We start from the raw sequence: 57,500 nt of genomic DNA on the forward strand, positions 1-57,500 counted from the left end.
TTTAGTTGAATAGGTGCAGAAGACTTTACTCGACAAGAGAAAGTTCTCCAAATAAAAACTACCCACGATCTTTTGCCACAAGCATTTTATACACTCCCAACCCCTTGAATTTATTTTGGATTTCACTTTATCGTCTTTCTGGCATACAGGTGATACACTTCTCGTTTATCTAAAGCGATAGTACGCATTTCGACCAACACACTGGAACTCCCTTCGCCGAAACGGAGACTATTCGCCAACAGGGTCTCTATGAGCTTGTTAAAGGCGCAGTTCTTCCCATCTAAACGATTTAGCGCACCATCTCAGATATATGTCAAGGCTTTAAATGGGGTAAGACTATCCCGTCACTTGGACACATGCAAAAACACAACAACAACAAAACACAAAACAAAACACAAAAACAATCTGACTGCTTGTTGTTAATGAGGGCTGTCAAGAAATCCATTACATTAATTCATCCCAGCTGTCTGCACGGGAAGCATACACTACGATGCAGGCTGTTGCTTTTTAGTGTGCACACTGATGGCGTTGGCTCAGGAAAACGCCTATTGGTAGATCTCAGATAATATTTTTTTATTTATTTATTTACGAGGATTTATATCGCGCACGTATCTCACCACACAAGGCGACTCAAGGCGCATGTTACCTATTAATGCCGTGTGAGATGGAATTTTTTACACAATATATCACGCATTCACATCGGCCAGTAGATCGACTGCCTTTAGGCGCTGCATCCACCTTTCACGGCCTATTATTCCAGGTCACACGGGTATTTTGGTGGACATTTTTATCTACGCCTATACAATTTTGCCAGGAAAGACCCTTTTGTCAATCGTGGGATCTTTAACGTGCACACCCCAATGTAGTGTACACGAAGGGACCTCGGTTTTTCGTCTCATCCGAAAGACTAGCACTTGAACCCACCACCTAGGTTAGGAAAGGGAGGAGAAAATAGCGGCCTGACCCAGGGTCGAACACGCAACCTCTTGATTCCGAGCGCAAGTGCGTTACCACTCGGCCACCCAGTCCCTAATAAGCAGAACTGTGTCCACAGGAAGGACTGTGTCTTTAACATAATATACAGGACACATTCTGTAACTTATTTCTTTATCTTTGTTTGTTTGTTCGGTCAACAAGTACAGAAGACCTTAAACATTTGCTAGGAGCATGTTCTCAAAAAAAATAAAAAATAAAAAATACCCAGTATATTTGCCAGAGGCCTATTATACACTCCCGGCTCTCTACATTCATTTCGGATTTCACTTAGTATGAGGTGATAAATGTCTCGTTTATCTGAAGCGATAGGTCACAAGCACGCATTTCAGCATAATAATACCAGCGAAAACTCCTTCGCTGAAACGAAGACAATAATTATTTTATACCAGAGTCTCTATGAGATTGTTAAGCCCCGCGGTGGGAGACCCAATACAAGCGTCAAAGCACTCGAGTATTTCGGGGATACATGGAGAAAGGACGGGGATTTACAGCAGACAAAGACCATCAGATTAGTCAAGGAGAGGCCTAAATTAGCTGGCCAGTCACTTGTCGATTTGGCAGCGGGCGGTATGGGTAAAAAGATAGACAGCAATGGGACCCATGTTTATGAGCCTTCGGATATCTCTAGATGGCTTAGGACACGTTCTGAGGACTATTTATTATTACTCCCGTGTGGTTGTGAAGTGGAGGTATGGTACGCGGTTTTAGCCAGAACCTGCTATATTCAAGGTAAGGGAAAAATATGTAGAGACAAAAATGTAGAAGAAGAAATATGTGCATATAATGACAATACACAAAAGTTGAATGATTGAAAGTTGTTGTTTTTGTTTAACTGAAATGTATTTTATATGAATCATTATCGACTTTGTCATCATGATGATGATGTTGATGATGATGATGATGACACATCATCATCATTAACAACAACAACAACAACAACAACAACAACAACAACAACAACAACAACAACAACAACAACAACAACAACAACAACAACAACAACAACGTTTACTAAAATACTGCAACACATTATTGGCTAGAACCCACTCGTGTTTTGCCAACAATACACCAACACTTGGCATTTGACTATTTTTCTACGACAGAATTCACTTGGGTGCTACACTACAAATCAAACAAACACACCGTCGTCTGTTCCACATCAGTCTAGTCAAACACAGCGCTGTTGGAAATCCAAAGGTCACAGCGCATGAATACACGCCTACGGCCAAAAGGGGGAGAGCACTAAGGGTATAACAAATAATTGTCATAATTACTCTCTGCTAATACAACAAGATTGATCTTTTTACATTTAGTCAAGTTTTGACTAAATGTTTTAACATAGAGGGGGAATCGTGACGAGGGTCGTGGTGTATGTGTGTCTGTCTGTGCGTGTGTGTGTGTGTGTCTGTGTGTGTGTGTGTGTGTGTAGAGCGATTCAGAGTAAACTACTGGACTGATCTTAATGAAATTGTACATGAGAGTTCCTGGGAATGATATTCCCAGACATTGTTTTTCATTTTTGCGATAAACGTCTTTGATGACGTCAAATCCGGCTGTTTGTCAAAGTTGAGACGGCACTGTCACACCCTCATTTTTCAATAAAATTGATTGAAATTTTGGTCAAGCTATCTTCGACGAAGGCCGGACTTTGGTATTGCATTTCAGCTTGGTGGCTTAAAAAATTAATTAATGACTTTGGTCATTAAAAATCTGAAAATTGTAATTAAAATTATATCCAAATTCTTATTCTTCATCATTTTCTGATTCCAAAAACATATAAATATGTTATATTCGGATTAAAAACAAGCTTTAAAATTTAAAAATATAAAAGTTATGATCAAAATGAAATTTCCGAAATCGATTTCCTTGTCGGTTCCTGATTCCAAAAACATATAGATATGATATGTTTGGATTAAAAACACGCTCAGAAAGTTAAAACGAAGAGAGGTACAGAAAAGCGTGCTATGCAGCACAGCGAAACCACTACTGCGCTAAACAAGCTCGTCAGTTTCACTGCGTTTTACACGAGCGGCGGATTACGGTCATTGTGAAAAAATGCAGTGCGTTCAGTTTCATTCTGTGAGTTCCACAGCTTGACTAAATGTAGTAATTTCGCCTTACGCGACTTGTTCTTTCTGGTCGACATTTGAAAACAAAAGCCACTAAAGTTTGCGTACTCGGACTTGAAAAAGGTTGTGTACAATACGTGAAACATACGTACTTTGCTTGTGCGTTAAAAGCAATTTCTACCATCTATTGACGCATAGAAAGGACAAGTAAATACACGAGCTTTTGTCCGGAAATCACGCGCTTCGTTCAGATAGGATATAACGATAGCCATGAGAGTGCCGTACTCTGCTGAAAAGGCGGTTATGGGCAGAATATACCTGCGCAGTTTCAGCGGCACAGACGACGCACGGCCTATTATTTATGCCGCGATAGGGATTATGACGAGTACTTGGCCTGTTTTCCTTTCATGCAACGTACCGTGTAGCGGGCTGGGATAAGCTGCAGCTCGTCGTCGGTCCTGCTGAAGTTACATATGTGAGCGGAATCCCTTACTACCACGTTCTGCATCAAATACTAAGAGGCATTGCCGTTTTGTCGACCATGGTTCTGATTCATTTGATTTGTTCTGTTAGTGCCTTTGTTCTTGGAGAGAATACTCACGAAAGTTCACAGGTTTTCGATAATTACTTGAACGTGTTTTTGTTTCTTCTAGAGAGTTTGATGTTCAAGTGTGAAAGTTTAAAGGCACACTGGGGTCCCGTCTAAATAGTTCGGCTCACCATCTCAGAACCGGCCAGGCTTTTACAAGGGATAAAACCATCCCTCCACTTGGTCACATGCCAAAAATCAACAGCCTTAGTGCTCTCTGTGCGCAGTGTTAAGGTTTAGATGAATTAATTTGTAAAAAGCCACTATAGTAGATGTTTAAGAAAGTAATTCATAACAAGAATCCAACTCGGCGGTCAGGGTGTTCGTTTTTTTGGCCTAGTTATGTTTATGTTGGAGGGTGCTCTTATCCCGAGAAAAACTGCAACAGATCTGTGTTGGCGAACATCATCGTTTACACAGAAAGAGATAAACCTTTACACTACCGGCCTCCGTAGCGCAGTGGTTAGCGCATCGGACTGAGGGCCTGGGAGGTCGTGTGCTTTCATGATGACCTTGGTATCGGTGTTCCTGTTCCATCCATTCCTGACTAGTACTTCTGCTGCCAGTCTTCAACGTGTGATGCTCTGGGGGGTCGACGAAAGGACGCAGTGGCGGTCTGCTCTCTGAGGAGACGCTCACTCAGTCTGGCTCCGCGACTTAACAGTCAATGTCGTCAGTAGGAGGCTTAGTAGGTAGCGGTGCCTGTGTCCCTGGCCAGGAATAGGACCAATACTGAACACCGCCGAAGTGACTCGGCAGCAGTGCAGTGTCATCTTTAGAGGGTAGCCCACCGCAGCGACCTGACATCCTTCCCTGGAGTGTCCGTAAAATCGACAAGTCTGGCAGCGGATCGAAATTGAGGTGTGGATGGAGCAGGGAGTACTGGGACGGGGCGGCGTGAAAGCATATTGGGACAAGCGTCGGGACAAGCAAGAGAAAGAGGAGAAGAAGAAAACAAAAAAGAAGAAGAACAACAAAGACTCGAGGCTAATGTTGTCCTCTATAAACAAGTAAGACGTCAGTCAGCAATTCAGCCCTTGTGGATGACTGACAAAAACATTGCAGCGCCCGATGGAAAAAGCTACAAATGACTTCTTGAAGTTAATTCATTTTATCACACGGAATAATCGTTCATGCGTGAAGGAAACTATTAATCCCATGGCAAGCTTCCTCTGTTATTTCAGTCGAAGAAACGTGCGAAAGTTTTTAGTGTCGTGAAAGGCGATCTATTACCAAAACCCCTTCATACCAGAACAATTAACCAGTATACTGCACACAGATTCAATCAATACGGTGGGAAGGTTACGAACACAAACTAACACAAATCAAGCTACTCTGGAAATCCACCTCACACACACTTACAATACACTAGCAGTGGCAACAATGGTACGCCATACATACCACAACCACTCCAAACCAGCCAAACGGAGGGCGATGTAGGGGGGTAGGGTGTAATGTTTGGGTGGCGACGAGTGGGTAGTAGAGGGTAATCAGCAGAGCGGGTACAAGTACCGGTACCCGTTTCTGGGTGCTCAGTCTGTCCCCTTTACTGACTCTGCACTCACGGCACGGCTTCTCGGTCTTCAAAGCGGGTGGCTACCTGGAACTTCTGGGGACGGGTAGCTGTCAATTCACCCGTTACATATCACCACCTTGCACCTGCAAAGAAAACCCTGAAACCCTCAAAGGCGGTCTGAAAGTGAAGTCAGCGCCAACCTCATCGTTCTGGTGTAGTGTTCATCCCATTGGAAGAGATCGGACACTGTTGAAGTGTTCATCCTCTTGGGAGAGATCGGACATTGTTAAAGTGTTCATCCTGACTGAAGAGATCAGACACTGTTGAAGTGTTCATCCCATTGAAAAAGATCGGACACTGTTGTAGTGTTCATCCCATTGGAAAAGACCGGACACTGTTGAAGTGTTCATCCTGACTGAAGAGATCGGACACTGTTGAAGTGTTCATCCTGACTAAATAGATCGGACACTGTTGTAGTGTTCATCCCATTGAAAAAGATCGGACACTGTTGTAGTGTTCATCCCATTGGAAAAGACCGGACACTGTTGAAGTGTTCATCCTGACTGAAGAGATCGGACACTGTTGAAGTGTTCATCCTGACTAAATAGATCGGACACTGTTGAAGTGTTCATCCCATTGGAAAAGATCGGACACTGTTGTAGTGTTCATCCCATTGGAAAAGACCGGACACTGTTGAAGTGTTCATCCTGACTGAAGAGATCGGACACTGTTGAAGTGTTCATCCTGACTAAATAGATCGGACACTGTTGAAGTGTTCATCCTGACTGAAGAGATCGGACACTGTTGAAGTGTTCATCCTGTTGGGAGAGATCGGACATTGTTGAAGTGTTCATCCTGACTGAAGAGATCAGACACTGTTGAAGTGTTCATCCTGTCGGGAGAGATCGGACATTGTTGTAGTGTTCATCCTGTTGGGAGAGATCGGACATTGTTGAAGTGTTCATCCTGACTGAAGAGATCAGACACTGTTGAAGTGTTCATCCTGTTGGGAGAGATCGGACATTGTTGAAGTGTTCATCCTGACTGAAGAGATCGGACACTGTTGGAGTGTTCATCCTGATGGGAGAGATCGGACACTGTGGAAGTGTTCATCCTGACTGAAGAGATCGGACACTGTTGAAGTGTTCATCCTGTTGGGAGAGATCGGACACCAAAGTGAGAATTTCAAAATGAGCACAGCAGCGAAAACACCCGCCCAGGGAGCGAAGAAGAAGAAGGTGACTTCGTTCAACACCATCCATCGCTCCCCCTCAACCACCTCTCTCTCTCGCTCCTCTTCAACGCCAGAAGTGTTCTGCATGACTCCCGACAGCGAAAGAGGAGGGGGAGCAGGAGGGGACTCTGAAGGCAAGATTCAAACCTCATCAGCTCCTTTGACGGAGAAGGAAGAACAGGCGTTGGACGAGCTTGCCAGGCTGTTCACCATCCAGGAGGAACGTTGTCGTTCCGAGATGGAGCAGAGGCGTGAAGGTAGCAAGCTGTCCAAGGCCAGCCTCACCTCGTCGCAACTGGCGGAGGCTTCTTTCATCTACCAGCATGTCAACTTTCAGGTATGAGATTATGTTTTGATCATTTCTCTGTTAGTGTTATTACCTGCTCATTTCAAGAAATGTTTGGTCTGTAGGATTTTATCATTATATTGGTGTTTTATGTTGTTCTTTTGTGATACATTTTTCCTGTCACCTGAAGTTTTTTGTATATTATTGTTCGTGTAATTTTGTCGAATTTAAAAAGAATCTATTTTGGATTTTAAGATCAGGTTTACATAACAAATTAAAGAGATTATTTTTTACCGAGTTCTGTATTTTGTATTATTATTATTTTTGTATAAATTTAAGTTTGTTTTAATTCTAGTCTGTTGTTACCGCGTTTTCCCGTATTTTCAGTTTAATTCTTTTTCAGTAAGATTGTGATAATGATTATCGCTCTGCCATCAGTAATATATTATGTTTGTTTGTTTGTTTGTTGCTGTTTTGGGGGTGGAGGTGAGCATGTTCCTCTTTTCTTTCATAAGAGGTCTTTGTTCCTCTATCAGCATTTTGTTTTACATGTTTTGGTTGAGTTACTGTTCACTTTCTTTGTCTTTTAAATCCCGACGGTAGCTTTGTTGAAATTTACATAGCAGGGCAAGATACTCAGGAGTTTGCTGGGGCTCTGCCATTTTGAAGACTAACAATAACATGATGACTGTCTTTGGTCCGGTTATTGTTCACATTTATTTGACATTCTTAACAGTCTGTCCTACGTCTGATCGTATGCTTGAATTTTAGTATGTGGTGCTTTTATTTCTTACGTATTTTCAAAATTAACGATTTAACTGTGTTTTCTAAATCACCTCTGGCTTGGTAACCAAGTTCCAAAATCACAGAGTGGTTAACATCCAAGAAGGTGCTGAACATAAAACAAAACCCAACTAGTATCCTTTTTTACTGCTACTCGGAACTAGAAACGTTGCCACATAATCTGACAGGGAATATGTCACACAACAAACAAAAATAGTGGAGCAATGGCGACTGCGCGTGAGAAAGAGAAATAAAAAGACCAAGAAATACTGTAATCACGTACAAACAAACCTACATTACCGCTTTAAACATTTAATGATTATTCCCTCCCTTAAACAGATATTATCCAAATGCGTCCCGAGCTTCGTGAAGACCAACATCAACAAGAACGGCCGCTACCTGCCCGAGACCTTCATCCTCAGGGTCAACTACTGGCGACGACGAAGAGCTCTGGGGGAGGACTCCGGAGCCAAGAGAGCTGCAAAGGAGACGGCAGCAAGAACCTGCGGCACCGACCAGCAGGCTACCTCCACTCCTAGAGCGGCGTCTTCCAAGACTGCCAGACAGCAAACTGGTAGTGGTGGTACTGCTGGTGGTGCTGCAACGAACGTGAGCAGACAGGCCTCTACCATGTCTTCGCATGTCGTGCCTGGGGAGTCCAGGATTACCATGATTTCAGGCTAAATGTTGAGTCTGGAGCGACTGCAATTACATTTTCCCTGCTGTGTCCTTAAAGCCTGTCCTTAACTTGGCGAAGTCGACAACGCAAAGTGTACTTCGCGAAGCTGGCCGTACGACGCTTTAGCATTGAGTTTTCGGTAAAAGTCGACTTCGGGCTCTATCAAGAACAACCTTTACAAACGCATGGAGTCTCTGCGATGAAATTCAGATGAAACGTACTCATCTGAATTCGGTGGTCAATTACGAACATGCATTTTGAGAACCGGAAGCGGTGGCTGTTGAGTTTTCGAGTTTTATTGTGTGGAGACGAGAAACCATAACCCAGAAAAGTAGACTTACTGTCTCAGGTTTTGAGTGCGGAGACCATTGTGTTCTTTTTAAAGAGCTACGCAAAACAGAGTTTTCTGGGATACCAGCAAAATTCGAGAACCTAGAATGGAACTTTCGTGGATTTCGAGTGCGGAGACGAATTTCGAAGTTTGCTGTCTGGCACTGTTATTTTAGGGTTTTGGAGCGTACGCAGGATTCAAGAGCCTATAACTATATACGTTTCTGCGTTTCGCGTGCAGAAGCAAAGTTCCAGGACTGTGCACACTTCCCTATGTGAAAAGCAAGGTTTGGTTTGCGGTACACCGTCCTGTGTTTCTTAGGTACACTATTGCCCTCTGTTGTGAAACGACATATGAATAATATGTCAAGTTCTTGTGACTCTCCCTCCATTTGTTTTTGTTTGTTTGTTTGTTTGTTTGCTTAACGCCCAGCCGACCACGAAGGGCCATATCAGGGCGGACTCTCCCTCCATGTTGGCAATGTTTGAAAGCTGAGCGCAGAAATACGAAAAGAAACTAAACACATTTTGTGGGAATTATATGCTGCACAGTGAATACAATGATGCACATATAATAGTAGTCATAGTTTTATTTCAGTCATTGTGTAGTTTGTAGCAACATTACCAAGGGATGTTTGTAGTTACCTTGTTTTGTGTTGTGGTGTAAGAAGGTGCATGCTGCTGCATTACTAACTAAAGGGGCTTCCCTTGCCAATAGTGACCTGATTGATTTGCATATATCTTTTTTTTATTGCCTTCGTTTTGCCTGCAAAACGATCACGGACAATGAACAAGAAATGGACTATTCCATTTCTAACTTTGCAAAAGAATCCTTGGGTTTTCTTCAGTGAAAGACTGAGAATCTCAGAATAAACTACCGACAGATCGACAAATTATGCTGAATTTATTGTCCCCCATGGATTTACTCTGTTCAGTATATATGGGGAATGTCGAAGACCCAGACATACAGCTTTTACAGTTAATAAAAACTAGCCGTGATATTGTTTTCACACGCTAAACAAAAGAATAAGTGCGTCAGAGTCGGACCAGGGTGCAAGCTACCCTCATTTTGATTCCTTTGTGTAAATATCAACGGCTGTGAAAGGAGTGTAATCATGTGTGCGTTTTCCCTTCGAATTGAAGTCATAGGTAAATGTTTACCTTGTGTATACTGTTCGTGTCAGCGCATTTCATAAATCTCTCTCTAATGTTAAGGGGGAGAGATAAATGTGTGTGTGTGTGTGTGTGTGTGTGTGTGTGTGTGTGTGTGTGTGTGTGTGTGTGTGTGTGTGTGTGTGTGTGTGTGTGTGTTGGATATGTGTGTTGGACTGCTTTTCTACTTCTGTTGAAATGTGAATGTTAAAAGAAGGCGGAAAAAGATTGCACGGAGAATAAAGAGCACGAGAAGATTGGTCGGGCTAAGAGTTACATTGAAATTTCACGTTCAGATTGAAAAGTAACTGACCTTGTTGTAACTGACCTTGCTGCCACCGCACCCTTCACTTTTATTTTATTTCTGTTGCTCTCTTTAAAAATAAAAATAAAAGTGAAAGCCTGAACAAATCTCGCTCTCTACAGTATTTACATTCATAGTAAGAGACCTTGATAGTGAAACTTGTCACAAAAGGAGTACCTAAGCTCTGTCAAAACAGAGCAATACCTACATCTACCTAATCAAAGCTACGTGGGGATTAGGACAAATCCAATGTAAACATCGCCAGGTAACATTGATCTGCTCTGACCGTATGATTTCACAAAGGGAGGGATACAATACGTAAACCACCGTGCTGATTTCTATCTGACAGTGAGCTAGACTTTTTTTCTGGTTTTAGTTTGTTGGGTTGTCCTTGAGGATTTGGGATCCGGGAGTGGTGCTTGTATAATCGTCAGTGGCAACGGTTTTTAAGACACGACTTCATTTAGACTAATTCGGAACATGAATATCATATGTTTGTATTCTGAGAAATTATTCTGCTTATATTTTTGTTTTATATGGACGTTCTTACACGGCGAGAAGTAAATGATGGGAAACACATTTAACTACGAGGACTTATTCTAAAGTGCAGAAGAAATGTATCCTCTTGTAAAAATGTGTCAACCCAATACGTTCGCCAGAAAAAAGAAACTTGCAAAAGTGAATAATGTAATTCAAAATTCTGACCTAAATTGCGCATCTTTTTATTATCAGTATTCATCAGTATTATTTGTATTCACCCTATTTGTTATTGCACTATCTGTAACAATTATTGCTCAGTTTGTATGTGTGCGTGTGTGTGTGTGTGTGTGTGTGTGTGTGTGTGTGTGTGTCGGTGCGCGCGGGCGTGTGTGTGTGTGTGTGTATGTGTGTGTGTGTGTGTGTGTGTTTGTGGTGAAGGGGGGGGGGGGGGAGTGGTGTAGGGTTGGTTTGTGATATTGCGTAATCATCACATGTTCTGTGTGTTCATTAGTGTCAATTTGTGATAGGTGCTATTTGTTTGACTACCATACGAATGTGCAGTTGGTTTAAGATTATATCTTCATTAGAAGTTTGCATTATACTTTCGATCAGGCACTCTATATATGGCAAAGATTGTAACGCCTGTAGTATTGTAACGACCGATTGAATGAAGCAATGGCCGCACAACATGCAGTCTTCACTTCATTTGCTAATTGATAATAAACAATCGAACACAAAGGAGTTTTGAAACAGTTTTTATGTATACATGTTGGTCAATACACTCGTGTACACGTACTCACAGACACAGCCTTGCAAACACACACACACACACACACACACACACACACGCACGCACGCAGACATGTATGCACGCGCGCACACACACACACACACACACACACACACGCACGAACTCATACAATCTCCAAACCTTCACAGTAGTTATATATATCCTTGGATAAGAAACGGCTATGTAAGTCAACTCAGCAATGTCCCATATAAGAAAAAAATAGCTTTGCTACAGTTACCTGATTTAGAAGCAAACTCTCTCTTATCGATTAAACACCTGTTTGCGTTTGAAGAATGCGAATGCAAAGCTTCCTTATCATGTTGAACTTTGCACGCCTGCAGGGCAAACATCAGATGTGGGAATTGCAGGCATGACCACCGTGGAAGCCAGACACACAGACACAGACACAGAAACACACACACACACACACACACACACACACACACACACAGACACACACACTCACACACACACACATGCACACACACACACACACACACACACACCCATACGCACACACCCCCCCCCCACACATACACACATACTTTTCGAAAGTCCATGCTTCATCAATTATCGATTTTGAACAGAAAAATCATATCACACACGATGTTTAACACACACTGGACAGCATAGGCTACAGCCATCAAATTCCACATACCCTTTCCTGGACAACCTACGTTATGTCTTTTCAGCTTGAATAACGCAGCTCTTTATTTAGAAATAATCGTATGCTAACCACGCATAAACCCAATACGTGTCCATTGTGCCGAGGCCGACCCCACGCGAACTTGTTTCGACAGCCGGTAGTCCAGTGCTGAGTCAAATAACACAGTCGACTTACGTTCCAAGTGCTTTTAATTAATGGGGACCCATTTCCACAACAATTAAACACCTGTATTTGAGTTATTGGCCTGTCAACTGGACAAATCTACACGACGATTATTGCAGAAGGACAGTTATTGTTTTCTGATGAGCTTTCGATTAGACGCTGCCCTTTTCTCGTTTCACCTTTCGTTTTCTTTGAGTATAAAATGACAAATGAGCGAGAGAGAGAGAGAGAGAGAGAGAGAGAGAGAGAGAGAGAGAGAGAGAGAGAGAGAGAGAGAGAGAGAGAGAGAGAGAGAGAGAGAGATTTGTCATTTTCATTAAACCCTGGTCACCAATTACTGAAGTTGATCCTTCTCAAATCAACACACAACTTAGAAGAAAAGAAAACGATCGTCAGATGGCATTCCTTTCTTTTCAAACAGGAACAAAGCATTGTGGGCAACTCCGCCAAATGCCAAAGCAAAACAATACGAAGATCAGTGTTGAACCCAGCTGACAATTGATAGTGCTCACAAACACCTGTGGGTGCGGCATCAAAATCCTCGCCCTGAGGGGTCTGGGAGGTATCAGATGACTGATCTTTCACAATTATTCATCCGTATTCACGGAACACGCGCTTTTTGTGTTAAAGAGGTTGTCCAGGCGATCCCTCCCCCATCGATAATTTGCAAGAACCGTTCGGCTCACGAGGAACTCTTCTTATTCTGCGTTTTTGTTTTGTTTTTTGTTTTTGTTTTAACATTGACACGGTTGTTGTACGTTTGTTTACTCCTGAACAGAAAACACGGATGTATAAATCTCTCCATTTCTTTCTTTGATTGGGGGGGGGGGGGGGGAGGGGCTTATGGTAGTTGGATGAAGATTTTGTGTGTAATATTTTCAACATTAGGGCACGATTCGCAGAAAGATTGCATCAGATATCTTGCGAATATCAATTCTATTTATTAGCTGGTAGGGATTCAAATAGTTTACAATATGCTTTATCTGTGTCTGTAAGAAGACGACGACAACAACAACAACAACAACAACAACAACAACAACAACAACAACAACAACAACAACATCTCAACGTTCAACCAACCAACAAACCAACCAACCAAATAAAGCAAAATGAATAAAAGATATCTGATAAACAGAGAGAAGTAAGCGCTCTAAATGCATACGACATGTGTAATAGAGTAAGTGAGAGTTATTCGGAACCAGTCTCCTGGCACCTGAGAGAATAAAATGCATTGAAAGGAACAAGCGACATTTATCATGACTTTCATCATCTTCAAACAAAACAAGAGGCGAAGCCGTCAAGGCTCACGTAAGAAATCGACAAACAGTAACACAAACTCAATCACTCCGTCACACACACACACACACACACACACACACACACACACACACACACACACACACACACACACACACACACACACACACACACACACAGAAAGAGCATAGGTGAAACTGTGCAAGAAAGCGAGACACTAGATCTAGATCTGTCTGTCTGCATGTAGCCTACTTACAAGGACACGACTGCCAACTAGTCTCGGCGCGCTCAAAATAATAATGAACGAGACTTTCAGTACTTCCTTCGCGTGACGTCTAACCCTCTTACGTCATAATGTGACGTCAATGTAATGTGACGTCTTCAAATGTTAAAGTTTCTACCACAGACATACACACATATATGCCCGCACAGACAGACAAAGTTACGATCGCATAGGCTACACTTACGTGAGCCAAAAACTAAACACAAAGAGATAGATTCATTACACACAAAAACATTTAAAAAAAACCACACAATTTTCACTCCCTAAAAAAATTATTTCATTGAGAGAGAGCGAGTTGGCCGTGTCATGGTCAGTATGCAATTTAGCACTAATATTCCACTTGGGCCACCTCAGGTCAACAAGGTGACGGTTCAGATCAATGTAACCGACATGGTGGGGCTGGTGGTGGTCTGGTTGGAGGCTGGGGAGGGTGGTGCTATCAGGGAGGGGGGAAGGGGGATTGTCATGGTCAGTATGCAATTTAGCACTATGTCCCAATGGGGCTACCTCCGGTCAACATTGGGACGGTCAGATCAATGCAACCGACACGGTGATGGTGGTGGTAGGGGTGGTGCTACTACGGAGGGGTAAGGGGGGGAGGGGTGGTGCTACTACGGAGGGGGAAGGGGGGTAGGGGTGGTGCTACTACGGAGGGGGAAGGGGGAAGGGGGTGCATATAAGTGGAAAACGCATCTAACCAAGTGAGTACAATCGATCTATCGATCTGGAACTCCGTGTTTTCCTTTTACAACCACACAGGATCTTTAATGGGATTAGCGATCCACTCGCCCGTGAAAAAGGGTTTCGAGACCCCCCTCTGTCGCCTGGTTGACTGGTGTTAGCGCGATTGAAAAGGACATTGTTCTGCAACAGCGCTTTTGTACGGGTCCGTGACGTAGTACCACTGGCATTATTGCTGTCTGCTCAAATCGATCAGTTTTCGTTCGTTAGCCCTGTGGACAGGTAGAGAACAGTCGTGAATAAGACAATAAAACACGGTGGTGTATTCGTTCCTGAGTTTTTAACACAGGGGCTAGAACTGACCACAAAGAAATAACAATAATACATTATACCTTCATTTTGTTTGGCTGTTTCTGCATCGAGTGTCTGCATAACATTTGATTTTAATCCCGCAATCATATCTCATTATGAAATCCTAAACAGATCGACTGCTAACATTCCGAACCAAGAGTAAGAAAAACAAGTCGCGTAAGGCGAAAATACAATATTTAGTCAAGTAGCTGTCGAACTCACAGAATGAAACTGAACGCAATGCCATTTTTCAGCAAGACCGTATACTCGTAGCATCGTCAGTCCACCGCTCATGGCAAAGGCAGTGAAACTGACAAGAAGAGCGGGGTAGTAGTTGCGCTAAGAAGGATAGCACGCTTTTCTGTACCTCTCTTTGTTTTAACTTTCTGAGCGTGTTTTTAATCCAAACATATCATATCTATATGTTTTTGGAATCAGGAACCGACAAGAAATAAGATGAAAGTGTTTTTAAATTGATTTGGACAATTTAATTTTGATAATAATTTTTATATATTTAATTTTCAGAGCTTGTTTTTAATCCGAATATAACATATTTATATGTTTTTGGAATCAGCAAATGATGGAAAATAAGATAAACGTAAATTTGGATCGTTTTATAAATTTTTATTTTTTTTTTACAATTTTCAGATTTTTAATGACCAAAGTCATTAATTAATTTTTAAGCCACCAAGCTGAAATGCAATACCGAAGTCCGGGCTTCGTCGAAGATTACTTGACCAAAATTTCAACCAATTTGGTTGAAAAATGAGGGCGTGGCAGTGCCGCCTCAACTTTCACGAAAAGCCGGATATGACGTCATCAAAGACATTTATCAAAAAAATGAAAAAAACGTATGGGGATTTCATACCCAGGAACTCTTATGTCAAATTTCATATAGATCGGTCCAGTAGTTTAGTCTGAATCGCTCTACACACACACACAGACACACAGACACACACACACACACGCACACACACACGCACATACACCACGACCCTCGTTTCGATTCCCCCTCTATGTTAAAACATTTAGTCAAAACTTGACTAAATGCAAAAACACTAGAAAGGTTGAATTGTTGGAGCGTTTAATTCTTGACAAAACAAAACATTCACAAGAACTTCGAGCTTTTGGCCTTTTAAGTGGACATATTCCAAAGAAACAAGAAAGGTAGGTTGTTGGAACGTTTCTTATTGACAAAACAATACATTCACAGATATTTCGACCCAATGGTCTTTTAAGTGAACAGACAAACAAATATTCACACAAAACTTACCTTGATAGAATCAGTTTTCGTCCACTCGTCAGGAAGCCGAGCGAATGAATGATTGTATGATTTTAAGTGATTTTAATGATTGTATGATTTTAAGTGATTTTAATGATTGTTTGATTTTTAAGTGATTTATTGTATGATTTTAAGTGATTTTAATGATTGTATTATTTTAAGTGATTTTAATGATTGCATGATTTTAAGTGATTTTAATGATTGTTTGATTTTTAAGTGATTTATTGTATGATTTTAAGTGATTTTAATGATTGTATGATTTTAAGTGATTTTAATGATTGTATTATTTTAAGTGGACAAACAAGAGACACATTGACCATCTTGGATACACCACAGTCGTATATGTACGATAATTGTAATGGCTCTAAATGGCTCTTCCGCGCGAGCTTCTGGACAGCTTGTCAGATACGTTTATTTTCTCTATTACAAGTGTTCGTCTGTCTGTTCACATAAATTAATGACGACTAGGTCGAAGATCAAAGGACGTAACGTTTTGTTTTGTTATAAATATAACGTTCCCATAACATACCTTTCTTGTTTTTTGATAAGTAACGGCATCAAATTAATATTGCTTTAAGTCTTTTTATATTTAGTCAAGTTTTGACTAAATATTTTAACATCGAGGGGGAATCGAGACGAGGGTCGTGGTGTATGTGTGTCTGTCTGTCTGTGTGTGTGTGTGTAGAGCGATTCAGACTAAACTACTGGACCGATCTTTATGAAATTTGACATGAGAGTTCCTGGGTATGATATCCTCAGACCTTTTTTTCATTTTTTTGATAAATGTCTTTGATGACGTCATATCCGGCTTTTCGTGAAAGTTGAGGCGGCACTGTCACGCTCTCATTTTTCAACCAAATTGGTTGAAATTTTGGTCAAGTAATCTCCGACGAAGCCCGGACTTCGGTATTGCATTTCAGCTTGGTGTCTTAAAAATTAATTAATGACTTTGGTCATTAAAAATCTGAAAATTGTAAAAAAAAAAAGTTTTTTATAAAACGATCCAAATTTACGTTCATCTCTGATTCCAAAAACATATAAATATGTTATATTTGGATTAAAAACAAGCTCTGAAATTTAAAAATATAAAAATTATGATCAAAATTAAATTTTCGAAATCAATTTAAAAACACTTTCATCTTATTCCTTGTCGGTTCCTGATTCCAAAAACATATAGATATGATATGTTTGGATTGAAAACACGCTCAGAAAGTTAAAACGAAGAGAGGTACAGAAAAGCGTGCTATCCTTCTCAGCGCAACTACTACCCCGCTCTTCTTGTCAATTTCACTGCCTTTGCCATGAGCGGTGGACTGACGATGCTACGAGTATACGGTCTTGCTGCGTTGCATTGCGTTCAGTTTCATTCTGTGAGTTCGACAGCTACTTGACTAAATATTGTATTTTCGCTTTACGCGACTTGTTTAATTTTGATTTATGATTTTTTCGATTGATTTTGAAGGGCGACTTAAAGAAACGACTGTCAGCAGTCCAGTATTGAAAAGTACTGACACAGAAATGACGCCAGGAATGTAAGACCACGCAGGACCGTTTGCGTGATTTTCCTTTCGAAATTTCCATATCATCGTCAAATTGAAATAAACATTACTTATATGATTATTGATGTCACGGTTTCAGTGACATGAGTGGGAAAGGAACTCTTTGTGGGGCGCTTTTCCTAAATTGAAATGCAATGCGCCTGTGCTGGCAGCCGCATTGCGGAAAGGTTCTGCTAAACGATCACGAAATTCACGTGGAAAGTGCCGGCGTAAAATCCGTGCGGGGAAAATGGGGTGATTCTTCGCTCACTATTAAATCACGTGTTCCGGGCATGCCATACGTGCGTATGGTAGGCGACCAGTAATTGGTTAAGGAGATCGCCTGTTCTAGGACAGGCGATTGCTGATTGGTCAGGGAGATCACATGGTTTTTCTTTTTCCCCGTCTTGCGTTCTTTTCGCTACATGCTTTACAGACGTCAAGGTCTGGATTCCGTTGACTAAGATTTGGAGGATTCCAACGCGTTGAAAGACTGGTTTAGGTCCACCAACGGGCTTCTGATGTTAGTGCAATACACAGAAGGCTTAGGGTGGAGGGATTTGGCTACATATTTTCGCTGACGAGCGGGAGCCAAATATTCAAGCGGTTTGCATGGGAGAGCTACGTTTTACGAGCTGTTGAGGTACTTTACGCTGGTGACCGGTCAATGTCTGTGAAATGTAAACTCTGTTTTGTTTTTCCATGATAGCGTATAACTTGCTCATTATAACGCTAAATTGTAATCTGTATATGGTTTTTGCAGATATGGAGAGGAGGAGAAAATGTCTTGACGGTTGTTATTAAAAGTCTATTCTTGCAGGTACCCTGTGCTCGCTGAAGGGGGAAGTTAGATATGTTTAAAGGTGGTAAAAGGGGGATTGTTGCCATGGTCACTGCACCAACTACTCTGTTTCAGCTTGCTTGAGGTTTGCTTGAGGTTTGCTACCCGGTTGCTACCCAGTTTCTACCTGGTTGCTGGAGACGTGCTACACTTCGCTACACGTTTGCTGGAGACGGGCTACACTGTTGCTGTTCTTTGCTGTACGGTTGTTGTTCTACGGCTGTTACTGGTGTTGCTGCAACTTTCACCTGTGGGCACCACTGCGCCACTACGTTTCATCGAATGGACCCTGGCTACACCGAGAGTTGAGTGCACCCATGCGTAAACGCCCCCCCCCCCCCCCCCCCCCCCCCACCTTGTCATCTTTCTAATCCTTTATGAAGAACTTTGAGTTGTGACAACGTGGAGTGTTAACGCCTGTACAGACTAAGACTTTTTACAGAGCAGTTAAGTGTTTTCGAACTTTACACGTTTCAGCGTGTTCTTATTATTTCATAAATTTAACTGGCCTTTGTCAGTTATTTTTGTTTTACGACTTGGTCGTAAAAACACTTTTGGCTTCACGAGAAGAGGGAGGTGGAGAGTTAGCCTGTGTATATAAACAGACGGCTAGAACTTATACTTTTTTTGATTCTAACTTTTTTGTGTGACTGCGAGAGTGGATCGTGGTGTGGTTAGTCAGTTAGCAGTAATTGACCGTTTTAGGTCATTCACTTGACCATTAAAACGTGACATTGATCTGGATCAAAATCTCTACAAAATGTGTAATTTTCAGGATTTTAATTGAACGCTTTCAAAACAAAAATACGGTAACACCAAGGACAAAAATGGGGCACCGTATCCTGATGACAATCAAGGTAAAGTAATAAAAACCACTTTGTACTGAAGATGTCTTTTGGAATATTGTGTTTGTTGTGTTTTGAAAGATGAACAACTGATCCTTAATTACCTTGGTGCTGTTTTAGTCGATTTATGCGGGTGTTTTTATTTAAAAAATAAAGATTAAACACACACACACACGAACACGGCACACACACATACGCACGCACGCACACATACACACAAACGCAGGCACGCGCGCACACACACACAATCACTCACACACACACACAATCACTCACACACACACATACGAGTACAGTGACACACACACACACTGGCACACACACACACTTACGCACATACTCATCAAAACTTATGCACGCACATTACACATGTATACACATACAACTACGCACGCATGCACACACATACACACACACACACATGAGCATGATATGATTTATGCGGTTTCTCTTCTGTCGCCTACTGTTATGTTTTTACAACAAGCGCCATCTTTTCCCCGCAGTTCTGACCTGTGTCAGACAGCTAAAGAGCATGAAGATAGTCGAAACGAGTTCCACGAAAATCGAAGGGAAGTAATGCATGCAAGAACCTCAAACAGCGGTTGTTTCCCGTAGACAAATGGAATTTTTGGGCAGGATAACCAAGAGAACACTCACGCACGCACGCACACACACACTACCTCCCGCCTATACAATTTATTAACATATACCATTCAAGAATTTGCTTGACACTGTGGTTCGCTTAAAAAGGAAGATAAAGATAAGAATAAGATTGCAAGAAATATAAGTTCACCCGTAAGACATCATTCACACTTCAAGTGACTTGCCCACCCACACACACGTGCACACACACCCTCAGATTTGCTCACAATCTTTCTCCCTCTCTCTATCTCTTAAACACATACACTGAATAATACAAACACTAAAATACACTCTGACGAGCAATACTAGCTTTATTTTGCCATTCTGCACAAGCTCAAAGGTAGAAACGAATAAAGGGGAAAATGGTTTGACAAAAAAAAGGCTAGCTAGGTGCGTGAAGAAAAGGGTATTATTTCACACGAGAAAAGAGTTAAAGATAATTACTTCGTCTAATAATACACCAAGAGATATCAGAGACGCTATTATTGTTGGTGGTGGTCTAAATCTTAACTTCATACAGCTTTTCTTTGCCTTCTTCTTAGAGGCCTCAGTTACGATCTACCTACACCATACACACCTTAATTAAATCAAACAAAGCATACACACACACAAAATGCAAGAATAAATATGGATTTCTTGGTAAGAAATTATGCAGCTATGAACTGAACATACTTTCTTTCTTTTCTTTATTTGGTGTTTAACGTCGTTTTCAACCACGAAGGTTATATCGCGACGGGGAAAGCGGGGAAATGGGATAGAGCCACTTGTTAATTGTTTCTTGTTCACAAAAGCACTAATCAAAAATTTGCTCCAGGGGCTTGCAACGTAGTACAATGTATTACCTTACTGGGAGAATGCAAGTTTCCAGTACAAAGGACTTAACATTTCTTACATACTGCTTGACTAAAATCTTTACAAAAATTGACTATATTCTATACAAGAAACACTTAACAAGGGTAAAAAGAGAAACAGAATCCGTTAGTCGCCTCTTACGACATGCTGGGGAGCATCGGGTAAATTCTTCCCCCTAACCCGCGGGGGGTCTGAACATACTTCAAAATGCATTTCTATTGTTAAAAAAATATCCAAATGTTTTACCTGAATAACATAAACCAAAACTGAAGCATGCTAACAGATCTAATCAACAAACTTGATTCTGTTACACTTGCACTAGATGAGAGAACGACAGAGAGAAAGAAAAAAACTGCAAAATTAAAAGACAAACACAATTAAAAAGAGAGAGATCTACAGTACATGCAGTGCTGTAACACTTACTGCGCATCACAATGTCCAATTAATTCCTGCCTGGATTATGGATACATATACCTTTAATCGGAGACAAAGCTATATCTTAATATTTTCAGGTATATGACACTGGGCAGTAGAATGGAACCCGCCTTTCAAGACCTTCAAAGGGAAGGAGTCTTTAATATAAATAATCTTTCTTTCTTTATTTGGTGTTTAACGTCGTTTTCAACCACAAAGGTTATATCGCGACGGGGAAAGGGGGGGGGGGGGGGGGGGGAATGAGATGGGATAGAGCCACTTGTTAATTGGTTCTTGTTCACAAAAGCACTAATCTTTCTTTCTTTTCTTTCTTTATTTGGTGTTTAACGTCGTTTTCAACCACGAAGGTTATATCGCGACAGGGGAAGGGGGAAGATGGGATAGAGCCACTTGTTAATTTTTTCTTGTTCACAAAAGAACTAATCAAAAAATTGCTCCAGGGGCTTGCAACGTAGTACAATATATTACCTTACTGGGAGAATGCAAGTTTCCAATACAAAGGACTTAACATTTCTTACATACTGCTTGACTAAAATCTTTACAAACATTGACAATATTCTATACAAGAAACACTTAACAAGGGTAAAAGGAGAAACAGAATCCGTTGGTCGCCTCTTACGACATGCTGGGGAGCATCGGGTAAATTCTTCCCCCTAACCCGCGGGGGGAAGTGCTTTAGTCCCAAAGCCTGCTTTGACACTCAGATGCTGAAAGCAGTCTGTACACAAAATGAAGAAAATTGAAGCTTATAAGTACATCTTTACCATATAAAAAAAATGCCATATTTACCATTTCAGATACGTCCAGAATTATACATGTTATAAGACCATCTCTCCACTTTTACACATACTAAAAGTTAACATCCAAGCTGCCTCTAGATCTAGTACAGAGTGACATTTGTGGACAGTTTTTGTTTTGTTTGTTAATTTGACACTACAATGTTCGCAGGACAAAATCACTTCATAAAACAATGCCCACACTGCACAGAAAATGTTGTTGTTGTTTGGTATGTGTCAAGGTGGGGGTATGGTCTGTACAGACACATCTGGAAATCTGGTGAGCAAAATAACTTGCAGGGGAAGCCTGACTCGATCAGCCTTCTAAAGCAAAGCGCAAAACCACATTGGAAACAAAAGTATCAAGAAGCTAATAAAGATACGTCCTGAATGTGATGTGATGACGGTATGGCTACCACTACGCAGACATTTAACAATTTCAAATCATTAAAACTTCACATAATCCTGCCCATTACGACTATCCCAAAAGATCCACCACAAAGATTTTTCCTATAAAATTCCCCTTTCCGCAACGACCTCCTGTCTCAAAGGACCATTTCTATAAGTGGAACTTTAAGTGGTCACATTAGACAGGTTCGACTGTATTACAATCAACAGACTAAATTTAGAATCGAAAGACAAATTTCACAGATAAAACCAGTGTATAAATGAGACAGAAGGGTGATAAAACACGGTCAAAATAATATATCTTTCGGCAATGAATATAAGCAAAAATGCTGTTTCACAAAAAAGTTTGAACGAATTCTTCCAATTCCATTAACCTTCACCGGATCACCCGGTGGACTACACAGTCCTTATGATGTGGGTCGTGTACGACCCATACTTTCCAAAGACGGAATCAATGTAAAAAGTATGGGTCATACACGCCCCACGTCATCCAAATAGGGATAAACGTTTTGCTGCCTCTTTGCAGAGTATGGGTCGTACACGACCCACGCCATCCGAATAAGGATAAACAACGTAAAATTCCTTACATAATTCCATATGGGTCGTCCACGTCCCACATCATCTGAACTGTGTGGTTCAAATTACGTCATCGCTTATTTTTTGTTTACAAAGATAATCTTTTAAAAGTTAGGCAATGGGATGGTCGTATGGTGATTGGAGATTACATGAAGTCTCAATTAACAAGAAGAGCAAACGCTCGATCGAGTCACTTTCGCAGTTCTGAATATTATATGAGGCATCAGATGGACAGGAAGAAATTGCTATTCACAACACAATGCATACCTGAAGCATACCTGTGACCTTGAAAAAGGTCAAAGGTCACCAAAGCAGACGTCAAAGTGTAGAGGTCACTGGGAGTCACGTTCACATAAAATTTGAGCCCGGTCACTTTTATAGTTTCCGAGAAAAGCCCAACGTTAAGTTGTGTGTTGCCGAACAGAAAAGGCTAGTTATCTCCCTTGTTTTTCTGATAACGTTCGTAAAAGGCTACAGATGTAAATACTTTGATGTAAAGAATAATCCTACAAAGTTTCAATCACATCCGATGAACTTTGTCAAAGATATAAAATGTCTAATTTTTCCTTTGACGCTGACCTGTGACCTTGAAAAAGGTCAAAGGTCAACGAAACCATCGTTAAAGTGTAGAGGTCATTGGAGGTCACGACTAAATAAAATATGAGCCCGATCGCTTTGATAGTTTCCGAGAAAAGTCCAACGTTAAGGTGGTGTCTACGGACGGCCGGCCGTCCGGCCGGACAGACTAACACTGACCGATTACATAGAGTCACATTTTCTCAAGTGACTCAAAAACTCCAAATAGTTTCACAGATAAAGACGGTTTTGTGAGGCTCTGGGTCGTCCACGACCCACGATGAAGGTTAATGTGACAAATATACTTGTCTTTGTTTACCGGAAACAAATATGGCTAACACACACACACACAGGACATTAACCCCTTCACTGCCACAGAATAACAGCATTTTGGTATTGCTGTGTGCCAGGGCAAAATTTCGCTTTCTTCGGTAGGTTCACTAATCTCTTCACTGCTCGATCATTTATTGAGATATCTCTTAGATCTTTGGCATGTGTTTTGCTTATACCCTTGGCTCTTATGTGATGACATGATCATTGGACTTTGTTTGTGATTGTTAAAGTAAAAATTGATATAATGACCATTTTTGTCAAAAATTACAGTTTCCGGACTTACACACACACATTGCAGCACGTAAAACCACACAAAACACTGCTAAAACTGGTGTCAAACATCAGGTACTCACATTACAGCCCATAAAAGTATTCTTCTGTGTGGTAATCCATAAATCACTTCTTGTAGAGCTTCCAGAACACTGTATCGCTTGAAAACAGGTCTACGAGTTGAGGTCCGACTTAATTTCGGCCGCCATTGTGAATTCTATCTATGGTTCTACACTTCTAACAAAGTTTTCAACACGTGGTACTAACTTATCTGAACGGTCAATGGGAAAGAACTGTGTTTAGAACCCCATACAAGAACTTGGACAGTGGTTACCTCCCATTTAGTTTTCAGAAATGTCCTGAAATGTTGCTGACGCGTTATGGGCGTACGGCAAACCGAAAATGACCACATACCTAGTACACGGTGGGCAGTGAAGGAGTTAAGCACAAGCATACTGAAAGTCCTTGGAGAAAAAAAGTACCACCTACACAAACAAAAGATTGGGGGGGGGGGGGGGGGGGGAGGGAGACTTTGGGGTTGGGGTGTAGTAGCCAGTAAGAACAGAAAGGACTGCATGATTCTCCCAGTCATTACAAATTGAGCTTAAACTGTCTTCTCGGCACTGATTATCTGATTTTTATACAAGCTGCAACATACTGACAATATTTGAAAAGATGGAGAAACAGGTCATCACTTACATATTTTTAAATTACAAGCTTTAAAATGTGCAAAAATAATGTAACCTTAGCTAGCATACAAAAACAATGATCCCACCAATTCTCACACCTAAACTGAAACATTCATTGCTGGGTGTCATTTCATCCAACCTTTTTATTTCTTTAAAGGCACTCAACTTTGTTATCTGGTACACTGTTCAGACCAAAGATTTCTTTCACAGGGGTTATGCGACCGCCGCCGAATAAGAGTATCCTCAAAATACACCTGACAAAAATGTAAGGTACACGTATCAATTAAAATATTCACTACATTTAAAAATAGGCACAACTTGGTAACTTTTACATGCGAAGAAAAAGTCAAATCAATGATCTATATAGAACAATGTGGTTTGTAAAGCTATTCTGCATATTTCTTGTGTTATGTCATTCCTATTGGTGCAGGTGTCAATTGAATCCGTGGTCAAAAACGAGAGGCTTTTTCATGAACTTTGAAACAAAATTGTAAAGATCTTATGCCTACATACAATTTGTACTTCCTGTAAAGTTTCAGATCATGACAGGTATTTACTAAGATGTTCTGCAATCTTTCGGAAAATGTTTTAAAACCTGTCACACTCTGGTTCGTGGACCAAAAAATACATGACTTTGCATGCATACAGACAAATGAATGTTACAATAACTCGCCGCCAAAGTTGGGGTAACAAAATTGTTGCAATAATTATTTTGTTTAGCTAAGTTTATGTAAGCAAGATAATTATGTACTTCCATCTTATCTTAAAGTCAATTACATCATCTCGCCCTGCATTTGACAACAGAACAATTCAGGATGCATGCGTTTCCAGTTTTGTTATCATTTGACTGCTTTGCTCAATTATATCTTTGCTTCGGTTTTTCAACGGAGTGCAAAGGCTGCTTCCTCCCACTGAAAGCTAGCAGCAGTAACGAGTCACGCTACCAAGGTGTGGGTTTTTAGGTGTCGTTAGTGCCACCTGCACTTCTCGCAATGGTGACAAGGGGGTGTATATCGTCTCAAACGCTGAATATCAAGTTGACCCATTCCTAGATTTGAGGGCATGATCGAGGGTTACACGTACAGTGCTCTACCATTACTGAGCTCACCAATAAAATTAAAGTTTGTGGGATGATTCTTCAAATGATTCTTTAAACGAGTAAGAATGTTTTGGCTTTCTATTTTCATAAATTAAACCACTATACATTCTGTTCATCAATTTGTCACTACCCACTTCATTTTAGCTCCTCATGCCTCCCATAAAACAATAAAACTGAAATTAAAAAAACCAAAAACTTTTCTTTTAATGCTGTCTTTGTTCCAACCAGAAGAAGGAGAAAACAACAACAAAAATACTCCTTACAAAAGAAAAAAGAAAAAAAAAGAAAAAAGAAACACACAAGAAAACAAACTTATCAGGCCATTAACACAATTTCACTGCAAACTCCAGTGCAAATGTTTCATATTAAAAAAAGATCAAATAAAGCATCATCACCTGTGAAATACTGTTCAAGGCACACTAAAATCCTGCATGGCAGATACTTTACAAGCAGTCATGATTATGTAACTGGTTCTGACAATTCTTTGACCATTTAAATGAATTACTCAGTATAAGCAACTATGAATGGGGGTACATGATGATCTTCTGACATCTCACAATTCAGATCTTTGAAAAAAATTGAAAAAAAAACCAAGCGTTTTTGTACATGGAAGAACAAATAAGTGATTTACTCTGTACATGACAATAACATAAATAACAAATTCTCTTTTTTGCTTTGAATTATTCTTTTGGTACATTTCTTTACTACTTTCTGTTTAACAAAAATAAACAGAACTGTACAAATGAATACAAATATGAAAGACTAACAGACCATTTTTAACACACGTGCACAAAATTAACTTAGATCTCCTGTCGTAGTCCGTAAAATAAAATATATGTGCAGTGGGCAAGTAATCACAAAAAAATGTATATATATATCCAATAACAGTAAAACTAAATAGAGACAAACTCCTTGCATGTTAGATAACTTCAATTTTATTCATGTATTTATATTTTTTAATCCAATATACATGTATATATGCACATTACATTTTTCTTGACAGACACATTGCTGAAATACAGGTACATTAAAAATTGTGCATTGCAAATATCATGCGTATCATTGAGCTTCCTGAACAGACCAATCATAACTGTTGTAAAACACACATAAAGGAATCTGAAGTCTACATTCTGACTGAAATTACTAATAGTGAGAAAAAAACTGGTTTATTACCGTAACATTTGAGTGCTGATTTTGACTAACAAAAAAACACAAACAAATTCAGCAGGTGCTATAAAACTCATGTTAAATCATAAATGTATGCAAAAACCTGATGGTTGAGTACTGTGAATCCGCGTTACTTTTACTTTATTTGGTGTTTAACGTCGTTTTCAACCACGAAGGTTATATCGCGACGGGGAAAGGGGGGAGATGGGATAGAGCCACTTGTCAATTGTTTCTTGTTCACAAAAGCACTAATCAAAAAATTGCTCCAGGGGCTTGCAACATAGTACAATATATTACCTTACTGGGAGAATGCAAGTTTCCAGTACAAAGGACTTAACATTTCTTACATACTGCTTGACTAAAATCTTTTCAAAAATTGACTATATTCTATACAAGAAACACTTAACAAGGGTAAAAGGAGAAACAGAATCCGTAAGTCGCCTCTTACGACATGCTGGGGAGCATCGGGTAAATTCTTCCCCCTAACCTGTGGGGTGTTCTTTTAAGACCCCCCCCCCCCCCCCCCAATTAAAGACTTACTTAAAGGCACAGTAAGCCTCTCGTAAACCATCACAGATACTGTCAGGCTTTTACACACAGTACAAACACCCTTTCATTTAAACACTCACCTAACGAGAATATCCTAGGTGCCCTTCGTAAAGAGCGAGCAATTTTTAAAGAATTAATTTTGCGGATTGTCTCTCAGACAATCGGACCGTGGTGCGTTTTGGCGCTAAGACCTAACTTTTAAAATTTAAATAATAAAATGACAGCTTGTTATACAAACATTCTTAAATCATAAAAGAATTTGCAGTTGGCCTAGTGGTAAGACTTTAAAATTGGCAATCTAGTGGCAGCTCTGCCTGGCGTCTGGCATTATGGGGTTAGTGCTAGGACTGGTTGGTCCGGTGTCAGAATAATGTGACTGGGCGAGACATGAAGCCTGTGCTGCGACTTCTGTCTTGTGTGTGGCGCACGTTATATGTCAAAGCAGCACCGCCCTGATATGGCCCTTCGTGGTCGGCTGGGCGTTAAGCAAACAAACAAACAAAATCTTTTTTCATCAAGACAAGATCAGTACAATTCGAAGTTTTGAAAGTTTGAAAAAAGAAAAGCCCGGAAGCAGGGTCACGCAAGGTCGTGGTTCTCATAGCAGACGACAGTTTATGCCTAACGCCAGTTCCTCTGAACAGTCAAAAGCCATCGCTAGAGTTCTTGTGAACTACAGCCGTTTGTTTCGTGCATAGTCAGAGGTACATAATAACGTGCTATTGCAGATAAGCTCACATCGAGTCGCATTCAAATTACTAACTGACGACTACATTGTGAAAAAGGGAAACTGGATCACACGGGTTCACGATGGCTCAGGGGTAAGATAAACCACGCAAAAATAAATTCTTTGAAAATTGCTCGCTCTTTACGGATAGCACCTAGGATGTTCTCAAGCGGTGAGTGTTTAAATGAAAGGGTGTTTGTACTGTGTGTAAAAGCCTGACAGTATCTGTGATGGTTTACGGGAGGCTTACTCAGTGCCTTTAAGAATGTAATTGTACTACAACAAAACTGCTGAAGAATTCCCTTTTGGCATCAGAGGTGGCTAAATAGCACATGCATTTTTTTGTTTATTGTAAATCAAATTGGAATGCTCAGTATTGTGCACCAACATTTATAATGATTACCAGTATGATAGTCTTTATATTTCTGAGAAAGCAGCATGGAGTCAATGTAACCTTTTAAAACCTAAATCACATTAATATAGATGTGACCTGAATTCTTCTCCGGTTAAACACTATGGTACAAGAATGCAGTACCTCTTTTCTCAGAAAACAAACACACAAAGAAATCAACAAAAGGAAAAGATCAAGTACAGTGGATGCCGCTTAATAAAACCGCGGTTAATAGAGCCAGCCGCTCATAAAAGCCGATTTCAGACGGTCCGGATTTATCACTATATCTTATGTATTAGAAAAAGCCGGTTAATAAACCCAACCCGCCGCTTATTAAAGCCAGTTTTCTCAGAAAAATCACGAAAGCGCCGAAAAAGATTCTCCAATAAGAAAACGACAGCGGTTTGGTAAAGAAAAAGAAGTTGAGGAGGGTCTTCTCAGATGGTTTCAGCAAATGATCAAAGTACACGTACATGTACATAATTAAAACAAAAGTTAAACATCCTTCGTGAAGTTTTGTTTAGATTCAAACAAGTGTAAATGACGAAAGAAAGTGACTGAGTGACGTAAACAAAAGAGATTTTTTTTTCTTTCGAAAATGACGTATTCCTGGACTGCCGGTTAATAAATCCGCCGCTTATTAAAGCCATTTTTCGTCGGTCCAGAAGTGGCTTTATTAAGCGGCGACCACTGTACACATATGCATTGCCCCAGAACAATGAAAAAATCATATAAAAAAAATAATTAAAAGCTGAGCCAAATATTCAAATTAGTGAGCCTCATGAGCAACACTGTGAGTGTGTGTATGTGTGTGTGTGTGTGTGTGTGTGTGTGTGTGTGTGTGTGTGTGTGTGTGTAAATGGTTTTGTGTACGGGTGAAACAAGTTTAAACAAAAAAGAAGCACCTACAAAGACAGCATACTATTAATTTAAAAGTACAAAGGTAAAAATGGTAAAATCATCAAATTCTTGCATTGGCATACTTAAAAGCAAAAGAAAAATCCTACATTTGAACCAAACTTTTAAGCCAGCAAACAAATTAACAAATACAGCAACACAAAATGTGTGTTCCACTATCTTGTACTTTATAATGACTCTGACTAATAAATAATTACTCTTCTATCAAGAAGCCAAAAAATATTAGTCAACAACTTCTCGTTTCACCAGGCTTCAAATCAGTCAACGTAACACAATAACAATATATAATCATAAACACTAAACAAATCCCTCACCAGTAATTTGCATCAAGTTACGATTTATTTCCAAGCAGAGTAAATGAGCCCCTGAAAACCTTTAAAGGCACCGACATTACAATAACATGATCTTAAACGTAAAACTATCCACACTGTCAACAATTAAAATCATTTGCCTTGACAGTCATCACATTTCAAAAGTCCCTCAAACTGTCCTTAATTATTCAAATTTTCAGTTTGACTGAGTTAATAATTCCAACATTTAATTTGTAGAATTAGTAGAAAGTATGTTTTCTGTCAAACTAAGCAACACTGTGTTAGCCAGTGCAAATCACAAGGACAACCAGGAAACTGATCATAATTGATCTGATAATCTTGACGATCAGAAAAGGATCATTATAATATGACTGCTTCACTTGACATATGAAATTTTCTTTTTTTTCTTTTGAGAAACGATCGCAATTATGTGATTGTCGGGTTATGCATAATTATTGTTTAAATTCTTCAACTGTTTTATTTCTCCTATCATACTTAAATTCCAGTATCACAAGGATATAAAGTTGGGGCAAAGGAGAAGGGGATGGCAGGTGGGGGGTGACCCGTGGGCAAGGGGGGAGAAGGTCAGAGTGGAATGAAAACAAAATTAGAACATAAACTCCACTGGCAAAACGTGGAGGACATTTTTATATTCACAAAATGTACATTGTAAAGATGGTTGAGGCGATTGTCATTGCACAATATAGTTCTTGTAGTTTTTCATCTTCTTCAACTGTTTCTTCAGTTCGCCAATGTAGTCTGCGGGTTGAACCACAACAGAGATCTCCCGCCCAACCGCATTCAAACGATGTTCAATCTAAAAACAGATAAAGCACGCTAAGTTATATTTACTGAAAGTTTGATAAAAAGGCATAACACAAAAACACATGCATACGAGCACGCATGCGCGCACGCACACACATGTATACATACGCATGCACAGACACACATGCAGACACATTTTACATATGCACACACTAACATATATGCACCGTAAACTCAAGTGGTTGCACTTATAAATACTGGATCCAAAGTACAAGTACACTACAGAGTCACATACCAACACTACAAACTGATACAGGAAGAGAATCATAACTTCTAAAATGTTGGCCCATGGAAGGAAGTGGCCATTCAACATGCACTGAACATGCAAGTACTTGTGTGGGTGTTATACAGTCCTCATATCCTGAATCACACAAGCTGACACGCATAGTTTCAATTTTGCAGTATGTGAACAGTGGTACCTGCAGCAAAAATTAGCCCTTTTTAAGTAAGTCTTTATTATTTCATATAATAAAGCTTAACTCTGTCTGTCACAGCAAGTAGTCATTCCAAGAGACACCCTTCTGTTAGACAGTGTTCTCTAAATAGAAAATACCTAATCAAAAAACAAGAAAGGTAGGTTGTTGGAACATTTGTTATTGACAAAACAATCCATTCACATATATATCGACCCAACGGTCTTTTAAGTGCACAGACAAACAATTAATAACGAAAACTTATCTGGCTGATTTTTTCTTCCACAAAGCCGCAAGCGAATGAAAGAAAATACCTGTTTGACGAGTTTCAGTGTGTTTCCTTTGTGAAAACATGACATTCCGGATCATGCTGGCCGAGGCTAAAAATACTTTTCACGGAACACAGAAGAGTTAGAAAATAACAGCTCCCAAACTGTACGTACTGAGTGTACTTTAGCTCTAATTTAAATCTGTTGTCATACAATGTATTGCTATTCATAGCCAGCAGATGATCCATCTTTTCTACTGCATGTACAGTGAACCCCCCCACCCCCAATTTAAGACTCCCCTCAATTCCTCTGCGTCAAGACATTTGTTGTCAGAGGCTTTCTTCAAAATGTCACTAAACTTACCTCCATGTTAAGACTCTCATCCTTTTAAGACCTGACTTTTTTGAGGTCTTAAAATGGGTGTCCCACTTTACTGATAAAGTCATAAGCCCAGCTGTAAAATAAATAAATCATGGAAGTACTGACACTGATCTGGGGCCAGTTTCATAAGATAGCAGTGAACCGACTGACAGTCGATCGACTGCCCAGTCGATGGACTGTGGTTGATCGCCGGGTCACCGAAAAGCGCGTTTCATGAGCGAATCACCGTCACCCGCGGACAACCGCAGTCGACCGACTGTACAGTAATCCGAATGGTCAAGTCGAGGGCTAAATTTAGCAACATTACCACTTCCGTTTGCTCATTCGCACGTGAAAATGACCGATTTCGAAGAAAAAACAAGTCTCGGCCCGCTCAAAATAACAATGACCGAGACTTTCAGTAATTCCTTCGCGTGACGTCTAACCCTCTTACGCCATAATGTGACGTCTTCAAGACATAACCCTGACTTGTCTCCTGGATTACTGCGTCATGATAGATCATTTCGAAGAACAATCACAAGGTTTGGCTCACAATCCAAAAAAGTGTGAGCATTCTGCCATTGACTGTGCGGATAATTACATTTATTTTCGGTTTACCGCAGTAAGCCGAACACAGTGTTGGGGGGAGAGCATCACCGTGTTTGGCCGACTTCCGGTGAGACGACCCGCAGTCGGCCGACTGAAATTTTTTTCGTGAAACCCGATAACTGTGGTTCTCTCGGAAAACTGCAGTTGGTCGACTGTGTTTCTGGCTTATGAAACTGGCCCCAGGGCTCCCCATAGCGCGCGTCCCTGCGTCCTATACGCACTAAAAGCCAAAAACACGAACTAGAAATTTATGAAGGGGGTCCCAGGACGCACTATACTTATAAAGAGCGGGTACCGGGACGCACTATACTTATAAAGAGCGGGTCCCAGGACGCACTATACTTATAAAGAGCGGGTCCCAGGACGCACTATACTTATAAAGAGCGGGTCCCAGGACGCACTATACTTATAAAGAGCGGGTCCCAGGACGCACTATACTTACAAAGAGCGGGTCCCAGGACGCACTATACTTATAAAGAGCGGGTCCCAGGACGCATTATACTTATAAAGAGCGGGTCCCAGGACGCACTATACTTATAAAGAGCGGGTCCCAGGACGCACTATACTTATAAAGAGCGGGTACCGGGACGCACTAAATTTCCTTTATCGCGCGTACCCTAGATACTTTTTCGACCTGCAATTGTCTGCTATTGTACACAGTACACTATGCGTGACCACAATGTTTTATGACTACACCAGGACTTTTTGGCTTTTTGACCCTTGGGACCTTCTAAAATTCTGCAGTGGGAGTCCATGGACCCTCTAAAAGTTGAATGTGGGGGTCCCGGGACCCTGTAGGAGGGACATCCGTGGGGAGCCCTGCTGATGCAGACACACACAGATAATACAGGGTGAGAGAGAAAGAGAGAGAGAGAGTGAGAGAGGCAACACACTCATATGCCCGCACACACACAGAGCGACTCCCCCTCCCACACACACACAAACACAGCGACTCCCCCTCCCACACACACACACACAAAAACCAACATTTTAATCCACCTCAAAAAACTTTGAACATGTATGCAGGGATGGCGAAACCTCAAAATTTTAACTCGCAAACCGGGCGAGTAACTTCAAGCAAGTTGCTAGCCCGCCAGAAATTTTGCTGGCCCGGTACATACCACAGTTGCTGCATCTGCAGTGTTTATAAGGATTTGAAACTCGATATTACAACCAAAAGGGTTGCATTGGACCAGAATGTTCACTGGCCAGCCAGGCGAGTTGCCAGGCGGTTTTTACTAGCCCGGCGGATTTTTTTACTCGCCCCTGGCGATCGGGAAGACGATTTGGCCATCCCTGTGTATGTCATTTAATCTCATCAACTAACCTCACTATCTTTGAAGAAAAGACTGAGATGTCGACTGTTGATTTCCGTCAGTACCCATGTTGTGCGGCCTGCAGACTCTGGCTCCAAGACTTTCGGCGCATGCAGGGGTAAGCCATTGCCTGCTGCTAAACCATTGGGGTCTACATACTGAATCTGAAACATTCACATCATAACAAGGAATGAAAAGTGTGTTCAATATAAACAAGACAAAATTTATGAAGAGGCTTACAATCTTAGCTTTCTTTACATTTCAGGAAAGCCTCACTATCAATTTTTATGTGAATTTCACAAAACTTGCACTGTCACACACACACACAAAGCTGCCGCCAAGCTTCTTCAGCATTTCAAGAAAGCTTCACCAGCAATGTTTTTGTGAATGTCACAAAACTTGCACTGTTACACACACACAAACAATGCCCCCGCTTCCCAACACACACACAGCTCCTGCCACAAACTCAAACCCACCTCAGCCGTTCCACCGTTTCTCTTGATGCCGATGTTCTGTCCCTCAGCCTCTCTGCGTATGGCCAGCACCACAGCGTGCGGGATCCTCTTCACAAGCATCTCAACCATGTCCGACTTGGGGTGCTTCAGCATCTTGTGGGCCATGGCCGCAGAGGTCACCTTGACATTGCAGATGCTGATCAGCTGGTCGCCGATGTGGAACTTGCCGTGAAGGCTGGGGAAATCTTTCTGGATCCAGCCCACCATGCTGGGAGTCAAAAATAGACAATGTTTACAGATGACATATATGGAGGAACCCACCTTTCTTCTTCTTCTGCGTTCGTGGTCTGAAACTCCCATGTACACTCGTGTTTTTGTTGCACGAGTGGAATTTTACGTGTATGACCATTTTTTACCCCGCCATTTAGGCAGCCATACGCCGTTTTCGGAGGAAGCATGCTGGGTATTTTCGTGTTTCTATAACCCACCGAACTCTGACATGGATTACAGGATCTTTTTCGTGCGCACTTGGTCTTGTGCTTGCGTGTACACACGGGGGTGTTCGGACACCGAGGAGAGTCTGCACACAAAGTTGACTCTGAGAAATAAATCTCTCGCCGAATGTGGGGACGAACTCACGCTGACAGCGGCCAACTGGATACAAATCCAGCGCGCTACCGACTGAGCTACATCCCTGCCCGAACCCACCTTTCAAGACCTCCCCCCCCCCCCCCCCCCCCGCACCTCCCCCATTTCATGACCTTGCTTTCTCAGATCTTTTTGTTCAAATCCTTGATCTGTAAATTAAAGATTCCCTCCTTTATAACAGCTGATTTTCTGAGGTTTTTTAGATGCTTCTTCTTCTTCTTGCGTTCGCCGTCACACCATCAGTTTAGTCTCCGAGACGAATGACGTCGTGGCTTCCAGGTCTTGTCTGCTCCCATAGAGTTTGGTGCGGAGAGGGACTGATGCTGGCCACACTTTGTCTCTGATTGGTTTGAGTTGGGGGCATGTCATTAAGACATGTTCTGGAGTCTGGTCTTCCAGACCACAGGGACAGGTTGGTGATGGGGTCAGCTTCAGCTTCCTGAACATGTGGGCGTTGAGGCCACAGTGACCAGTTCGTAGTCGCATGATCACTACTTGCTGCCATCGTTCTAGGAGATGATAATTATGCGTCTCTCGTGGATTGTGGTCGCATTGCTGCCTTCACGAGGGTTTTCTTTTCAGCGAAGCTGACCGGGTTGTCTGGTTGTTCCTCCCTGGCTCCCAGTTTGGCGAGCTCATCAGCTGTTTCATTGCCTGGAATTCCGCAGTGTGCTGGAACCCATTGCAGGACTACTCGTCGAGTCTTGGCAAGCTCCTGGAGTTTCTCCATCAGACGAGGAAGTTTGTTTCCTGCAAGGGCTTCCAAGGCAGACAGTGCATCAGAGAGGAAAACAACTTGGGGGCATTCGCTTTCCGAGTCATGAATCATGGAGGCTGCTTGCATGATGGCCTGAACTTCTGCTGCATAGTTTGAGCAGTACTTTCCTGTTGGTATCCCTGCTGTAGAAGTGTGCCCCTCAGGAGATCTGACAAGTACACCTGCTCCTCCATTGGCCACGGCGTTTGTTGCTGAACCGTCTGTATATGCGTGAATCCAGGCGTCTTCAGGGTACCGTTCAGCAATCATGGCGAGTGTTAGGGTGTGCCTGGCAGTGTCGTTCTGGGAATCTCTTGAGGTAACGTAGGGGACTGTGGTGGAGATCTGAAGATTCTTGTAGTCTTCATTCCATGGCTGCGGCAGATCTGAGAAACTGATTGGTAGTGCTGATGGAGGTACAGAGGCTTGGTGCTCTCTGGCAAGTCTCTTGCTTTCATGTAAGAAGCTGCTGCGCTTGAGGCGGTTCTTTGTCAGGTTATCCATCCTCTTCTTCATCGGATGCGCAGGCAGGCACTTGAATTTCTCTGTCTGAACCATGACCTTGGCGTCTCTCCTCTGACTGAGGGGTTGAATGGCAGCAACTTCTTCCATGGTCTTTATTGGTGTGGATCTCATCGATCCAGTAATGATCCTGAGGGCTTGGTTTTGGACCCTGTCCAGTGTCTGCTGGTGGGTCTTCGCTGCTGTAGACCAAGCTGTGGAGCCATACTCAAGATGGGGCCTGACTGCTCCCTGGTAGACTCGCTTGAGTATCTCTTCGTTTGCTCCCCAGCTGGTTCCGGCTAGCTTCCGCATGATGGCAAGCTTACGCCTGGCCTTTGCTTCAGCATTGTGGATGTGGGGTTTCCAGGTCTGTTTCTTGTCAAAAGTGACACCAAGATATGTTGCCTCGTCATCACTTCTCAAGGGTGTGTCACCAAGCTTGATGGTTCCAGTCTTTTGTTTTGAGGATAGGGTGAAGAGTGCTGTGGAGGACTTTTCCTTGTTGATGGCAACACACCATTCATCTGCCCATGCCGCCAGCTGGTCAGCAGCCAGTTGCATCCTGTACGTGGCAGTTGTGGCGTATTCCTCCTTGCACCACATCACCAAATCATCAGCATATAATGCAGCGTGGATACCTTTGGGAAGAATTTGTACAAGGTCGTTGATGAAGACCAAGAAGAGTGTAGGAGAGAGGACTCCTCCTTGTGGGACACCATGTCGCAGTAGCATTTTCTTGCCGACTCGACCGTTGACTGAGATTCTTGCTCTGCGGTTGTAAAGATAGGATCTGATCCATCGCAGCATGTTGCTTGCGATTCCACATCTCTGCAGTTTCACGAGGAGGCCATCAGTCCATTTTAGATGCTTAAAAAGGGGGAAACGAAAATGGATATCAACACGGCAGACAGGCAAATGGCGATATCATTTTAGAGTTAGCGTGTTACCTGCGTGTTTTAACAAAAATAATATTTGAAATGATCCTGCGAGTAAGATGCGACCATTTTGGCTTCGCTGTTTACCAGGTAAACAGTGGGGCGATCAACATCCGGCACCCTTTCAGCTGTAAACTTGAAACAAATAATCTTTCTCCAAAATTGTAATGCTCAACTTTTTTCCGCAGAATTAAGTTGAAACACAAATAAAGAGAACACAAAATGAACAACATTAACAAAAAAGAAAGTGAAACAAGCAGTTCTTGGAATTGCTTCCCTTTACTCGGTACTGAACCCACTGTTGCCATTCTGAATCCCTCCCACTAACAGAATATGCTTTTCAGTACAGTGTACTTCTAACATATGGTACTTTTTATCAAAGTGCATGAAAAGGTGTACTTTGGTAGAAAAATGCACTTGTCGTTTGATTCAGGATTGTTAAAACGTGGGATTTCAGCAACTCCCACTTCAAAACATACAACTCCCACTTCAAAACAACAACTCCCACTTCAAAACAACAACTCCCACTTCAAAACAACACAACTTTCACTGACCAAACAGAGTCGGCACAGTCCACAAAAGCGATGCCCTGCGCTGCATGCTCAGTGACCGTGACGGTCACTCCGGGCAGCTCCATCTCCTGTCGTAAAATCTCCGCCTGGCTCTGCTTGAGCGACACCACGGAATGGACGCTGTGTTCGCGATCCAGTCGCATGCGTTGTCGGAGGTGATTCTCTGTTACATCACTTCCACCGATGCTCTGTAAAAATGGAAGCGAAAGAAAGATGATGATTAGGCTGGTGGTCGCTATTGAGAGGCGGTCGCTTAAGGTCAGGTTTGACTTTAATTGTAACATACTTCAATCCCTGATTTTCATCTAACATGAAGCAGCCCTGCCTTTCTTTTAGTTTTATATGCGCCTTTCTTTCAAATTCATACTACAGCTTTTGTGTTTTCAGTGCAACAATTAATATGGCCGGATATTATGACGAGAGGTGGTTGCCCGGGCAGATATCAACAAGACAAGTATAATGTCGACGAGTCAAAGACGAGATGGCATTATACTTGTCTCGTCAAAATATCCGGCCCTATTGCTGCACTTGAACACAAAAGCGTTTATATTGGTATTCTGATGTGAAATTCTGTGTCGAAAACGTGACACAGAAACACGTTTTTGTCAGCGACAGCTCCCCAAATGATCCTTGCTGGCTGTTGCAGACGACACTATACAGTGCCCATGTACTGGTGGATATCACTGAACACTGAAACACTCACAAAAACCTATGGATGTGAAAGACCGACATGTATAACACTTTTGTAGCCATAATAGGGCTGTGTGAGACTTTCCAATCACAACCCCCAAATCCCCCCACATGTCAGAAAAGCAACATAAGTGCCTTTCTCATTAATTCATATGCCATAAATACATCACCTGAAAGCAGACAGAGATCTATTCTTACCCCATGGCGAAGCACAGAACTTGTCGGGCGGGAAGAAGCCTCCTCGTCATTTCCCTCTCCAGTCCCCGGTGAGTCCGGAGCCTGCTCACCATCCACCTCACCGGAAGAAGACGGCCTTGTTGATCTAAAACTGTGCACCTTGCGGGTAGGAAGGGGTGGGGGCCCAAAGCCAGAATCCACAGATGTGCCTCTGTTGATGACCGTGCTCCTGCGTGGAGGCAGCGGCGGAATGGCTGGAGAGGATTTCTCAGTAAAATTCACACTAGAGACAGGATAGACATTTTTGCGTCGAGCGGGAACAGGCCTGGTGACATCCCCCTCTGCCAGAGAGGCACCAGGGACGGGAGATCCGTTAGAAGCGGCACACGCTGTGTTGTTCATTGGCACATCTTCAGCAACGTCGCTTTTCCACGATGGAAGAGAATCCAGCCTCTTTGGCAGAGGGGGCACTGAGTTTGTGGGTAAAGACGATGCTTCAGCTGCTGAAGAGTACACACTGTCTGGTTCCAGATCCTCCGATGTAAGAGGCGGTGTTGAGTTTTTCCGAGGGTTTGACAAAGGGGGACACTTCACCACAGTAACGCCACTTTCAGGTTCCCTGTCTCCACCGTCTGTGACGGGTCTTGAGGAGGCTGATGCAAAAGTGTCATCAACGTCACCTGGGAATGGAGCGTAGAAATTTTCCGTAGAGGGGTCAGGGTCCTGCCCTGCCTCATGTCCTGTTGCACTGTTTGAACCTTCACCACTAACCCTGGTGGTAGTTGCCTGAGCACTGTCACCGTCCGTCTCATTGGACTGAGAAGTGGCGCCTGATGCCAGACCGTTACCCATGCTTTGCTTACTGTTTTCCGTCTTCTCCTTACCTTTCTCCAAAGACACACTACCAGCAAGCGTAGACTTTTTCTTCACTTCTGAATACATGTACTCATGGTTCTTACCTTCCTGCAGATCTGCATTGCCGGAATTTCTCAAGTGGCTCACTGTGGCTAGGTCGGTATATCCCTCATCCAGTTCATCGATTCTGTCAGGAGGGTTACCTACACCGTCACTTTCAGCCCCACCTGAACCAGTGGGGGGTTTCCTCACCAACGTAGCACGACGGGCAGTAGGGACGGGTGTTTTTCGGTTGATCTCCCAGAACGCCCCACTGACAAAATCCGAGGAATAGTCGGTGTCGCTGGAATCACTATCCTCGTTGTCACCCGAGGTACGCACAGACCCGGGTTTTTGCAGTTTGGGAGAACGCCTTGGTCTGGGCGGAAGACTTTTCTCCTGCTGGTTCAAACAAGGGGGTGGGGGCCGTTCAGGGGGCCGTGGTAAGGGTGGGGGTGGTTTGGGAGGGGGAGCAGCAGAAGGTGCTGGCGGCCGTCCAGGCGGCAGAGGTGGGGGAGGGGTAGATGGCACGCTAGGAGAGGGCGGGAGGGATGGGGGAGGGCAGGGAGGAAGAGGGGGATGTCTGCTGGCTGACGAAGGGCTTACAGCCTTGTCAGCAGAACAAGCAGCAGGTGCCGTAGCTGCTTTTCGAGGCGGAGGAGGCAGAGGGGCTGGATGAGCGGGAGGAGGGGGGTCGTTCACAGCGTCACCAGACTCACGCGGAGGATCCTTTGAGTTTGTCCGCAAGAGAGACGGATGACCGCCAGGGAGGGGAGGGGGTTGCAGTGGCCTGGGAGCGAGAGGTGGGAGTGGGGGCGGTGCCCCTCCAACAGCTCCTAGATCCTCGTCGACGTAATTGTTCTCCTCATTATTATCGTCCTCCTCGTCTGCCTTGTTCTGTGAGTGTCCCACTACGTTGGACACTGCTGGGCAAAATGTGTACACATGCTCCTCAATGTCTCTCTGTGAAGCGGACAGAAATCAAATTAAAAATATTAAATTACAGGGTTCGATTTACTAGTGCACCTTGCGCCATTGGCGCATAACATTTCAAAATGTCCCATTGGAATTTCCTTCAGTGCGTGACTACTTTGGTGATTCAAAAATAATAACAAAAGACAACAAACTACAAAGAAAGGGAAACAGGAAATATGATCAATGACTGAAGGGAGGAAGGAATTTAAGGAAATTAGTAACTGGGAAGGAAGGAAGGAAGGAAACACACTGAAGGAATGCAAGGCTGAATTTGATTGCAGACAGGAAGGAAGAGAGGCAGAGATAATTATTAGGTTGCTAAACCAGACATAAACAAACAGACAAAATTAAACAAACAAAAGGCTGCCTAAACGGCGGGGTAAAAACGGTCGTAAACGCAAAAAGCATGAGTGTACATGGGAGTTTCAGCCCATGAATGCAGATAAGAAGAAGAAAGAAACAAGCACACAAATTAAAAAATGTCTACAAACACACATAAGTTATCAAATCAGATGCAAACAAACAAACAAACAAAATATTGTATAACTCACCTTCAACACACCAAGACTACTCAATGTTCTTTCCAAAGCATTACACCAGTCTTGCATCTGCTCTCTGCACAATCACAGATATGAAATGAATCTATATACCTATACTCAAGATTTTCACTTCAGAGTGTAACTACACCCATACTCGAAGGGAGTATACATAAGAATGACACGGACCATTTGTCATCCCAGCCACCAGAAGAGCAAAGGTCTCAATTTCACCTGTCAAATAAGAAGCATCCAGGTGGTCTTGCCATGCATCAGTGACACAGGTGATGGCACATGTTACTCAATCAATCAAAATATACTAAGCTGTTAATTTCCAACACTGGTATGCCCTCTAGGCATCAAAATGTACACATTAATAAATACATCTCGTTAAAGTTTACTACAAACTGCGCAGCCAACTTCTGTGATCATCAACCGCGTTTTCAAGGTCAGGCATTAACAAGTCGCGTAAGGCAAAAATACATTTAGTCAAGCTCAGTCGAACTCACAGAATGAAACTGAACGCATTGCATTTTTTCCGCAAGACCGTACACTCATAGCATCGTCTGTCCACCGCTCGTGGCAAAGGTAGTGAAATTAACAATCCAGAAAAACGCGGTAGCGGTTCTGCTGAGGAGGATAGCACGCTTTTTTTATATTTCTATTCTTTTTAACTCTCTGAACGTGTTTTTAATCCAAACATATCATATCTATATGTTTTTGGAATCAGGAACCGACAAGGAATGAGATGAAATTGTTTTTAAATCAATTTCGGAAAATTAATTTTAATCACAATTTTCATATTTTTAATTTTTAGAGCTTGTTTGTAATCCAAATATTAACATATGTATATGTTTTTGGAATCAGAAAATGACGAAGAATAATATGAAATTATTTTTGGATCGTTTAATACAAAAATAATTTTAATTAAAAGTTTTTGATTTTTAATGACCAAACTCATTCATTAGTTTTTAAGCCACCAAGCTGAAATGCAATACCAAAGTCCGGCCTTCGTCGAAGATTGCTTTGCCAAAATTTCAATCAAATATTTGATTGAAAAATGAGGGTGTGACAGTGCCGCCTCAACTTTTACAAAAAGCCGGATATGACGTCATCAAAGGTATTTATCGAAAAAATGAAAAAAACGTCCGGGGATATCATTCCCAGGAACTCTCATGTCAAATTTCATAAAGATCGGTCCAGTAGTTTAGTCTGAATCGCTCTACACACACACGCGCACAGACAGACAGACAGACAGACACACACACATACACCCTACGACCCTGGTCTCGATTCCCCCTCTATGTTAAAACATTTAGTCAAAACTTGACTAAATGTAAAAAGAAGGGCAAATGAGATCAGGCATACACTCAAACTGGTCGCTGCAACCATGCAACCATGAAACACACAAAACACATGAAGAAAAAATAAAACATCAAAAACTGCTGCAAGGACTTCCATGACCTACTTTTAACCTGAAAGATGTTCTGTTCATAACCTCTAATTAATCTACCTCCATTTGAAGACCTCATTTTCTCAGACTTTTTGTAGTCTTAAAGGGGAGGTTTCACTGTACCTTCTCAACATACAAACTTCATTTCAAGTGGCAACAATCAAAAACAAGGAGAACAATTTACTTAGCTGCACTTCAAGCCTGATCTGAGGTTAGCACCAACCAGAAGTAGAACTATACATTCTCAGCCCACAAACACTAGTAGTAGCAGTGCTACCTTGTTGCAGCAATCAACTCAAAAGCATGGAGAACAAAATTAGTTGCCCTTCAAGGTTTATAGCCCAAGGTTACAGGGATGTTTGAATTATTTGATTAATTGTCTCCTGAAAATTTGCTGAAGTGGTCACAAAAGTTTTTGTCATGTACAAAAATGTATGGCTGTCCTTTCCTCCATTGTGAAAAAAGTTTGACGACTTCAAAGAAGTGTTGGTGTTATGCTGACTGCCGAACCCTGCGTACTTCGCGCCTACTAAAACTAAAACATCCCTGAAATCCAAAAACAAATAGACTGCCAACGTTCCAAAATTCAGAATAAAAAAACAAGAAAGGTAAGTTGTTGGCACGTTTCATTATTGACAAAACAAAACGTTACTTTCACAAATCTATTGACCCAGCACTTAAAAGACCGCTGGGTCTAATTATAGTGTTTGTCTGTGCACTTAAAAGACCGCTGGGTCTAATTATAGAGTTTGTCTGTGCACTTAAAAGACCGCTGGGTCTAATTATAGTGTTTGTCTGTGCACTTAAAAGACCGCTGGGTCTAATTATAGTGTTTGTCTGTGCACTTAAAAGACCGCTGGGTCTAATTATAGCAGTGATGTACATTTTAGTCGGTCTCCGGTCTCTGACCGATCCAATTTCCCCAGGACCTATAGCTTTAACCCCAGCAGGACACAGGTCCGATTAACCTACAGAAGAAGTGGTCAAGGGTCCGATCGTTTTTGACAATGAAGCGGACATGCGGACTGTTCAATTTTCAAGAGGAAAGCTTGTTTCGGTTTTGCCAAGCGAAAGTAAACACTGCGTGAGGAAAGCTGGTTTCGGTTTTGCCAAGCGAAAGTATGCACTGCGTGTGACCAGTTTGTTGAGTGAACGAGGCACCATATGGGATCTGATTCTTTGAATTAATTTATCCTCAAGTTGGATCAAGAAGAAATAAAGGTAAAACGAACCCATATGGTACCTCGAGTGCATTCATTGGCTCAGCAATAAATCGTTTAAACCAATGGGAACCACCCGTGCATGTTCGCACATGCGCAAGGCATTACTTTTCGTCATAATATCTGGAAAAACCGTTGTGCGTTCGAACGAAAATAAAACGAAAGAGAAACGACATGGGTCCGAAAAAAAAGCTCAAAGCAGATCAAAAATCAGCAGACATTGATGTCCATGCTGCGTTTGCCAGCCACTGTGGCTTCAGCTGAACCAACAACAACGTCAACCGAGAACGAACTCGTCGAAGTGGAGAGTGATGGTGAAAGTGCAACTGCAAGTACGTCGACGAGCACGAGAGAGACAACCCAAGTCAAAGAGTTGAAAGACAAGAAATCACGTTCCTTCTCTGAGGAATGGAAAAAGGTATATCCTTGGCTGACATATGATTCGGGGAAAAAGTTGATGTTTTGCACAGTTTGCTCGTCGGTAGGGCTGCATCGTGAGAATGCGTTTGTTGTGGGATGCGACAACTTCAGAAAATCTACAGTTAAAGACCATGTTTTCACGAAGTGTCACAAACACGCTGTTGCTGCACCAGGACACAAGGAGAATCAAGAGATATGCGAGAAAGTTGCTTTTTCAAAGCAAGAAAAGGGATTAGCAACAGCGACCGACAACTGTTCAAATAACTTTGAAATGTGATTCAATCCTTTGAGTATCTAGTCATGACAGTCGCGGAAGGTGGAAGAATTTAAACTGAAAAATCTTTTTAAATGCGGTTTTACGAGTCGTGTTTTTGTCCTATTGAAATTGCAATCTCAGGACACTGTGTCCTATTGATTTTCAGTCTTCAGGACAATTGTCCTAAAGGCTGCTAGAAAAATGTACATCACTGTTATAGTGTTTGTCTGTGCACTTAAAAGACCGCTGGGTCTAATTATAGTGTTTGTCTCTGCACTTAAAAGACCGCTGGGTCTAATTATAGTGTTTGTCTCTGCACTTAAAAGTCCGCTGGGTCTAATTATAGTGTTTGTCTCTGCACTTAAAAGACCGCTGGGTCTAATTATAGTGTTTGTCTCTGCACTTAAAAGAGCGCTGGGTCTAATTATAGTGTTTGTCTGTGTACTTAAAAGACTGCTGGGTCTAATTATAGAGTTTGTCTGTGCACTTAAAAGACCGCTGGGTCTAATTATAGTGTTTGTGCACTTAAAAGACCGCTGGGTCTAATTATAGTGTTTGTCTGTGCACTTAAAAGACCGCTGGGTCTAATTATAGTGTTTGTCTGTGCACTTAAAAGACCGCTGGGTCTAATCATAGTGTTTGTCTGTGCACTTAAAAGAGCGCTGGGTCTAATTATAGTGTTTGTCTGTGCACTTAAAAGACCGCTGGGTCTAATCATAGTGTTTGTCTGTGCACTTAAAAGAGCGCTGGGTCTAATTATAGTGTTTGTCTGTGCACTTCAAAGACCGCTGGGTCTAATTATAGTGTTTGTCTGTGCACTTCAAAGACCGCTGGGTCTAATTATAGTGTTTGTGCACTTAAAAGACCGCTGGGTCTAATTATAGTGTTTGTCTGTGCACTTAAAAGACCGCTGGGTCTAATTAAAGAGTTTGTCTCTGCACTTAAAAGACCGCTGGGTCTAATTATAGTGTTTGTCTGTGCACTTAAAAGAGCGCTGGGTCTAATTATAGTGTTTGTCTGTGCACTTAAAAGACTGCAGGGTCTAATCATAGAGTTTGTCTGTGCACTTAAAAGACCGCAGGGTCTAATTATAGAGTTTGTCTGTGCACTTAAAAGGCCGCAGGGTCTAATTATAGAGTTTGTCTGTGCACTTAAAAGACCGCTGGGTCTAATTATAGAGTTTGTCTGTTCACTTAAAAGACCGCTGGGTCTAATTATAGAGTTTGTCTGTTCACTTAAAAGACCGCTGGGTCTAATTATAGTGTTTGTCTGTGCACTTAAAAGAGCGCTGGGTCTAATTATAGTGTTTGTGCACTTAAAAGACCGCTGGGTCTAATTATAGTGTTTGTCTGTGCACTTAAAAGACCGCTGGGTCTAATTATAGAGTTTGTCTGTGCACTTAAAAGACCGCTGGGTCTAATTATAGAGTTTGTCTGTGCACTTAAAAGACCGCTGGGTCTAATTATAGAGTTTGTCTGTGCACTTAAAAGACCGCTGGGTCTAATTATAGAGTTTGTCTGTGCACTTAAAAGAGCGCTGGGTCTAATTATAGTGTTTGCCTGTGCACTTAAAAGACCGCAGGGTCTAATCATAGAGTTTGTCTGTGCACTTAAAAGACCGCAGGGTCTAATTATAGAGTTTGTCTGTGCACTTAAAAGACTGCTGGGTCTAATTATAGAGTTTGTCTGTGCACTTAAAAGACAGCTGGGTCTAATTATAGAGTTTGTCTGTGCACTTAAAAGACCGCTGGGTCTAATTATAGAGTTTGTCTGTGTACTTAAAAGACCGCTGGGTCTAATTATAGAGTTTGTCTGTGCACTTAAAAGACCGCTGGGTCTAATTATAGAGTTTGTCTGTGTACTTAAAAGACCGCTGGGTCTAATTATAGAGTTTGTCTGTGCACTTAAAAGACCGCTGGGTCTAATATAGAGTTTGTCTGTGCACTTAAAAGACTGCAGGGTCTAATTATAGAGTTTGTCTGTGCACTTAAAGACCGCTGGGTCTAATTATAGAGTTTGTCTGTGCACTTAAAAGACCGCTGGGTCTAATTATAGAGTTTGTCTGTGCACTTAAAAGACCGCTGGGTCTAATTATAGTGTTTGTCTGTGCACTTAAAAGACCGCTGGGTCTAATTATAGAGTTTGTCTGTGCACTTAAAAGAGCGCTGGGTCTAATTATAGTGTTTGCCTGTGCACTTAAAAGACCGCTGGGTCTAACTGTAGAGTTTGTCTGTTCACTTAAAAGCCCGCTGGGTCTAATTATAGTGTTTGTCTGTGCACTTAAAAGACCGCTGGGTCTAATTATAGTGTTTGTCTGTGCACTTAAAAGACCGCTGGGTCTAATTATAGTGTTTGTCTGTGCACTTAAAAGACCGCTGGGTCTAATTATAGAGTTTGTCTGTGCACTTAAAAGACCGCTGGGTCAATATATTTCTGAACGTATTGTTTTGTTTTGTCAATAATTAAACGTTCCAACCACTTACCCTTCTTGGTTTTTTTTTATTCTATCACCATCCCTGGGTTAGTACCAACTAGAACTAACATTTCTCCGGCCACAAACACTACCTTGTGGCAGCAATCAACTCAATGAGCTGATTGGGACAGACGATGACGAAGGTGAAGGTACGGGCAGAGGTGGCCATCGTGCGGCTGATGGACGTGCATGGCGACAAGTCGTAGGACGCTGTGGGAGGGCTGGAGAAGATGTCCACATCTCGCTCGTACTGTTCCAGGTAGGGGACCCCCCTCCGCACCACCAGTATGTACCATTTCCTTGGCGTCATTTTCTGCACGGAACAACAAAAGGTGCACCAAGGTAGGGGTTTATTGAAGCTCAAGGGAGTTGACTTGATGGAGTCATATTGTCTTCTTGTATTATTCATTTTGCAGAGATGTCAAGATCCATACTGTATGGGTTTTTTTTGATTTCCCTTCTTTGAGCCATGTGACGTCAGAGGCCGACAAAAATTCATATTTAGGCGGTTAGCTGAGACTACAAAATAGCGCATGTTTGTGGGGTTCAATAAAAAAAACCTAAAAGGAATTCTAACCAGAATCGATCGATACATAAATTTTATTTGTATTCTTGACCAAAATATGACATTTTACACTGATCTCGACAGTCATTGTTCACGTCGACCGCTAGCGCAGTCTTGAAGGAACACTGACTGTCTCGATCTGTGTAAAATGTCATATTTTGGTCAAAAAGACAAATAAGGTATATTAATTGGTTAAATATATATACTAGATGAATACCCGCTTCACCGGGTATGGCTTCGCCGGGAAGAAGTAGAGCCGAATACCCGGCTTTGCCGGGGACCCGGCTTTGCCAGGTGTACGACGGCTTTGCCGGCGCACCGTACGAAGGAAGGGAGATAAACGCGCAAAACACTGGAGAAGATAAGGAAGAGTTACTGGGAATGGATGTACAGAAAAACCAAAATCGGTTCAGCGCTGCGCGCTGAGAGCACGCACGTGTTCAAAATTTTCCACGATTGTGTCCGGGGTCTACCTGAATATGCCCACCAAATTTGAAGCAGATCCATCGAGAACTTTGGCCGTGAATCGTGAACACATAGACAGACAGACACAGACAAGCCGTATATGACTAAGTGCCAAAAGGTGCTCACAGAACAGAAGACGACTTTGTTTTACAATAAAAATGTTTCTAAAAACGTGTGTCTGCTGAAAATTGGTGTGTGTGTGGATGAATGTGCGAAGAGATAGTGGACATAATTTCGTGTGTCTGACTTGAACGGTTTTGAAGTTATCTTTGTTTAAAGTCAAAAATAACGCCAAAACCGGCCATCTGAAAAAGGACATCGTGATACCTCGTGTTTTGAATATGCCACAGAAAAATAACAAGAAGCACAAATGAATTGCATTTAGTTTGATTGAATGCCTGAAACATCGCTTTACAGACGAGACCAAACGTCAAATCTAAATCTCGAGAGAATTTTTTTTTTTCGATAACCGAATTTTAAGGTGTCGCACGCAAGATGTGTCGTCATCACGGCATACATTTTTCAATCGCAGATATTTACTAAATTTCTTTTTCAAAAACTCTGGAATTGATGTCGACACGTCAAGCGATAACGGTGTATCAAACTGCTGTCTTTCAAGTAATCCAGCAAAGACTGCAGAACTTTTGAACAGCATTTTTGAAAACGATTTGAAAATTTCGTCATATCTTGCGTGCGACAAAATGTTCGGTAATTAACGGTTATTTTCTTTTAAAAACAAAATTTACATGTACAAAGATCTACTTCATCTACGGAACCACGTGACACATTCTGTGTTCAAAATTTGTGAAGAAATCACGAACCACGAATGCGCTATCAAGTGTTGAAATTATGTCGTCAACATCTTTTCAGATCTTGCGTGCGACACCATCTTGCGTTCAACATAAAATGTCACTACCTTATCGAGTTTAATGGGTAAAACTAACTATTTGTTGTCTTAGTTTAATCTTCTTAATTAAAAGCGTAATAAAACCGAACTTCCAAGATGAATTTTAATTGAGATTAGCGAAAGAGCGGGCACGCAAGTCGACCTTAAAGTAAAAGAATGATAACACGAGCGTTTGTCGTGTTGTCTTGCGTGCAACACATTGTCCAAAAAGGAAAATGTATATTTTTCTCAGACGTTTTTTAAGTTGAAACCTTGAAACTTCACACACATTTGGGGTTTAATCGCCCCCATGCATGGTAAAAGTCTTGTTGACCCTTGTCAGATTTCAAGGTCACGGCTGGGTCACATGTGGTTCAGAAAACGGATGAAACATATTTTTTCAGAGATTTTTGAAGCTAGAACCTTCAAACTTCAAACAACGCTTTTGCTTAATGATTGTTCAACATGGAGAATTCAAGGTTGATCCTTGAGAAATGTGAAGGTCATAGCAGGGTCTCGCGTGGGTAAAAAAAAAAAGGAAATTGTATTGAACTTCAATTTATATAAAACCAAAGTCTGGTTGATCTGTTTTAAGATTTAAGGTCAAATCTGTTATTTAAGGTCAAATCAAATAGAAATTTGTTGATGCTTAAATCTTTGAAACTTCCAACAGGTTTGAGGTTTGACAACTTCTGGACTTTGAAATCTGGTATGGTTGATCCTGGTAATATTAATTAGTCAAAACATCAAGATCAACAATTATAAGATAAGCACTTTCACCAATGTCAAGTGAGCAATAGCAGCAAACGTGAGTCTTATAAAGATTATCACTTTTTGTGTGACCTCAACTTGACCCCTCTGAATGCTCTCAATCATGGAAATTGACCACACTTTGATTATAACCAAACAACATCAAAACTTTGGAATGTGTGAAGTTTCAAAGGTGTTGCTTAAAAGGCGTTCGTGAAAATGACAATTGTATGTGTCTGACTTCAATGCGACCCCGCTGCGACCTTGACGTTTGATTTTATCAACCAGACTTTCATCATGTGTGAATGACTTCAAACACTATAAAACTAGTTGAAGAAATTGACAATTTTTCAAAGTTTAAGCCAGATGGCACTGCTGTGACCTTGAAATTTGACAAACATTAACCAGGCGGTCACCTTTTTTAGAAAATATCCTTAAAGGATCTTTAACCTTACTGTTACCTTGGAATTTGATGAGGTTTAATTTAACTTGCGTAGTGTGCCAAGTTTCAAGGCCCTAGCTTCAAAAACATATGAGAAAACCTCATTGAAAAATGTATATGTTTGACCTCAACGCGACCCTGCTGTGACCTTGACTTTTTCAACCAGACTTTAATCGTGTGTGAACATTATACACTAGAACTGTGTGTATTTTCAAAGCTCGTGCTATAAACGCGCTGAATAAATTGAAAATATTCCACATTTGGACCAGATGTGACCCCGCTGTGACCTTGAACTTTGACAAAGATTAACCAGCAGGTCACTTTTAATGAGGTTTTATAAAAATGCTGAAAGTATGTGAAGTATGTAAAGTCTAACTGATCTAGTATTAAAACATGTAAGACGTGACAACGACAATTTTCCAGTTTGCAAAGGAAATTTAACCTCGCTGTGACCTTGAAATTCAATGTTGTTTAATGTGATGTGCACCATACCTGGAGGTCATTATACTTTGGTTGTGTGCCAAGTTTCAAAGCCCTAGCTTTAAAAACGTGCGAGATAACCTTAATGCTATGACTCAGTGCCGTTTTGAATGATATAACGAACAAAATTATCGTTATTTGTAAAATCATTTGGGTAAATTTATCTTTTCTTTTCGTAATTGGGTTCCAGCATCTGTTGTCTTAACAAAAATCACAATATCAGTCGTGTTTGTCAACTTTTATTTTTTAGCCCCTTTGTCCGCTTTTCGTGCGCACCTTTTGGCACTTAGTCATATAGATATAGATATCATCACCGTAAAACAGTACAGCCACAAAAACACTAACACACAAACCCCTACTCACACACATGTATGCATACACATACAGCACACACACACACACACACACGCACACACACACACACGCACACACACACACACACAAATGTTCCGTGTGTCTCATGAAAAGCAAACAAGGAAAACCAGAAGCAGCTTAAAGGAAGCTTGTATCAAGTTTCAACTAGTACAACCACCAAGTCCAAATAGCTCACAATACAGTATTCAGCAGTACAATGCAGACTCAAGGATATGTATACACCTCCGACAATTGGTGACATGTTACATGTTTGAAGAGTTCTTAGAAAGCTAAACTGGCAGGCTTAACCAGATATTTATTGTTGAAACAGGATGTACTACCAATCCTGATAGCATGCTATTGCAGTCAGTTGTACAGTACAACACAGCTAGAATAATTAGAAACATATATTTGATATAAGTTGTGAAAGAAACAATTGAAAGTCAGCAGAGACTTTCTTCTGAGATTTGTTAAAATCTCTTAGCAGAGCGAAAGAGAGAGAAAAAGTATCCCTTCACAGCTGACAGCCTATTGGGAGCATCAGACCCTCCTCAGGGGGGACTGAGATTTACAAAGCAAAGATCCTTTGTGGGGGACGTACGTATCACAATGAAATCTAGTCCTGAGGAGGACCATTGTTTTAGTACCTAGACCAGACATGTGTTTCGACACTTTTTTTTTTTTTTACATTCGGGATAGACACTGTAACAAAAGTAGAGGTCCCATTTAATCAATAAAACATATACATGCACACACACGGGTGCAAACTAAAACAAATAAACAAACCCCCAGTATCACAAACAAACAATCAATCAATCAATCAATGAGGCTTATATCGCGCATATTCCGTGGGTACAGTTCTAGGCGCTCTGCAGTGATGCCGTGTGAGATGAAATTTTATACGGCCAGTAATTGCAGCCATTTCGGCGCATATTTACCTTTCACGGCCTATTATTCCAAGTCACACGGGTATAGGTAGACAATTATTAACTGTGCCTAAGCAATTTTGCCAGGAAAGACCCTTTTGTCAATCGTGGGATCTTTAACGTGCACACCCAATGTAGTGTACACGGGGGGGAGTTCGGACACCGAAGAGAGTCTGCACACAAAGTTGACTCTGAAATAAATTTCCGCCGAACCTGGGATCGAACTCACGCTGACAGTGGCCAACTGAATACAAATCCAGCGCGCTACCAACTGAGCTACATCCCCGCCCCAAACAAATCAACATACAGGCTGAACAAGAAAACAAACAGTCTGTTAAGTTTTACCTCAATGATTCCAGAGAACACGCCTCCCTCTGTAGAGTTCCCCTTTTTTAGATAGCCTTGTTTGATCACATTCTCCATTTTGTGGAGATGTCTGTGTCAGTCTGGCGCCGCGTCAAGTTGAACAGTCATCTGACCCTTTTCTGCTTGTGAAAGAAAACAGTAGTACTTAATATTAACACCAGAAAGTAATTGCTTGTACGTGTGACTATCTGTGAGGAAGTGGCTTAGTTGTATGTTGGTTTGTTGCTATTGTGTGTTTTTGGTAGTTTGTTTTGTTGTTGTTTGTTTTGGGGAGAGAGAACGAGAGAGAGAGAGAGAGAGAGAGAGAGAGAGAGAGAGAGAGAGAGAGAGAGAGAGAGAGAGAGAGAGAGAGAGAGAGAGAGAGAGAGAGAGAGAGAGAGAGAGAGAGAGAGAGAGAGAGAGAGAGAAAGACAGACAGACAGACAGACAGACAGAGACAGAGCGAGAGTGTGTGTCTGTTTTGTTTCATGTAGTTTTCATCATTCATTTACTGTTGTTTTCATTTGTGTGTGAATGGAAACATCTTGAGAATCATCAAGCTGAAATTAAGAAAAGACAACAGCGCCATGCATCTTCCTCATGGTTGTTCTAGTTTCAGCTCCTGCATGTACTTGTGTGTGTGCTGATGTGTGTGTGTGCTTGTGTGTGTGTGTGCTTGTGTATGTGTGTTTGTGTACGTGCATGTATGGTGCATGTGTGTTTGTGTGTGTGCAGGGTGTTGTCAGCTGTACCGTGTACGTGTGCTCATACATATAATATCATTTGTATTTGCCCGAATGGTCAATGACTCTCGTGTCTCTCGCATCTGTGAGCATACATGTTACAAATTACTTTGGAATATTCATAAGTTGGCATTGAGTGATTCACAGTCAGTCCTGCCTAAGTTTAACATTGGTGTAATTATCTGTGGCAACACGATGTGCTTGCTGAAAGAACTGAAATGCAATTCTTTTCCTTGTTAGATCATTTTACATGTAGCCAAGAAAAAAGTCTGTTTCATTTTTCTCCGGTAGACTCTAGTCTATTCGCGATCTGTTCAGCCTTGCACAAGTTTGTGAGTTCAAAACATCAGCTGCCATCGAATCTTACGATGACAGATCTACGTACATCAGCGACAGTTATACTGTCAAAACAAACCGTACAACCAGGAAGCAAACCACACAAAAACAAGGTTTCTCAGACCCAGAGGCACGCACGACGTGTGTTGTGTTGGTGTAAGGCCACAGTACACAGTGGTGCAAAAATCCGAGACATGGACAATTTAGACTTGTTGATTCTACTTCTAGCGGACAGGGACAACGTACCTTGTAGAAACGAGACAGGCTTGTTCCATCATACTCTGTTCGAGTGGTCAGCTCATCCGTATTATTACCTCCATGTTTTCACATTAGGCAGAGATACGCTTGAGCGATCGTGCTTGAGTGATGATGGGTCGTCGGACTGTCAAGCGATGATTATTTACTTCCTCGTGCCCAACTTAGAATACTGGTTTCGGGTTGCGGATAGTGAGGATAATGTACCTGTTTGGGTCTGTGGTACATGGGAAGTAACTCATAGAAACAGTGATGTGAGCAATGACACGGTAGTTCCCCGTTTATTGTTGACATTCTGCTTCCCTTTTCTGTCGACAATCCATTACCTATGTCACACTATTAGTCTTATTTGTCAATTTGTTAGCCCCATTGTCCGCTTTAGTGCGCACCTTTTCGCGCTTAGTAATATCAACGTTGCAGTTCCGGAGCACACTGTCAACATTTCTTGGCGATTGTGTACCCGATAACTATAAAGGCACGGTGTCACGAACTGAAAACTGCCTGAACAATCCGGGCTTCTCATTTTTTAAGTCCAAGATTGGCGCATGCGCATTGACCGCAATGAGAAAAGGATTGTTCAGCAGAGGTTTCAGTTCGTGACAACGGCTCAAAAAAAAAAAGAAAAAAAAAGTAATGGTTATGAACACATCTATGGTAATCAAAGAAAAAAATAATAACAACAATCTTCTCGGCAAATGCGACTGGCATTTTGACTGTAAAATGCAGACATGCCCCTATACTTGAAAGGGAGAACTCGTCAAGTTGTTCACAAACTCTTGAAAGGCCCAAACATAGGCCTACTTCTGCATGCTTTCTTTTCTTTTCGTATTAAGTTGTTTCTCAGCAATACATTTTCAGTGATGGTTTTTTTTAACATGTCAGGTCACTCAAAACGCCAGCAGAACACAGTACTGGAATACGAACAGATCTGGAATGACGAAAGCTCGTGGTCACCTGTCTCAATAAATAAGCGTCGTACAGAACCAGCGCCCGTCCATTAAAACGTGTTTGAGCACTAGCATTGTTCTCCTCATTAGTGACTTTCTTTTTCAGAAATCTCTACCACAAATGTATCGCGGCTTCTGACAACAAAGCTCTTTTCAATAATATGTATTAGGATTCAGTTTCCTGTAGTTGTGTACACGACATGATTGTGATGGCATCAACCAGATTCTCGATAATCATTCCAAAATTGCCTCAGATATCCTGATAGTACTATTTTGAATTTACCTTAGAGTGTGATTTTTTTTTCCTTTCATCTTATTTTTAAGATTGTCTCCTGCTACTCAAGTAAGCGCGTTCCACGGTATAGCCTACATTGTTTTGTTTTTTTTGTTTTTTGTTTTCGTGTTTAAGTTTGGCAAGACGCTTAAGCATGCCCTTTTAATCGATAAACAATAACATTATTATAACAGACTTGGTATCTGTATGTTCAATTGTACATGAATCTGTGGCACAGCAAATTTAACATTTACTTTTGGCGCGAATTCTTACAATACATAAATGGACAAGAATGCTGTTGTGTCTGCGGTGCCAAAATCTGCGACATCAACATAGTCATGTATCCACACACATACATACATACGCATATACACATACTTAAATATTTTCATTTACAAAATACTAAAACGTCTGAACAGTAATTCGCAATTAAACATCACATTTAAATTAATAGGCCTAACATATATATATATGTATACTTATTTATACACATGTTTGCTATTAACAAAATATGATTGATAATTTTGTTTGTTAGGGTATGCATTCCTGGTAAATAACAAAACAATACATCATGTTCTGTTAATGTAACATTTTCTCTCATATTAACAAAAATACATCTAATAACATGTTCCCAAAATAACTTCAATTTTCGGGCGGGCATGTAGCCTAGCTCAGTCGGTAGCACGCTGGATTTGTATCCAGTTGGCCGCTGTCAGCGTGAGTTCGTCCCCACGTTCGGCGAGAGATTCATTTATCAGAGTCAACTTTGTCTGACTCTCCTCGGTGTCCGAACACCCCCGTGTGTACACGCAAGCACAAGACCAAGTACGCACGAAAAAGATCATGTAATCCGTGTCAAAGTTCGGTGGGTTATAGAAACACGAAAATACCCAGCATGCTTCCACCGAAAGCGGCGTATGGCTGCCTAACTGGCGGGGTATAAACGGTCATACACGTAAAAGCCGTGGGAGTTTCAGCCCATGAACGAACAAACAAACTTCATTTTTCTGCATTTCCATAAACAGTGTTCAACATAATCTATTTTGTTACAGAGACTACATAGACCATTTTCTTTCTATTTCATCTTGTGGAGTAAAATATTTGTAAGGTCTATATCATGTAATAATTTCCATTGAAGCAGCTTTAATCTTTCCTCACTTGTACATTTAGTTGCCAAAAACCAATATCTCTCGTGAATGAAAACATCATATTTATATTACCAAAATTGTACAGAGCAGGGTGCGCTGGCTTTTTCTTTTGTTAAAATATCGCGGAACTATTTTGGGGAAGGGTTTTTAAGCAGGTCTTATAGACAGGGCACAGATTCGTCGCCCGCGTTTCCGCTGGCTGTGTCCTACATTGTTGAATGACACGGATGTAGCTGCCTACATAATAAGTTAGTTTGCTGCAGGGAGAGAGCGGATGAATTCATTTATTCAATTACTAGAATTCTTTTGGTTAACGATTTTTTTCACAAACATTATTTTCTCTTTTTTTTCTCAAGTTCTTTCTTTCATTTTGCCATAACAATCATACAAGAAAACATCTATTAATGAAGGAACAGTTGCAATTTTAGCATGAGATGCAAGGACAAGGTCTGCCATTAAGAAGCGCTGCTGCGAACACTCCACTCTATTGGGAAATCGACCACCATGTAAACATGATGAGGGCTCATCTGCCTGTTACCGATAAGTCGCGTACGTTAGACTTCATGCCGGTGTCACGAACTGAAACCTCTGCTGAACAATCCTTCTCATTGCGGTCAATGCGCATGCGCCAATCTTGGACTTAAAAAATGCGACCCTTTGACCGAACGAACCATGGGTTAGGGTTAGGGTTAGGGTTAGGATTAGGGTTAGGGTTAGGGTTAGGGTTAGGTTGTTCACGACCTGATTAATCTCCCCATGTTAGCGCATGCGCATTGACCGCAATGAGAAGGATTGTTCAGGCAGAGTTTTCAGTTCGTGACACCGGCGCAGACTCACTGGCTACCATCTGACAAGACCTTGCCCGTACACCTTTTATTTTCCATTGTCTTGTTTCAATGATTAGAGAACATTTGTACAAGACCGACGTGTAGATAATCATTCCTGTCTCAGTGTTTGAAATGGTAACGGTATATATAGGCCTAGTGATGTACATTATGAGTTATGTCAAAATCAGCTTCTGGGTTCATGAATTTGTCGGTCATGAGATCAGGATATATCTTTTCGTCTATACAGTCCAGTGAAGACTCTCATTCGCACTTCTCTTTCAGGAAGTTAAAAGCCGTAAAAAGTTATATTTGTTCAGCTGTATTGCTCACTTTGATTCTATGTGTTTCGGATTTAAACAAGGAAGTAAACATATGTAAAACAAAAATCCCCTTTCCCTACAGAATTACGTTCAATCCATTGCGCACTTAACATTTACTTCTGTGCTCAAATTGATCATTTTCGTTTGTTAACTTTGTTCGTTATTCCTCCGGGATTGTTTGAACAGAGCTGTGTCCCCCTGCGGCATACAATTCCATACAAGATTCCTTCCAAGATACAGCAACCTTTCATACTTTCAAACTTTTTTTTCCTTCAGAACTTAAGATTCATTTCGGTTTTTTTAAGCCCACGAGACGATAATGTATGAGTCAGTAACGTATGAATTGTCTTTTACATTGATTGTCTGTAGCAGGTAGCATGGTGACGACTAAACCACACAACTGTCTTTTCCCCTAAGAGCATAGATGTGTACACCCTGTGATATGAATGAATTATTCAGGTTCTAGAATATTACTATGTGTTTGGCCATGACGCAATTGAGCTCTCGTCATCCCAGATCTTTTGAAATATCAATCAGTGTGATTTTCCAGCACTGTGTTCTGAGAGAGAGAGAGAGAAACTGAAACTGAAACTGAACTTTATTACCAAAGGATAGAGGTTTTAGGCAAAGCCTAATCTTACAACCTGTCTCTTATACAAACACTTAACACAGACACAGAATATAGATAGTAAAATTGACAAGGTTATTGTTTCTTACAGACGTACATAATGTAAATAGTAATAAGGAAAAGGGGTATTGTTTTGTATACACACTCAAAAATGGGAAAAACTTGCCAATATAGTGTGGAAATTGCAGCATAGTTGCAATAATGCATTGCATATAAATG

The 57,500-nt window shown here is 41.4% G+C and overlaps 2 protein-coding genes across 3 annotated transcripts; one reads left to right on the forward strand and one right to left on the reverse strand.

The window, feature by feature from the left end:
- The first annotated feature begins 5,509 nt into the window (after window positions 1–5,509).
- LOC138981401 (uncharacterized) lies at window positions 5,510–10,833 on the forward strand. Its single transcript, XM_070354316.1, has 2 exons — window positions 5,510–6,741; window positions 7,813–10,833. Exons 1-2 carry the CDS (start codon window positions 6,361–6,363, stop codon window positions 8,155–8,157), a joined length of 726 nt encoding a protein of 241 aa, XP_070210417.1. The 5' UTR covers window positions 5,510–6,360; the 3' UTR covers window positions 8,158–10,833.
- Window positions 10,834–27,471: 16,638 nt separating this feature from the next.
- LOC138981403 (uncharacterized) lies at window positions 27,472–53,287 on the reverse strand. 2 transcript variants are annotated; one of them, XM_070354321.1, is made up of 9 exons: window positions 53,129–53,287; window positions 51,804–51,938; window positions 46,683–46,903; window positions 40,785–40,848; window positions 38,386–40,221; window positions 37,480–37,685; window positions 34,103–34,349; window positions 33,638–33,790; window positions 27,472–30,651 (listed from the first exon to the last, which is right to left on the reverse strand). In XM_070354321.1, exons 2-9 carry the CDS (start codon window positions 51,879–51,881, stop codon window positions 30,526–30,528), a joined length of 2,931 nt encoding a protein of 976 aa, XP_070210422.1. In that variant the 5' UTR covers window positions 51,882–51,938; window positions 53,129–53,287; the 3' UTR covers window positions 27,472–30,525. The 2 variants fall into 2 exon arrangements, with proteins under 2 accessions (XP_070210422.1, XP_070210420.1); XM_070354319.1 differs by having other exon boundaries at window positions 27,473–30,651; window positions 51,804–51,943.
- Between the last annotated feature and the right edge of the window lie 4,213 nt (window positions 53,288–57,500).

The sequence above is a fragment of the Littorina saxatilis genome, linkage group LG12, assembly GCF_037325665.1.
Source record: "Littorina saxatilis isolate snail1 linkage group LG12, US_GU_Lsax_2.0, whole genome shotgun sequence".
Classification (NCBI taxonomy): Eukaryota; Metazoa; Mollusca; class Gastropoda; order Littorinimorpha; family Littorinidae; genus Littorina; species Littorina saxatilis.

What these genes read in the sequence shown, in the direction of transcription:
- LOC138981403 (XM_070354321.1), bottom strand. Translation starts at nt 51,881, where the DNA reads ATGGAGAATGTGATCAAACAAGGCTATCTAAAAAAGGGGAACTCTACA. An exon ending in TGTTCTCTGGAATCATTGAG is followed by an intron (nt 46,904 to 51,803) that starts GTAAAACTTAAC and finishes TGTTCCGTGCAG; the next exon opens with AAAATGACGCCAAGGAAATG. An exon ending in TTTTCTTCAAAGATAGTGAG is followed by an intron (nt 30,652 to 33,637) that starts GTTAGTTGATGA and finishes ATCTGTTTTTAG; the next exon opens with ATTGAACATCGTTTGAATGC.
- LOC138981401 (XM_070354316.1), top strand. Translation starts at nt 6,361, where the DNA reads ATGAGCACAGCAGCGAAAACACCCGCCCAGGGAGCGAAGAAGAAGAAG. An exon ending in ACCAGCATGTCAACTTTCAG is followed by an intron (nt 6,742 to 7,812) that starts GTATGAGATTAT and finishes TCCCTTAAACAG; the next exon opens with ATATTATCCAAATGCGTCCC.